Here is a 72,089-nt window from a genome sequence, read left to right as displayed (position 1 = left end):
AAAAAGAATTGTGAGAATTAACCAGAAGTTAACAAATGTCCACAATTATTTTACTTTATTAGAATATGGAGATATTTAAAAACAAAGAGTAAAATATATGTGTTAGGGGTGAAGTATGATGGCGTTTAAATACGTGAAACTCAAAAAATAAGTTTCCAAAAGAAGGTTCAAAATATGCATGTTAAAAAAATGATCGTTAACTCAACATAAACTGTACACAATTCAAAAAACTCAACATATGTATATGACACGTTTAAATTATAGAATATTGAAAAAGGAAAACAGAATAACGTTCAATTGTTTTCCACTGTGAAATTCAGCAACCATGTTTGTCGATTGGTCAATTCTTAGATACATTGACGTTATTACAAAAACGACATGGACCAAAAAAGCCTATATAATGCCATGAGGGGATGGTGTTTCGGTGTTTTCCATACCTAATATTCATATTATAACGCCAACTATGACAGGTCAAGTAAATTTTTATACGCTCCTTAAATTTAAGGCGACACTCCTACATTGGTCCATTTCTTTCCATAATTCTCAATTACTTTCCGTGCAACTATATATCCTTACAAGGGATGCAATTATAACATTATTAAATAATTGACACAAAGTTGCTTTGCAACTGAATACTCCCATCCCTAACCTCTTTGGTCGTCACACGCAAACAAGCATAAGGCGTAATAAACTTTTGTGGATTGAATAAGCAAGGGAAAATCGGATACAGCTTAATTTGCTATTTATGAGCATTCAGACTAGCTCTTCTTAAACCACGATACTACGATGTGTGAGTCGTTAGTTGGATTTCATCCACTTCATCAAACTAGATTTGTAGTACAAGTACAACTTAGCGCTCTTGGTGTGTTTTCTTTAATGTTTCTTGAAAATGGACCACCCGGGCATTATAATTTTTGATCAATAATGGTTCATACGTTTGTTCGTACGCTATATCTTTTTCAGTGTGTTATAATATCTTTCAAAAAGAATGTACGTGATAAGAGTCACGACCACGATGGCATGAGCTATAATTGTGCCGACACAACAACCAAGGCCGGCTAGAGGGTGGCGCCGGTTGGACCGTCGACCGGGGCACGTAATTTTTAGGGGCCAAAATTTATTATATATACATTTAAAAATATAAAACTTATAAAATATGAATTGCTCTTTACCATCTTATAATTATTGGGCCCGAAATTATTTTTTTTTATCTATAATCCATTTAATTAAGTTTAAATTATTGGACCCAAACTAAAACTAAAAACTAAAAAAAATTAAATAAAAACCCGATGCAAAATAAAAGAAATAGCGGTCGATTGAAATTTCTCTTTGGTTCATTCCTTCCTTGCGAATGCTGAACAACAACCAACCCAACCGACCACCATTGTTGGTTCGTTGTTAACCACCAGGCTCTTCCACGGTTGACCAAGTTAGCCACCAAGGACCAAGCTATTTTTTTTCCAATGTTAGTACTTAGGAGAGTTTCACGAATTATTGGTTAATCGTTAATTATTACGGTATTTGATTTTAATAACATATTTTTCTATGTTTATTGTTATAACATTAAGTCTCGTTTAAAAAAATTAGCTTATATATTTCGTTACTCGTTAAGGCTATGGGCCTTTTTTTCTGGCTCGGCTAAGGTGTTTAAATCCTTGGAGACGGCCCTAACAACAACGACATGGGAGAAATAAATAAAACTTAATGTGTGTCTTTATATATCCATATACATATTTTGAGGACAAAAGAGTAATTTTACTTAAAAAATGCTTTTGTGACTGTTAAAACATATGGTACAATCCTTTAAGCTAAATCCTCCTAACACATGCAAGTTCCTCCGGTTTTTTAAAACTCATTGTCTTTTGTATACATCATTTTCTTATATTACACCATAATGGGAAGATTTCTTTTAAAAACCACTATGAGTTTTAAGAACTCGAAAAAACTCAACGTAACATTTTTTTTTGAATTTTTTTTACATATACGTAATATATGTAGGTTATACGTACGTAAAAAAAATTACAGAATTTTTTACGCACCGAGTCAACTTATTACATAGGTGTAACGGATGTTTTAATTAGTGTAATCACTGTACATTTAGGTAGCGTTTGGTATAAGGAAATGAGAGACGGAATGAAATGGTTCTTTTCAAGGAAATGAAAAAAACCATGTTTGGTTGTCATGTGGTAATGGAATGAACCATTCCACAAGGAATGAAATTCCTTCCAAATATATGATTTTCATTCTTTAAAGGTATAGGTGCTTTTCTTTCATTCCTAATAATAATAATAATAATAATAATATATTGGGATTGTTATGATTTATTATTATATTAGGATTATTATTATATTATAATTATTATTACAGTATGAAGGTTATTATTATTATTATACTTATTATTACTACTACTACTGTTAATATAACAATTGTTATATTAGACATATTATCATATGATCAATATTAGTATTATTATTTGGCGACTCAACGCTTCACAGCACGCAGGCGTGATTCAACATTTTTATAATTGTTTTATTCGTTTAATGATCTCGTTGAAACGAGCAGATCTTAAAAATGAGTTAACATGAATATTCATATTATTAATATTAATATTTATTATTATTAATACTTATATTAATATTTATTATTGTTACTACCAATAATAGTAATAATAATTAAAGGATAATCATTCCATTCCTACATGGTAACCAAACACGACAATGAATGGTAATGATTTATTTCATTCTTTTCTCCATTCCATATTCACATGTCCATTTCATTCCCTCATCTATTCCATCAGGTCATACTAAACAGACTCTTACACTGCATTCTCGGGTTTAAAGTACAAGAAAATAAATGATAAAATTGGACATGGAAGAAAGAAAAACAAATTATATACTTAAAAGGCATTCTGGAGTTAAAATAAAAGAAAAGAAAATAAAGTGTAAATTTCATTCTTAAGTTAGATCGGAAGGAAAAGATAGGAAAAAAAATTGTAACTTTATAATTATGTCCTTATAGCCAAATGGAAAAAAAAATTGAGATTGGGTAAATTAGTAATATTGTAACGGGCTATAAACTTTCTTTCACAATCAGACTATATTTTGCTGGAAATTTTTGGAGGAAAAAAAATCCAACTTTTCTTTCCATTCTCTTTCTTTTCTTAAAAAAAAACTCAATAATGAAAAAAAATATTTTTTCTTATATTTACATTTTCAAACCCTTAAATAAAAAACTCAATAATGCAGTGTTAATCACATCTTTACTCTCTAACATACTTTAATTTTAAAATTACATTTAATCTCAACCACATAATCTAATTTATTTAATTAAATGTGTGGTCAAGAATGAAGTTCTTAAGTTCTTAAAACTTAACAAAGTTTTCAAATTATCCTTGTTGAGAACTTTGTTGAGTTTTAAGAACTAAAGAACTTCATTATTTACCACACATTTAATTAAATAGATTAGATTATATGACTGAGATTAAATGCGATTAAAAAATTAAAGTAGGAGATATAATAAAGATGTACAATGATTACATTAATTTAAACATCCGTTACACCTGTGTAAAGCCGAATCAGTGCGTAAAAAATTTTGTAATTTTTTTACGTACATGTAACCTTCATATATTACGTATGTGTAAAAAAAATTCGAAAAAAGAATTGTTACGTTGAGTTATTTCGAATTCTTAAAACTCAAATTGGTTCTCAAAGAAATCTTCCCTATATAGGTGATATGGGTAAGGATCCTAAGAGAATCATTGGCAAATTGAGAACTTTGAGAACCATTTTGGACCACTAAAACAAACCTCTAAAAAAATTATAAAACAAAAAAAAACGAAAATTTTAAAAAAGTAAACAAACCAACTCTTATATTTCATTCCGGTTTCATTAAAAAAAACCCCGAATTTTTTTTTCCTTTTTAATTCGTATTATACCTATACACATATGTATACTTTTTTTTAATCTCTAGTTACGTAATGTACACATATGTACATTATCATTTACCTTAAATTATACATATGTGTATAGAAAAAAACATGTGTGTACATATTACACATATATGTATAACAAAAAAAACCGATTTTTTTTTCTTTTTAATTCGTATTATACCTATACACATATGTATACTTTCATTTAATCTCTAGTTACGTAATGTACACATATGTACATTATCATTTACCTTAAATTACACATATGTGCATAGGAAAAAAAACATGTGTGTACATATATGTACATATTATACATATATGTATAATTTAGCCAAACCGAGATTTTTTTTTCACGTTTTTTTTATAAATCGGAATAATAAATAAGAACTTTGGTTTTTTTACTTTTTTTATTTTTGTGTTTTTTTTTGTTTTATGATTTTTTTTTTATTTTTCGGTTTTTTTGTGGTCCAAAATGATTCTCATAGTTCTCAATTTTCAAAAAGTTCTCACATGATCCTGATCCTATGTGATATATATATATATATATATATATATATATATATATATATATATATATTTAATATAGCTATAATAAAATATAAAAATAATCATGTTTTATGGTTTTTAACTAATTGGCTAATGCCTTTTTTTTCATTCGAACACAATATTATAAACTAGGTTATTAACCCGTAAACTACACGAGTGGAAATTAGTAAAATTTGTATTAATATGAATAGATAAATTTACATATATATAAGTAAAATCAGTTTCTAAGTAATCATAATTTAATTTAAAGGAATTATTAATTTATATTATTAATATAAACATTAGTAAAATCAGATATTATTACACTATAAATAATGCATTTCATAAATAGTTAATAAAAAAGAAGTGGTTCAGAATTTGAAAATAATACTAATACAATTAAAAGAAGCAAGTCGTCATCTTCATTCAAACCCCATAACTGATCCCAAACCTGATGATCAAAATTTGAGTTTTTTTCGTGCCATACTATTGGAAAAAAATAAACTTAGGGTTTTGATTCATAATAAAGAGACAAGTAAATTGATGGCTTAAATACCTTGACTGATACATGATTCGAATAACGACGGCAGGGGGAAGCTAAATACAAAATAGAAAACGGTTGGGTGAAGGGAAGCATTTGTCAATTGGGGTGTGTGCTCGAAAAAGAGGATAAGTCGGCATTTAAAATGGTCTAAAGAAAACATATGCTTTAAGGTTAATAATGACAATTATTAATCAGTTTCATAAGATAGTCAAAACTTTTTATAGTGAACCAGCAATTTAGTTCATTCCGGTTTAAATTTAAATGAATGCAATAATTATTATAATTACTCTTACAATTCAACTTTCTTTAATTATCTATAAATCGTAACCGCCTTATGTTTTAACTTTACTTGAATTTTCATTTAGTGATATAAGTCACTTACTTTATAACAATCATCCAATATTACAAACAAGTTTCAGAATATAAAAATTATTAAATTTAACATAATTAAATTGTTAAATTTGAAAATCACATTTTTTTTAATTATTAGCTTATTTAACCATTTATTAGAATTTGAAAAGAATAATGATTTAAACCGATACTAACAATCTATATATTATATTTTTACGTCATAAGCACAAGTTTAAACAGCCTCTCATAAAAAATATTAATTTTACAGAATTTGAAAAACGGTTTCACTATCTAAATACTCATTTTAAAAACACTAAATTTTAGGGTATTCCAAAAATCGGAACGGGTCGGATTTCGGGTTCAAAAATTGACGAATGTCACACTTTACAAAATCATACAATAAGAACATGAATTATCAATTATCAATTATATCATATAATTAACAAACGGAGCATGAAATATTCAGATTAAATGGGTCATGGGTTATAAGATATAGTAAAGGGGTGCATTCAATAGAAGTTTTTTAATTTAATATAAAATTATTTTTATAGTAAGAAATTTTAAGGTTGCAAGTTATTTATGGAAAATAGTCAAGTTAACCAATAGGAAGGTGCCATGTGCTCAAAAAGAGTCTTGCTTTAATATAATATATATAGATATAGATTTCTGAACTTGATTCTGAGTCGTTGCGTAAGAAAATCATTATGTGTTAAAAATAATTTAATTTAATTACTTATAATTTAGATTGTTCATAAAAATATTAAAAATAATAAATGATGTTTTAAAGATCTGCCTTGACTATAGTAATGCATTTTAAGATAGTTAATGCATTGACTATGATTTAAAGATAGTTAATGTATTGACTATGATTTAAAAATTTGTCTAACGGTCATATGATATAAGTTGCCATTCAATATGAATTTAGAATTATTTAAATGTGAATAAAATATAGGAAGCTTTGATATTTTATTTTCTTTTTGAATTATTTAATTGTGAAGAAAATCAAAGAAGTACTTGTTATATATGGAAGCAATAAAGTTGAACCAATAAAAAGATTTCATGTGTCCAAAAACTCTATTGATTTAATAGTATAGGTAGATAATCAACCTAAGAGTCGTGTATCCTGTTGCATCATATATCCACCCATCTACTATATGTAGGGGTGTGTATGAGTTGGTTTGAGCCAAACCCATAACCATAACCGATATGTCGGTTAATGGATAACCATAACCGACCTGTTATGGTGGTTTTGGTTAATCGATTTTGTAGGTTATAGTGAGTAGGTTATATGTCGGTTAACCGTAACCAAAACAATGTAATTTAGCCTAAAAGTTTGGTACCAATTATTACAACAAAACGGCAAGACATAATCTAACAAGGTATATAATCCATATATTAATACCAAATATTCAAAAAATAATGACATTACATAATCTAACAATGAAATTCAACTTAATTTGATAACAAACGTTGAACCAAAAATATCAAAATGATATAATCCAACAACATGCTTAGTGGAAGTTAATCCCAAACATATTAAACATATTGTTGGTCAAATAAATGGGTCGGTTCAGTTATAGCGGTTTTAGAATTATCTTTAACCAAAACCGACCCGTATTTGGCGGTTTTTAAAAATTCATTAAACCGACCCACCGGTTATGTCGGTTATCGGCTAAAATCGGTTCAGTTATGTCGGTTATGGTTCGGTTTAACGGTTAAGTTGCTCACCCCTAAATATATGTGTGTGGTGTGGGGGGTTGTATAAGCATCCCGAGGTAGGGGTGAGAAATAAGAATAGAAAGAAAGTCGTCACACAACAAGGACAAACAACTAACCAAGATTTGGTGACGCAAAGAGGGAGAAGGAGAATGATATAAAACATTTAAACTATATAATTTTGAAAACCCTGTAAGGTATTGTATAACATTGATTAACTGCTTAATTATATAAGTATAATGATAACAATTACAAAAGAATGATAATCAAATAGTATAGTCTAGCTATTTCAATAATCTATATCTATAATATAATTGAAAACCCCAAAATCCTACGTGTCGCGATGTGGTCGCTCCCCCCTTTTATGGAAGCCACCAGGTGATTTTTAAATGGAGGTCTCTCATTGATTTAACCCAAATTCATGGGTATGGGTCTTACCAAAACCAGATAGTTTTTAAACGGGTTATAACATCTCATTAAATTAAAAATTAATCTTACCAATTATTTGATAGGAAAATCTTATAAAATATGGATATACTAAAATTTAATATCTAATTTAAAAATAAAAATATATTATTTATAATTAATAAATAATTTTATAGTAAAAAACATAAGCGGGTCATGGGTCACAAAATCCAGATAGCTTTTAAACGGGTTATAACATATCATTTTTTTATGAAACTCTTTTATCATCAAACCCTAAGTATATTATTAACTTTCTTATAATAAAGAAAATTAAAATCCAAAAAGTAAATATTAAAAAACGAAAAATGTAAAACAACTATTCTTTCAAGCCATTAGATTGCTTTATTTGTAAATGAAGGTTTCTCACGCATTTGACTCGAATTCACAGGTAAAGGTCTCACCAAACCCATATAGCTCTTAAACGGGTTATAACATCTCATTATATTAAAAACTAGCTTCTGAACCCGTGTAATACACGGGATTTATCAATTATTAAATTAATAAAATGAATTATCTTAAACAAACAAAAAATATTAAAGGTAAAAGATATATATATATATATATATATATATAAGCTACAATATGCTTGGACCATCTTTTGCAACTCTGCGGTAGACAATTAACTTACCATCATCTCTAAGGACGAAAAATATGTGTAATCAAATTTAAATGTCTAAAAAAATGTTAGACATTTATGACTCATAGAGAATCTTCTATGTGATTCATATCCCTACAATTTTAGTGGCGTATGCAACATACTTTGGTAAGAATATACATTCAGTTCATTTTTTAAGTGCTAAGTCTTCGAATTCCTATTATAATGAAAGAAGGTTTGAAAATAATAACATGAAATAGTTGATGATGAATATATGCATTATGTAAATGATACTTCCAATGATCACGGTTCCACATTCCATCATAGAGCCTTGCAGTTTATTTAGGAGTACTAAAGATTGGTAGTGCTTAGTTAAAATATTCATAAGCAAAAATAAAATTACATCATCATAAGCTAAATATGAAGAAATAACAATGATGTATGCCGAGTATAAGGCTTAAAAGGTTCAGTCTCTACTTGCAACAAAATCACTCAAATTTAAACTTTGACATTTGAGGTCAAGTCAATCCATTTTCAACTTTGTGAATTTGTTAGAAAAAAATTAATAGAGATAATTACCAAAACAATGTCATCACAGTAATGATCTAGATTTTTTGATTAAAATTATTTTCAAGGTCCTATGGATTAAAAATAGACTCTAGGCAACTTTCAACCTTTTGTTGACAACTAAGGTTGGGTCAAAATGGGTTTGAGATGAAACATGTCAATTTTGGTATGGGTAAACTAAACCTTCAAAAATAATGAATACATATTCTGTGTTTAGTTATTACAAAAATGATTTCTAAATCTTGGAATAAAATGACTTTTAACAAAACGTCTCTTTTAGACACATAAATGCTCATTTATGCAACATCCGGTGATTCCTCAACATCTTTTGGCGATAATCCAAGGAAAGTTATATCAGTCTGCTGCAAATATAAAAATCAAGAAAACGACTTTAAACTCATAAGTGAGTTCTGTTTACATGATATATGCTCGCCATTGCTTGCAAATCTTCACACTTCGGTTTATCAGCAAATTGGACGACTTTACCCCTGCTTGTTATCAAACTTTAACAGTTCAAAGACATACGCCCGACTAAAATATGCATCATAACTTATAATAAGAGTTCAACATAAAGTATAAAAGGATTCTACAAAAGAGTAAAGCAATACCTGGTTTCTAAGAATGCTCAAATGATTTTCAATTCCTTGTACTAACTCAAGGAATATTTGTTTCACATTTTGATATGTAGTGTGCAGTAGATACAAAATTACATAATGAGCCAGCATAGTTGAAAAATCGAGTATGCCTTTATAACTTATTTTTAATATAACTGAAAATAATAGAGGAAATAAACTAAAAAAAAAAAGGCTTGTTTTAAATGTAGTATGTTAAGTTTCATAATTTATATAAGTTAATAGTTTAATCTTTTACCCCAAAATCTGCATCTGATGGTTTTGCGCTTTTACCCCTTTGCACTCGACCCCAATATAAATGCCATTTATACCACTCATTTGGTAATACGTACATAAAAGTTACCAGTAAATCTCTAGACCACCCAACAGCTTCACTAAGTGATCCTTTTCTATGTGAGGATATCTAATCACCCAAGTAAACAAAACTCAAAACACCATTGGTATTAATCTTCAAATTAAAATAAAAAAGTTTGATGCCTCTCAACCAACTTATTGTAACTCTATGGGAACGTACTTGTTGCAATCAAATGGAGAACAATTTTGTAATATGAATCTTCCCAATCCTGTGTTTTAAAACCCTAGGATTACTAATTATAATATAAAATAATGATTATAAACACGAATCAATAGAAAACCTAGTATCAAAGTTTACATAACCGAATCGCATTTACATTACCTTAGAAAAAACCCAAAATCATGTCAATCAGGAAGATGAATCTTGAAAACCTAGGAGAACATAACTTTAACATTAGTTGGTGAAACCCTAGAATTATAAATCGTAATATAAGAGGGTTATATTAAAAATCAACCTGTTAAGATATCGACCAAACGGCGAAAGAAACGTGGAACAAATGAAAAACCCTAGAATGAATCGTATAGATTAATTAGGAAACTAATATATGACCCGAATTTAAAGGGTTTTTACCAAAATCGGATATTGCATCGTGAGTTTTTATAAGAATAAATGAGAGAAGATATTAGGATTTTAGGAGGGAAAAATAAGTATAGAATTAACATGGGCTCGACACATCATTATCAACATTTTCTTTTATTAGAAGAGTAAATTAATCTAATCAAATATTTGATATGAAAATCTTATAAAATAAAGATATATTAAAATTTGATATCCTATTTTATTTAAAAAGGATATTATTTATAATTAAAAATAAATTTTATAATAAAGAAAATAAATGGGTAATGTGTATCATCAAACTCAGATAACTTTTAAACCGGATTATAATATATCATTTATTTGTGAAACTATATCATCATCAAATCTCAAGTATATTAATTATTAATTTTCTTACAATAAATAAAATTAAAATCCAAATATACATATATAAACATTGAAAACGAATAATGTAAAACAACCCCCGTAATATGGGGGATAAAATCTAGTATAACAATAAACATTAATAATATTATCTAATAGTCGAACAATGGCCAAATGAACTAGTAATTCATTATTAGAAAAAGGTTACACAATGGTCTTGTGGTATGTTTAATTATTGAATCTATCACATACAAGAACGTATATTATCCTAGTATGCACATTCATGGTATATCTAGAATTGTTAATTATCATTATACATTCGAACACCAGATGCTTCGAAATTGGCACCCGTCAACTGCCATTATATGTGCGGGTGTCAGGTTCTTCTAGAACCAATCCCGTCAATCCATCATTACCCACCAGTCATTATCAATCATGATAGTATATAGTTATCGCAACACCAATGTTAACAATTAGGAAGTGGATATCAAACTTTAGAGACGAGATTCATGCCTTGGGTTATGAAGTGTTTTTAATCGTTAACAATAAGATCCATATTAGGGATGAGCAAATCCGGTACTAAATCGGTACAGATTTTTGAGTTTTCAGTACCGGTATTGGTGCTGATGTTTTCCGAATTTTGAATGAAATACCGATACCAAACCGAATATCTTGCTACCGACATGACACCAAAATATTTTCAAATTTCAGAATTGATACCGATACCAATGTTTTAAAAACCGGTATTTTATTCGTACCAGATTGGACTAAAAAATGGTACAACCGGTTGAACCTGGTTGTACCGTGAGGTTCAACCGGGTCGTATTCTTACCTTATAATTTCATATAAATGCAACTTTAAATCAAAAATCCCAAAAACACATAATTCCATAATAAAATATCATTTAAAAGTTAATCCATATTCAAGAAAGTAATACAAAAGCACTTGATTTCAAACAAAATTCTTTTAAAATAAAGGTTCACAATAGATTTATGACATCGGGATGTTGTATGCATCGAGTTCATGATTGCTTAAAAGATTAAATTCACTCTCATCGTCTTCCTAATCAATAAGAGTATAAGTATTTTCATTTCCTATAATAATATATAAGAAGTTTTGGTTACATATAACATAATATACAAAAATCACATGAAATAAGTAACATATACAAAAAAAAGGTCTGAAACATAAAAAAACTTGTGAGCTTTTAAACATACCGAGTTACCCGCTGAAATCCGGTTCAACCGGTTAAACCGGTTTTTAAAACACTGACCGATACTGTCCCGAGCTCGTCCGGACCCAAAAGACATAAAAACTTGTAATAAAGAGATCACATACGACAATTTTAAAAACACTTGTACGTACACGGTAAGTCTCTTTCATAAAGTGTGCCAAAAAGGTACAGCAAGGGTTTTAGCATCCTGCCGGCGTTACGTCTCCGGTCGCCGGTACACCGATCACTAAACCCTAACCTCTGCTAACTCATTCACATTTAGTCATTACTCATTACTTTCCGCAATGCTTTATTAGTATCACTATCATTTATCAAATAACTATAACTTACCTCCTTTCAGGTGATACATATTATTGTTCCGTACTGAATATATGTCCGTCAGAGGTGAGAACAACGCGCCGCCGCACTACAGACGATACGGTAGTGGTGGCGGTGGCTCTGCATTTCATTCCGGTAAAAGGTAAAATTGTAATTTAGGGTTTTTACTTGTTCAAAACAGTAAATTATTAAGTTAGGGCTTGTTTTGATCTGTGTGTGTTTGTTTTGTAGTTATAAGAAAGTGCGTAGTAGTAGTGCACAAGGAGGACAAGAGAGGTTAAATGTTTTGAGTCCGAATCCGAATGTGAGTTTGGGTTCTTCGAATTCGTCTACGGGTGGTCGAGGCGCACATATTCAACATGCATTAAGAGGTATGTTTTTTTTGTGTGTGACCAATTTGGATTGCCGTATTGATTAAGCTTCCTTGTGATAGTGTGAAATTAGTTAAATTAAGCTCAATTCTAAAGACATTTCGCTCAATATAAAATGAAGTTTTATCGGACTTTCGTTCACTGGACAACTTGTTTCAGTTTGGAGATAAGTTTGCGAATCATTTTGTTATTACATCAACGAAAGATAAAAGCAAACGTAGACCTGTAGTCAGTGTTGTAGTAGTCGCTAGTTCTGGTGGGGTGGGAACTAGCGATTAATCAGGATTAATTGTCGATTAATTGGCGCTTAGTCGGGATTTTTACAACCATGCCTGTAGTGGAGTAACATAATATCAAATTTTATAGCATTTACATTATTTTGAAAAATAGTGTTTAAAAAGGTGAGTTGATTGTTTGAGTTCTAACTCTAGTTATTATATAGAACATTGATTATTTTTTTTACATTCAGATTAGGAGGTGAGGACAACAGAACTTTAATGGATTTGTGTAGACTTTAGTTATGCATGTGCATTTCTTGTGAACTTTACATTGTTCATTTAATTATTTTAGGAACACCTGTTGCTTCATCTACTGGTGCTACTATAAAGCCGACTGATGCAATGGTCCAGAAAAGCACACCGGGCTTGCCAAGGGCTCCACAAGCAAATGCGGTTCCTCTTAATTCTGGCACCAAAGGCCCTTCTACTCCTGTTAAGGGTACAGAGTTTGTTATTTTTCAGAATTATAAAAAATTTGATGTGGGATTAAGCTTGAGTTATACTTGCATATTACAATTTATTTGTTGGTGTTTGTTTTGCTCTTAGGACCGGCTGATGCTTCTGGGGCATTTTCTCTTCAGTTCGGATCTATTAGTCCCGGTGTTATAAATGGAATGCAGGTATTTATCTTAGCTATGTGCAAAGAACACTTTTTTTCAGTTTTGTTAATCTAGATAAGTAGATACTGTATACAGTTTCATGGCCTTTTTATAAGCTGTATGTGTTTGTAGGTACCTGCTCGAACCAGCTCTGCCCCTCCAAATTTGGATGAGCAGAAACAGCCTCAGGTATGTTTAGTTGTTTTTTGTTTCACACGTGTTCTTTGAAGAGGTACCACACTTTTTATGTGGATAAAGGACACCCTTTTGTATTGTTTAGGGTATTCTTTACCTCCAAGTTATAGAGTCTCTTTTTTACAGTTTAGACAGGCAAGGTGAATTTTGAAATGAATTGCGATTAACTTTATAGTTATGTGTTGTTGTGCTTGGCCCTACCTTTAGATACGAACTTTAAATTCTGTTACTTATGATTTAAAAAGCAATATTACTACAATAATAGTGGATATATATGAATAAAAAGAAGTTAGAAGGCTGTATTCATTAAAGATGAAATTTGGGTTACTTTTGACCTGTTTGACTTGTTCTAGTTTTAGCTATTTTTCCCTCAATTTGACCTATTTGAGAGTTGAGATATAGCATAAGTCAAATGTGTTACAAGTAAATATGTTGATCTACTCAAAAGTAGTGTCATAGTGAAACCAGTTATAAGCAACTTGTTACTCATTTTAATATTTTGTTTAACATTATGATGCTGCAGACTCACTCTGATTCTTTAAAGGCCACATCATTTCAAAATTCAGTTGTTCCCAAACAATACTTACCAAGGAAAGATCTTGGGCCTGTTGATCAGCCTAGTGAGGCCCGTCCCATCTCAAAAGAGAAAAATGACATGCTTTCATCACCTTCTGGGCTTGTTGCAGCCCATGCTCAGAAATCCACCGGCCCTCCGATGCATCTTCCATTTGGTGGCCCAAATCCGCCACTGCAATCTCAAAACTCAGCAAACACATCATTGCCAGTGCCCCTTCCCATGCATATGCCTGTTGGTAATCCACCACCGCACGTGCCGCCACACGTATTTTTCCCAGGATATCAACATTATCAGGGAAACATTGGGTACTTTGGTATGGGGTTAGGATCACAATACCAACAACAGCCCATGAATTTTGGTGGTGCGAGAACAGGAAAGATCACTCATTCTGACACTCATGAGGAGCTTCGTCTCAATAAAAGGGCTGATGGTTACCCGAATAGTGGGCCTTCTGGTCAAAAGTCACACCCACCTCAGTCTCAAGCATTCCTCCCTGCTGTTCATCCCATAACCTTTTATCCTGGTTCTAAGCCGTTGACTAATGCACAGACGACTCCTGGTTTTCAGCCACCAAGGTTTTATAAGCAGGTTAGCTTCTTTTTTCATTTTTAAGTATAGGTCTACTAATGCTAAATTGCTAATGGGGTGTTTGATGTGATATCATTATCAGCAGGATCCTAAGCAGGAGACTGTAAAACAATCTCATAAAGATTCAGACACGATTGATGAGAATTTGACCAGTACAGCTTCTGCACCTGCGGTTACTGAATTTGCAAAAATATCAACAGGTAGTAAGTCTGGTGGGCATTCATCCTCCGTTTCAAGCTCTTCTGTAGGAGTTCGAGAAACATCAATGCTGTTAACTTCTTCTGTGGGAATCAGAAAGGATGTGCCAGAAACTAGCAACAAAGTTGAAGGGCTTTCAAATGTGGCTGACTTGTCTGCTTCTAAATGTGATAATGATGAAGAAGGCCTTAAATCTAGCCAAATTATTGGTACCCCTAAAGTTGGTTTGGAAGTACCAATAGCTGATATTGAGGGATCAAAACAAGTCAAAGAAGCTGTCGAACCAAGTCAAGATAACACTGTTCAAGATGCAACTGTTCCACCACTAACAGAACATGTAAATGATGTTGATGGTAACTCACCGGGATCAATTTCTGCTGTTGCAAAAGTTGATGTTCTTAGTACTGAAACTTCATTAAATTTGGGATCTTCTCACGATGATAATAAAGCAGATATAATCAGAAAGGTTGATGTTGACCAGTTCAATAGTAGTGAATCTGTTTCGGTTTCAGTTCCGGAGGCTTCGCCTTTGACGTTGGAAGTAGAAGCTACGAACTTAATTTCTCCTTCATTTTCTAGTTGTAAGATCAAAGGAACCACAGCACCTAAAGGGAAGAAGAAATTAAAAGAAATTATGAAAAATGCTGATGCTCGTGGAACCACTGCTGATCTTTATAATGCTTATAAATGTCCTGAAGAAAAGAAGGAAACTTCTGCTGCAGAAGTAGCTGAATATTGGAACCTATCCTTTAATTCTGCTACTAGAAAAAGCACCATTTTGTCTTCAGATGAGAGACATGGTGCGCCCACCAAATTTGAGCCAGATGACTGGGAGGATGCTGCAGACATTTCTGTTTCCAAAATAGACACGGATTTGAAAATGAAACATCACAGTGAGGATGACGATGAAATGACTAAAAAGTATTCCAGAGACTTCCTACTGAAATTCTCTGATCGCTTTACTGATCTTCCGGAAGGTTTTGAGATCACACCTGATATAACTGTAGTGTTGGCAGTAACTGGTGTCAATATGGGCCGTGGACCGTACCCTAGCCTGGGTAAAGGCGGCAGTGATAGGTCAGTGGTGGGTTCACGGCTAGACCGTTGGCCAAGTAATGTGGGTCTTGAAATGAGCTACTTAGCAAGAGGGAACCATTGTGTGCTGAGGACCACACGTGGTCAGCCACCTGGTCAGTATGCTGGCGGCATTCTGTCTGGACCAATGCAATCCACTGGCCCACAGTTGCTGCGTATGAACTCTGATTTAGACAGGTGGCAGCGCGCTACTGTTTATCATAAGGGTTTAATGCCATCTCCTCACACTCCAAATCCAGTGATGCATAAAGCCGAGAAGAAGTATGAAGTTGGTAAAGTAACAGATGAGGAACAAGCGAAACAAAGACGATTGAAAAGTATTCTAAACAAGTTGACCCCACAAAACTTTGGAAAACTGTTTGATCAAGTCAAACAAGTCAATATTGACAATGCTGACACTCTGTCTGGTGTGATTGGTCAAATATTTGATAAGGCTTTAATGGAACCGACATTTGTTGAAATGTATGCCCATTTTTGTTCCTGTTTAGCTGTGGAATTACCTGGTTTTGGTGATGAGCATGAGAAGATTACTTTTAAGAGATTATTATTGAATAAATGTCAAGAGGAATTTGAAAGAGGAGAGAGAGAAGAAGAAGCGAATAGAACTGAAGAAGGGGATATTAAGCAGACGAATGAAGAATGGGAAGAAAAACGAGTCAAGGCACGAAGGCGTATGTTGGGTAATATTAGGCTTATTGGTGAATTATACAAGAAAAGAATACTGACAGAAAGAATTATGCACGAATGCATAAAGAAACTGTTAGGTTCTAATCAGAAGAACCCTAATCCTGACGAGGAAGATATCGAGGCGTTGTGCAAACTAATGAGTACGATTGGGGAGATGATTGATCACCCAAAAGCTAAGGAATACATGGATGCTTATTTTAATATAATGTTTCAGTTATCAAATAATATGGCACTTTCTTCTCGAGTTAGGTTCGTGCTAAAAGATGCAATCGACCTTAGAAAGAACAACTGGCAGCAAAGAAGGAAGGTTGAAGGTCCAAAAAAGATCGAAGAGGTGCATCGAGATGCTGCTCAAGAACGCCTGGCCCAATCCAGCAGACTGGCCCGTGGACCTACTTCTAACCCCTCACTTAGGTGGGGTGGTCAGCCCATGGACTTTGGACCAAAAGGGTCAGCTGGTATTTTATCTTCCAACCCTCAAATGGGTGGTGGTTATCAAGCATTACCCCAACAACAGCTTCGTGTTTATGGAAGTCAAGTTTCAAGATTTGACTCTTTTGAGAATAGGACTTTGTCGGTTCCATTGAGACCCATGGGTGATGAGGCTATAACCCTTGGGCCACAAGGAGGTCTAGCCAAGGGGATGTCTGTGAAGGGTCTTAGTACTGGTTATGGTGCTCCTTCACGTGATGATTTAGCTTCAAGATACATATCTGAAAGGTTTTCACCTCTCCTGCCCAATACACAAGAACACAACATGAACTATGGGAACCGGGACAGCAGGAATATAGGACGTGGTGGGTTTGACAGAGTTCCACCATTTGAACAGGCTCGTGTGTCTACTCCGCCACAAAATGATTCTGCAGATACAAATTTGTCTGAAGATCGTTTACATGATATGTCAATTCAGGCCATTAAAGAATTTTACAGGTACCGTCTGTTACTTTTTTTTACATTTATTTTTAAAGAAATATTTATTTAAATTGTTTTCAGTGCAAGAGACGAAAAGGAGGTTGCTTTATGCATCAAAGATCTGAATGCACCCGGGTTCCATCCGTCAATGATATCCATTTGGGTGACTGATTCCTTTGAGAGGAAAGAGATGGATCGTGAATTACTTGCTAAACTTCTCATTAATCTTACTAAATCTCAACAAGGAATCCTATCTCAAGTCTCCCTTGTTAGAGGGTACTAATTCCAAACTTTTAATAATCATATTTTAAATGGCTGGATGACTTGTATTAACTGGCTGTGATTTTTATTACACCGTTATCCAGATTGGAATCTGTTCTGTCAACATTGGAGGATGCAGTGAACGATGCACCAAAAGCAGGAGAGTTTCTCGGGCGTATGCTTGCAAGAATACTTTTGGAAAACGTGATCCCGTATAAAGAAGTTTGGCGGTTGATATATGAAGGCGATGAAAAGCAAGGACGGCTCGTGGAAATAGGTCTTGCAGCTGAGGTGGTTGGAGTCATTCTTGAGATTATTAAATCAGAAAAAGGCGATCTCTTTTTAAATGATATGCGCACAGCTTCTAATCTTCGCGTAGAGGTTTTCCGTTCTTCTAACACATCGAGATTAGATAAGTTTATTTAGATTGGATTATAAAGTAGGGTTGCTCATATTTGGAAGGATAGGTTGGGTTTGGATAGCAGCAGTTTATATATATCATCATTGTTCATTGTTTTAAATGTATCAACTGGAAAAAGTTTTAGCAAACTTTTTACTTAGTTGTTGATTTCATGCTTCTGTTTGTTTTTGGTTGATGTCGGTTGAACTGTTACCGTTGACATTTTGACTTCGATCAAAAGCACAAGTTGCATATAAACGAAAACATAACATTTTGACTTTAAATTACACAACTTTCGATCAAACTCTTGTTTGATTTTCAGGGTACCTAATTTCTTTGAACATAACCTTTTAAGTTTCAGATGATCCACCATTTGTTCCAAGATCTTATCTTTGAGCTCCAAAACATCTACATTCTTCTTGTTCTTTGGCTCCCCGCCAGCCATGGCGGTTAAAGAGAACCATCTCGGCCAATCGCCCTTTCTCCACCTGTTTATCATACTTCTTTTCCTCAGTGGTGCCAGCTGCCATCAAATGGTAAGTGTGTACCATTTGATCTTTTGGTACCGGCGTTTTGTGCATAACGTTGGTGTGACATGAGTTTTGAAGGTCCTGTGAGAGAGGTAGAGAGAGGGGAGGAGAGAGAGAGGCGTTTTGGGTGCATTTTCTCAATACACTCACTTTTTGCAAAATGTTCAAAAGCTGACTAGGCGCCACATGACGCAAAATGCTCGGGTGTGCATAGTTTTGACTACATATGGTCTTACTCCAAGAACTTATCTTTCTAGCACGCATCAAATGTTTACTGAACCGGGACCTGTTATTGGTCATCGGTTTCTCAAATCCTCAGAGTTGTTAAGGTTAATAAAAGAAAACATGACTTGCCATTTCTTGAATTCAGCTTCCCATGTTAGAAGCAGCTCGCAAGTTAACCTTAAACATGTATACTTGTTTTTTTTATAACTAAAATAATAATTTAATTGGAGCATGCGTTTAAAACCTAACTAAACAGATTGTGCAATTTTATTTATATATTTGAATAAACACCAGTTAAACCCTAGGAGAGTTAACCTAATATCTCAGCCAGGGGTTAAATGTAATCTGATCTCTATGAGTTGACATCGATAGAACCTGCAAAACAGAACACCATGAAGTCATTACGGGGATTTTTGTGTGTGTGTGTGTGGGGGGGGGGGGGGGGGAAGAGTCTTTTCGTAACCATCCTCCAGCATGTGACTGCCACGTGTCAATCAATATGAGAATTGAGAGAGTAATTGTAAGAGCGAGAGGAAGAGGATCTTGAACCGTTGGTCTAAGTGTGGTATTTATAGCCAGAGAGGTAGAGAAGGATTGGTCGAGTTGTCACTATCAATAAAACCTTCTATTCTTATGGGGGGAGCACATTTAAGGTTTCTAATTGGACGTGACAGATGTAGCCGAAGGTACATATCTGGCGTCTTGTTATTGGCCCATCGTGCAGTCGTGATCAATCCATTTGCTTGAGGGTTGATCCACGGATGACGAATGATACTTAAGATCTTTTATCGATTTATTTGGTCTTGTGGATGGTTCTATAACTATTAGTAAGTTGACAGGTCTAGGTTCACGGGTGCAACTTGAGTTTATTCTGTGGTCTACCTGGGTTTAGAACCCTATCTCTTCAATATTAATTTATAATTTATACTTGAGTAAAGTGCCATTTTTGTTTTTGTGGTTTGGCGCATAATGCGAATTTAGTCCAAAAAGCTTATTTTTTGCATATGGACCCTCCACGTTTCTCAATTCTTGCCAATTACATCCAAATCACTAACCTCGTTAAATTTGATCGTTAAGTCAGGGTTAGACATGTCTTTTCACTATTTCTTTATTAAAGAGTAAAGTGTCAAAATCGTCTCTGAGGTTTGGTCATATTTGCGAATTTCGGCCAAAAATATTTTTTTTCACAAGTAGACCCCTCGATTTTTCCCAACCGTTGCCAATTTCGTCCAAATTGTTAACTCGATCTAAATTCAACGTTAACTTATGGGTGTTACTGTCAATTTTCATGTTTGTTTACATTATTGTTATTATGTGTTTGTTTGATGACATATATTAGGGATGAGCTTGGTACCGTACCGGTACCGAAAATCCCGATCCTGAAAATCGCAAATGTTTGGTACCGGTACGGTTCCGGTATTTGAGGTAAAATTCGGGAAATACCGGTACCATACCGTACCGGTCCCGAAAACTCAAAACCCTGGTACCGATTCGGTACCGATTTTGCTCATCCCTAACATATATAACATTTCACGATTTCTATGTTTGAATCCAGTATATTATTCGTTTGTTTATTCTTCTTTATTTTTAATCATATAAGGGATTTGGCTCAGTGTAACAATAACAACAATGTAAACAAATATGTAAAATGACACTAACACCTTGAGTTAACGTTAAATTTAGACCGAGTTAACAAATTGGACGAAATTGGCAACAGTTGGGAAACATCGTGGGTCTAATTGTGAAAAAAATATTTTTGGACGAAATCAGCAAATGTGACCAAACTTCAGGGACGATTTTGGCACTGTACTCATGTAATAAAGAAAGAGTGAAAAGGCATGTCTATCCCTGAGTTAACGATTCAATTTAACGAAGTTAGTGATGTGGATGTAATTAGCAAGAATTGGGAAACGTGGAGGGTCCATATGCAAAAAAATAAACTTTTTGGACTAAATTCGCATTATTTGTCAAACCACAAGGACGAAAATTGCACTTTCCTATAATAAAAGGTACATTCATCCAACATACTTTTAAGTGTACTTTGTTTTTAATAAAATTTAACAAAACAAAAATTTACGAACTCAAATGAAAAAAATACATATTTAAAAAGTACTCCGTTTTTAATAAAACTTATATCAAAATATTCATAAAAAAAAAAAACAAAATGGACCGTATTTTTAGATTTTTTTATAAAGTTAAATAAGATAAGTTATTATACAAAAATAAAAATATATGTGAAATTAATTGTTTAGAAGAAAAACATAAAAAAGATTTAAATACCAAACCAATAGCAATGTGCCATGTGGCAAGGAATTGGGTTGTGAGGTAGGTTGGTAGCACGATCGGATTGTGTATTTAAAATGTTTTTCAATTTTACTATTTTGTTTTTTGTTTTTTTAGTTGGCAACCCAACAACTATTGGTTAACGGTTAGCAATAAAGTTGGTCTAAATGATAAATCTTCATAAATCCTAACCTTACCTTTGACATGACGTTCTCCCATTGATCCATTTTATTCTTCGTCCTTTCATAAATCTTCATACACCTCTCACACCCGAAGACATATTTTGATACGCTATTGGGACTGAATGCTTTGACATTATGGTATAATCTGACCAAAATGAAACTTCTTAAAGGCGGCTGAATAAAGTTGCCGCCTAAAAGTGAACAGGTTTCTAAAGATTGCTACAATGCCATTGGCTTTTCCTTTAATACATATACTAGTGGTTAACCAGCCGTGCTTCGCAGCGACACTATCCGATAAAGACGCAACCAACGAATCTTTATGCCTTTTCAAAAGTTAAATGTAAACATAAATGTTTTGAATATTGCATATTATCGAATTCCGGTGAAGTAATGCTCCCACACATGTCTTCAACATTATTTGCACCCTTATCAAAATTCAGATAGCAAGTGAAAAAGTAATAAATATATTGTTAAGCAATAGACTTTCATTTAAGCATTAGCGTTTGTCTATAAAAGATTATGCTAATTTTATTTGAAACTCAAAGATTTTACTACAGACAGAGCAAATCATCATTATAAAACTCATTAGACTACTCCCATCGGTTCAATATTAGTCGATCGGTCGGATGATATATGATTAAAAGAAATTTTATATTCCTATTAAATGGACGACTTGGTTGGTATACCGACCCATGTTCGGTCGTCAAATTGGAACTCATTTGTTTACTCTTTATAATTATTAATCTACATGTAGATGTTCTATTGGTGCATATATACTTTTTTTCCTTTGAAACTTCTCTTTTGAAGAATTTAGTCTTATTTGATTCAAATAAAATATACAAATAATAATAATATATTCATATTTTTTTTTCTCTATTTGTAAAGTGTAATTTTGATATACTTGCATCAACAAAATAAATCTTAAATAATAAGTTTAAATATGCATAAACTAAAAATGAAAAAAATTGCAAGATATAAAAAATTAAACTAAAATTTGAATATGAAAGAGAGAAAAATTAGTTTTTTATTGAAAAATTGGGTTGGGTTATGAATGAGAGCAGTCTTAGAGGCCAAAATTTGATTTTTAAAATAACAAAGAACTAAAGTCGGTATATCTCATAAAAACCAAAAGTTTATTCACATTGTAACATTTGTTTTTATATTAATATCAAAAGAACCTTGTCGGTATTGGTTCTGCTTATTACGGTATCGATACGATACCGACACTCGGTATAGTAGTTATGATAGGAAATGATACTCCATTGCGAATACTGCTGCATTCTCAACAAAACTTATATACTTTATTGTGGTTTTAACAACGTGACATAGATAAAAATAAACATGTCGTAATGATATACACAAAAAAAATATATTATATATATATAGATAAATATCTATATGTCGGTGCCATAGCTTTTTTAAGAAACCTACAATTTGTGTATTTATGAATTTAGTTTAATTGTTTAATCAAATTTGTTAGTATGGTAAGCTGGCTGAAGGTTGACTTCTTTTCTTTGGCTTGCCCGTGTTCGAACCCCTTAGTTGTTGATATGCATCTCTTTTTTTCATCTATATCATTTTAATTATGGTGGGATGTGATATCAAGTTTTTTAAAGGTTTTTGAATTTAGGTTCTTTTTTAAAGGTTTTTTTTTAAGTATAATAATTTGAGAAAATTAAATTTTACATTTAGTTTCGGTATCGTAATGAACCTAAATGCGCACCGTCTTGTACTCGCAACACAGCTGTTTTTTTATTTAGTTTTCGTATCGCAGCGAACCTAGCCAATACTGAAATTATTTTTTATGTTTACTTCTGGTAAGATAACGAACCTAATCGGTACCAACTGAATGTGTGTTGGCTCGCCGCTGCAACATTCGCGCTTTGCTTTTTGTTATTTAAATATGTTAATTTTTCGAAATTATCTTTTGTGTTTAGTTTTATTACCGTGACAACCTATCGATACTGACCAAATATCCGCCACAACCCCCGTATTTTGCTGAATAAACGTGATTTTACATATATTATTTTTTGTATCATAAGATATACACTTTCATAAGTTGTAAGCGTGATGACACTATTTTGGATGTTCACTTATTTTTTTTATTTAGTGTAGGTGTCGTGACGAACTTCACCGATACTGACTGAATATGCGTCAAGCCACCGCTGCAACGCAACGGGCTTTAAACCTAGTTATAAAAAAAATGGATAACGTAAATATATAAATATTAACAAAAGTTAACCAGACATAAAAAACAAATGTAGGGGCACAAATTAAAACTATAAAAATCTTAGGGGGCTAAATGCAAAGTAAATAAAACCTTGCTAGAAGTTGTTAAAACATCAAAACTTTGAGGGGTTTATGGAATATCAAGTATGAGCACTGTAACTGTAGAGTGTAGACGCTGCAGCTTCATCGTCAAGTTCCTTTAACATATAGTAATAAGTATATATATATAATATAATGGAATTACAACCACCCTAAAGTAAAGTAAAGTAAAGTTGTGTAGTCTTCCATCTCTGCAATTTGTCGGTCGATTGAAGAAGAAGAAGGTAGCAACTTCTTTGTATTTCTGTTATATCCATAAACACTACTGCTGTTTTCAAAGGTAAATCCTACTCAGGAACATCTTCTTTGTATTTCTGTTATATCATTACAAACAAATTAGAAGAACAATATAACAACAATTACATAGATTGATCAACTCAATAGTTAATATGAATCCTTCATTGATAATTTGCAACGGCTATTCATTTCCTTGTCTAACAAAGGAAATAATGAAGTAAAACTCTTTTTTTTTTTTTTTTTTTTGGTAATTTTCATCTTTAGATTGATCAAGGAGATCAGTTGCTAAATTATGAACACAAGAACAAAAACAAGTGTCATACATGATATGTTATTCCCAGTGATCAACAAATGGAAATTAACAAGATTAACTGCTGTTTCTATTCGACAACCGAAAATCTCTCAACAACAACAACAACAACAACAACAACAACAACAACAACAACAACATAATAATAATAATAATAATATAATAATAATAATAATAATAATAATAATAATAATAATAATAATAATAATAATTCTTTTGATTAAAAAACTTAAAGAAATTTCAACAATATTTAGAGGAAAACAAAAGGATAAGTAAATTGAACAACAAAGCGGGCGGGTTGTTGGTTATCCGTTCATGTGGTATTTGGGCCGTATATAAACTAATCTGGTTATATGCCAAGATACTTGATCTTCTTGAAGATATATTTTAGTTCTATGTGATCTCATCGTTTGTTGCAATCGCCTTGTTCTTCAGTCCACTGGCCCGAAGTTGCAAGGTATTAACTCTGATTCAGACAGGTGGCAGCGCGTTACTGGTTATCAGAAGGGCTCAATGCCATCTCCTCACACTCCAAATCCAATGTTGCATAGAGCGGAAACGAAGTATGAAGTTGGCAAAGTAACAGATGAGGAACAAGCGAAACAAAGACGATTGAGAAGTATTCTAAACAAGTTGACCCCGCAAAACTTTGAAAAACTGTTTGATCAAATCAAACAAGTCAATATTGACAATGCTGACACTTTGTCTGGTGTGGTTGGTCAAATATTTGATAAGGCTTTAATGGAACCGACATTTGTTGGAATGTATGCCCATCTTTGTTCCTGTTTAGCTGCGGAATTACCTGCTTTTGGTGATGATCATGAGAAGATTACGTTTAAGAGATTATTACTGAATAAATGCCAAGAGGAATTTGAAAGAGGAGATCGAGAAGAAGAAGAAGCGAATAGAACTGAAGGAGAAGGTGAGCTTAAGCAGACGGATGAAGAACGAGTCATGGCAAGAAGACGAATGTTGGGTAGTATTAGGCTTCTTGGGGAGTTATACAAGAAAAGAATGTTGACAGAAAGAATCATGCATGAATGCATGAGGAAACTGTTAGGTTTGAAACAGAAGAATCCGAATCCTGACGAGGAAGATATTGAGGCATTGTGTGAATTAATGAGTACAATCGGAGAGATGATTGATCACCCAAAATCGAAAGAATGCATGGATAGTTATTTTGATGTGATGTCTCCATTATCGAATAATATGACACTTTCTTCCCGAGTCAGGTTCATGTTAAAAGACACAATCGATCTTAGAAAGAACAAATGGCGGCAAAGAAGGAAGGTGCCTACTCCTCCACAAAATGATTCTTCCCATATGAATTTGTCAGCAGATCGTTTACATGATCTGCGCATTCAGGCCATTAAAGAATTTTGCAGGTACCATCTACCACTTTTTTTACATTTATTTAAGAAATAATTATTTATTAAAATTAATATATGTTAATTGCCAAGATACATGCAACGCCATAATGAAGTAAAACTTTTTTTTTCTTTTTTTTATAAAAAAAAAAATTAACTTTAGATTGATCCTGGAGATTAGTTGCTAAATTATGAACACAAGAACAAATAGAAGTGGGGCTGTGCAACGGTTCGGAACCGCAAGAACCAAACCGGAACCAAAAATGACCGGAAAATTGAACCGGAGCCGGAACCTATTATAGTAATCAGTTCGGTTCGAAACCGCAAGAAGCGAACCAAAACCGAAAATGACTGGAAAATAGAACCGGAACCGAAACCTATAGTAAACCGGTTCGGTTCCAGATCGGTAAAGTCGATTCTCACTAATCGGTTCTGTGCTAGAACCGGTTCGGTCGTTTATTTATCAAATAGGTTGTGCAAACTTTGAAAATTGCGCAAGTTTATATAATTGTATGTCTTCTTTCATGGTAAAATTAATTTAGATTACAACATGAACATCCATTATTTATTTGATTAAAAACTAATTGTTGAAGTTAAATAAATCATTAGTGGCAATAGATAAAGATTAAAGGAAGATCATATCATTTTATACTATATTACCTTGAAAGCTTGAATCAAAATTGATCTTGACTACTAGGTATTGAACGCAAAGAAAGAATATTTGAATTAAAGAATTATTGAATGGATGCTGGATAATAAGTTACCCTATAAAAAATGGGGATTGGTAAATTTATTTAAAAGGTTTTTAATATTCTGGTTCTTCGGTTCCACGTCTAGAACCGTCGGTTTTACCCGGGACCGAACCAGGACCGTTTAATGCAAATACAAAGAACCGAGGACCGCAAGGTAGCACACGTTAGCGGTTCAAGGCACCGGTTCGGTTCCGGTTCCTCGGTTCCAGCGGTTTTGAACCGTTTCTTGCTCACCCCTAAAAAGAAGTATTATACATGATATATTATTCTCAGTGAACAAATGGAAATTAACAAGATTAACTACTGATTCTGATATGGTTTATTTGACAACCGAAAATCTCTCTTGAACACAAGAATAATAAGAAGAATCTAATAATTCGTTTGATTAAAAAGCTTAATTTAGAGGAAAACAAAAGGATAAATAAATTGAATTGTTGATAACTTTATCTTTCAATGATTAAACCACAAAACGGGTGGATTTGTTGCTTATTCGTTCATGTGGTATTTGGACCATATCAGATTCAGGCAAAAATATTAACTAAGTTGATAATATATCAAGATACTTGATCTTCTTGAAGATATGTTTTAGTTCTATATATGACCCATCATTTGTTGCAGTCACAGTGTTCTTCAGTCCACTAGCCCGCAGTTGGAGCGTATTAACTCTGATTCAGACAGCGCTACTGGTTATCAGAAGGGCTTCATGCCATCTCCTCACACTCCAAATCCAATATTGCATAGAGCGGAAATGAAGTATGAAGTTGGCAAAGTAACAGATGAGGAACAAGCGAAACAAAGACGATTAAGAAGTATTCTAAACAAGTTGACCCCGCAAAACTTTGAAAAACTGTTTGATCAAGTCAAACAAGTCAATATTGACAATGCTGACACTCTGGCTGGTGTGGTTGGTCAAATATTTGATAATGCTTTAATGGAACCGACATTTGTTGAAATGTATGCCTGTTTTTGTTCGTGGTTTGCTTTCGAATTACCTGCTTTTGGTGATGATCACGTGAGGATTACGTTTAAGAGATTATTACTGAATAAATGCCAAGAGGAATTTGAAAGAGGAGATCGAGAAGAAGAAGAAGCGAATAGAACTGAAGGAGAATGTGAGCTTAAGCAGACGGATGAAGAACGAGAAGAAGAACGAGTCAGGGCAAGAAGACGAATGTTGGGTAATGTTAGGCTTCTTGGGGAGTTATACAAGAAAAGAATACTGACAGAAAGAATTATGCACAAATGCATCAAGAAACTGTTAGGTTCTAATCAGAAAAACCTTAATCCTGATGATGAAAATATCGAGGCATTGTGCAAATTAATGAGTACAATTGGGGAGATGATTGATCACCCAAAAGCTAAAGAATACATGGATGTTTATTTTAACATGATGTTTCAGTCATCAAATAGCATGGCACTTTCTTCTCGAGTTAGGTTCATGTTAAAAGACATAATCGACCTTAGAAATAACAAATGGCAGAAAAGAAGGAAGGTGCTTCGAGACGCTGCTCAAAAACGCCTGGCCCAATCCAGCAGACTGCCCATGGACTTTCGCCTTTATGGCAGTCAAGATTCAAGATTTGACCCTTTTGAGAATAGGACTTTGTATGTTCCATTGAGAACCATGGGTGATGAGGCTATAACCTTTGGGACACGAGGTGGTCTAGTCAGGGGGATGCCTGTGAGGGCTCAAGCTGGTCCTAGTAATAGTTATGGTGGTCCATCACGTGATAATTTAGCTTCAAATAACAGAACCGAAAATGACTAGAAAATAGAACCGGAACCGAAATGGAACCAAAAATGACTGGAAAATAGACCTGGAACCGGAACCTATTATAGTAAACAGGTTTTCAGTTCCAGAATCGGTAAAGTCGGTTCTCACTAATCGGTTCTGTGCTAAAACCGGTCCGGTCGTTTATTTATCAACTGGGTTGTGCAAACTTTGAAAATTGCACAAGTTTATATAATTATATGTCTTCTTTCACGGTAAAATTAATTTAGATTACAACATGAACATCAATTATTTATTTGATTAAAAACTAATTGTTGAAGTTAAATAAATCATTAGTGGCAATAGATAAAGATTAAGGGAAGATCATATGATTTTATATTATATATCAAAATTGATCTTGACTACTAGGTATTGAACGCAAAGAAAGAATATTTGAATTAAAGAATTATTGAATGGATGCTGGATAATAAGTTACCCTATAAAAATGGGGTTTGGTAAATTTATTTAAAAATTTTTAATATTCCGGTTCTTCGGTTCCACGTTTAGAACCGTCGGTTTTAGCCGGAACTGAACCCGGAACCGTTTAATGCAAATGCTGAGAACCGAGATTCGTAAGGTAAATGATAAGAACCGAAATTAACAACTTGATTACTGAAATTGAAATGGATAGTGACCTGATTCGAGATGGATGATCTCCAGTTTACAAGGTCAACAAACCCTAATTTTAATAAACAAAAAGATCGACAAAACTAAACAAAAGCAGAAAGCCTAATATTAATATGAACAGTTTACACAAACTGAAAACTGTTCCCGCTTATTTGGTAACATGGGTTTTGGCGGGAACAGGTACGTATCAGTAGCACACGTTAGCAGTTCTGAGGCACCGGTTCGGTTCCGGTTCCTCGGTTATGGCGGTTTCGAACCGTTTCTTGGTCACCCCTAAAAAGAAGTATCATACATGATATATTATTCCCAGTGAACAAATGGAAATTAACAAGATTAACTGCTGATTCTGATATGGTTTATTCGACAACCGAAAATCTCTCAAGAACACATGAATAATAAGAAGAAACTAATAATTCTTGGTTAAAAAAACTTAATTTAGAGGAAAACATAAGGCTAAATAAATTGAATTGTTGATAACTTTATCTTTCAATGATTAAACCACAAAACGGGCGGGTTTGTTGCTTATCAGTTCATGTGGTATTTAGGCCGTATCAGCTTCAGGCAAAAATATAAACTAATTTGACTATATATTTCGAAGATATGTTTTAGTTTTATATGACCCATCATTTGTTGCAGTCACCTTGTTCTTCAGTCCACTGGCCCGCAGTTGCAATGTATTAACTCTGATTCAGACAGGTGGCAGCGTGCTACTGGTTATCAGAAGGGCTTAACGCCATCTCCTCACATTCCAAATCCAATGTTGCATAGAGCTGAAACAAAGTATGAAGTTGGCAAAGTAACAGATGAGGAACAAGCGAAACGAAGACGATTGAGAAGTATTCTAAACAAGTTGACCCCGCAAAAGTTTGAAAAACTGTTTGATCAAGTCAAACAAGTCAATATTGATAATGCTGACACTTTGGCTGGTGTGGTTGGTCAAATATTTGATAATGCTTTAATGGATCCGACATTTGTTGAAACGTATGCCCGTTTCTGTTCCTGCTTTGCTTCCGAATAACCTGCTTTTGGTAAGAGGATTACGTTTACGAGATTATTACTGAATAAATGCCAAGAGGAATTTCAAAGAAGAAGGAGGAGGAGGAGGAGGAGAAGGAGGAGGAGGAGCAGATGAATGAAGAACGAGTCATGGCAAGAAGACGAATGTTGGGTAGTATTAGGCTTCTTGGGGAGTTATACAAGAAAAGAATGGTGACCGAAAGAATTATGCATGAATGCATAAGGAAACTGTTAGGTTCTAATCATAACAACCCTAATCCTGACGAGGAAGATATTGAGGCGTTGTGTAAATTATTGAGTACAATCGGGGAGATGATTGATCACCCAAAAGCGAAAGAACACATGGATATTTATTTTGATTTGATGTTTCCATTATCGAATAATACGACACTTTCTTCCCGAGTCAGGTTCATGTTAAAAGACACAATCGATCTTAGAAAGAACAAATGGCAGCAAAGAAGAATCAAAGATGGGTTTAACAGACATTAAGACTACCTTATGTTCATACTCAAAAGTCTGAAATTTCTCAAATTTTCAATAAAAGCAACCTGAAACGGAAGCGCGCTTAGCAGAATTACACTGTGTATCAAACCAGGAAGCTTGTTTTCAAAAACACGCCCTTTGTGGACATGAACAAAAGGCGACATGATCTCTTTGAGCTTGTATATATCTTCATGTTTGTTTTCATTATTCTGATAAATCATGTTTGAAAATTCTTTTTCTTTCAGAATATTACTCGCGGTTTCTGGCCATACTATATATGCAAAGTGTTAAATACTCAGAGTCATTAAGGTTAATAAACGAAAACCCGATGCCATTTCTTGAATTCAGCTTCCCATGTTAGAAGCATGCTTGCGGGTGATTTATCTGGTGTGATGATTGTGAAGGTGGATACGTAGATGAAGTGTAGGCATTGTATTTGTACTCGGGCTGTTCCTCGGGTTCTCGCCCTCAGGTTGAATTTGGTTCACGGGTACACCGCCAGTCCGTCGCCATCACCTCAGGTTAGGTATACAGTTAAGGGAAGCCGGAAGGAGAGAGAAAGAGAAAGGTGGACCAATCAAACAATTTCTTTTCTTTTTTTAACTTTAATTTTAATTTCTTTCCTTATCTTTGGCATGACACACTTTCATTGATCCATTTCATTCTCCATCCCGCCATAAATCACCATACACCCCTCACAACCGGAGACATATTTTGATATGCTATCGGGACTAAACGCTTTGACTTCATGGTATACTCAGACCAAAATGACACTTCTGAACAGCGGCCGGATAAAGTTGCAGCCTTAAACTGAACAGGTTTCTAAAGTATAGTCATAGGCTGGTGTGAACTCAATGTAATAATATAAAGTCAGTGGCATTATAGGTTCAAAAGATAACAAATGTCAATAGAACTTCAAAGTCAACAGGAGGGATATGGCCAAAATATCTGAAGGTGGAAAACTTAGTCAAGTTCAAGTTTTTATCAAGCTATTTGAACTTGAACATAACTCTAGCTGTTGAATTAAACATTAACATGCAGATTAAACGAGCATGATTTCCGGCAAATAATTTCGAGTTCTTGAATGTTTCTTCATATAATACAAGTATGTATGATCATAAAGGCTCATTAAGCAACAAAGTTGATTTAACATGAGGCCAAGATTATCAAGCTGTAGTTTATCTAGAACTGCTTAAAAATTTTCCTTGACTGAACTCAAGAACTCAAAATGAAAATCCAATATAATAATTACTTTCTATCAAAATATATGTTGATTTTCAAGGTACCTGATCACCATACACACATCTTTCAGTTGGTAACTCACCATTTGTTTCAAGATCTTAGAACTGCTCAAAAACTGAATCTAAAGTCAAGATCTTTCTAACAATAACAAAATTTCAAGATTATGTTTCTTGATATAAGCTACAACTCAAAAAGGTACCTTAAAAACTAATACTTTAAATCAAATTCTAGTATGATTTTCTGGGTACCTGATTTTCTTGAACATATCTTTCAGTTCTTGATTATCCACCATTTCTAGCAAGATCTTATCATCCACATTCGCCTTGTTCTTCGGTTCCCTGCCAGCCATGGAAGCTGAAGAAAACACCATCTCCGCTAACCGCCATTTCTCCACTTGTCTATCATACTTCTCCTCCTCGGTGGTGCCAGCCGCCATCAAGTGGTAAGTGTACACCACTTTCTTCTGACCAAGCCTGTAAGCCCTACTAATAGCCTGTTTTTCTACAGACGGGTTCCATACGACATCCAAAAGAACCACCCGGGAAGCACCATAAAGATGAATCCCTTCAGAGCAACATTTTATAGATGCCAACAACACTTTTAATTCACTCTTGGGATCATTGAAAGCGTTTATGACATTTTGCCTGTGCTTCTGATGCATCTTTCCTTTTATGATCATGACCTCCTTCTCAACATCCCAACCAAAAGCAAGGGCGATTTGGTCTTTTAACAACTGCGACGGATGGATATACTGACTAAAGATCAAAACCTTTTCATTTAACGAAAGACTGAGGCGTATCAGCTCTATAACAAACCTCGTTTTCACTCCAACTTCAGGCTGCAGTCTCACATCTTCAAGCTGTTGTTTGTTTATCGAGTTTTCTTCCTTTTCAGATAACAAGCAGTGGAGGATTAATGATGGGTGAACCGACACCAAAGCAACTTTATGTTCGTACTCCAAAGTGCTTGGTAAAGTTCCCAAATTTTCAATAAAACTCTTCTGAAATGGTGAAGGATTTAAAAGAATGACACTTTGTTTCAAACCAGGAAGCTTGCTTTCCAGAATATGTCCTTTGTGGACATGAACAAAAGGCGATATGATCTCTTTGAGCCTCTCAATATCTTCAGAACTCGATCTACCTCTAAATCTTTTCATGTGCCTCCGTTGAATCATATCTGCAAAAAACTTTTTCTTCACAATACTTTCGGCGGTTGCTGGCCTTACTATTTGCAATGTGTTAAACAATTCCTTGAAATTATTTTGAAACGGAGTGCCAGATAAAATAACTCGGTTTTTGGTTTTGAGATTCAAAAGCGTTTTCCAAATTTTACTGTTTTGATTACGAGGCGTATGCCCTTCATCAAGAACTACTAGTCCCGGCATATCCAGCAAACATGCTCTTATTTTTTCATGACATGTTTTCTTTACGTTTGAATTCCCGGCTAGTTTTTCATACAAATTGTAGCTTACTCCAAGAACACTTCCACCATTACTCCAAGCGCGTATCTTGCAAGCGCGTATCCAGTCTTTATTACGTCTCGAACTGCCAATGCTCACTTCTTTTCTCAAAAGTTCATTATTGTGAAGGTTAATAAAAGACATCCCAACTTGCCATTTCTTGAATTCAGCTTCCCATGTAAGAAGCATGCTAGCTGGAGCAACTATAACCGGGCAACAATTGGGAAACTTCTTGAGAAATGACTCGATGAATACTATGGTCAAGAAGGTTTTACCGGTGCCCGGGGCGTGTGAGATAATGCAGCCCCCACCACTGCCATCACAGCATGGACCGAGTGTTTGTAATCTTGACAGCTCAATAAATCCCGCCAAATTGTTCCACAAAAACTCAAACCCTTCTTGTTGATGGGGATACATATGCGCACGGATGCTGGTTGGGATGAGTTCCCAGGCGGTCCCTTTAGTCTCCTTGCATATGTCATGAGGGATCGAATCTGAATCCATTGAATACGGGTTTTCACTAACATAAAACTGATGTTCATCAAAACGATGACTTCTTTTTGACTTATCCGGTGCATAGCTTGCCTGAAATATATCATAGTAATTGCCTTAAGTACAGTGTTTAGACATGTGTTTTGAAAATGATTGTGATTTTGAATGATTAGAAACTAGATAGTCAGGTTGTAGAAGATAATACTATATTATGTTAAAAGGAGGAATAAATAGATAATATTAGTTTACCCTTTGTTAATATGTTTCGTTGCAGCCAGTTATGTACTGATTATTTAATTTCTAAATAATCACATAATAAGAATTTGTTACCCAAACATTAATCAGATAGAGTTACTCACTAGTTTTGGTATCACATCTTTGCTCTCAACAAGCACAGCCCCACACAAACGACATCTCAAACCTGTTTGCTCTTCAAAGTAAATATCACCATGCTTCCCTCCGTTGCAAATGTCAGTGTCGTCATAACAATCGTCTTTCTCTTGATTCTCGATCTTCAAAACAGAAGATACATTGTTAGAACTATAGTAGACATAAGAAAAACACAAACAAAGACTCAAAAACTAACCATGGGAATTCCATAGGTGCCAATTTCATCACACTTGAATGCAAAATCCATCTCTTGAAATAATTCCTCCCCGTTATATTCATCAGTTTTTTTACTCGACTCGTCTTCACTCTCGTCAAATCTAAAGAACAAAGGTAGAGGATCGTCTACATTTCTGCTATTAACTTCTTTATTAATAATAATGGAGTTCAAAATAGCTTCTATGCAGCTACCGTTGTCTCTTCGACTACCCTTAGACATTTTATTTTTGACAGGATTTGTTTGATCAACTCTCGTGTAACGACCCTTTACTTTGCCGTGTGCACAATGTTTTTTATTAACATTCGTATCAATTGATTCATATGTTGTTTTCATGTTTGTTTTGTTTATCGAAGGATTTTTCTCTTCTCGAGCAACTGATCCAGACCAAACTTGTTCCTCATTGTTTTCATCATGTCTTTGATCACCCTTCTTAGATTTTTTATTTTTGACCAGATGATTTGCTGTATCAACTTTTGTGTAACGATCCTTAACTTTATCTTGTGCATTTTGTTTTTCAATAACATTTGAATCACTTGATTCATCTGTTATTAGCCCATATGCTGTTTCCATGCTTGTTTTGTGTACCGAATGACTTTTCACTTTTCGAGCAGCTGATCTAGACCAAACTTGCTCCTTATTGTTTTGTGTGCGCTGATGTGGCCTCTTGTTTATTAGTGAAAAGTCAGCATCATCCAAGTCATCACTTTCACTTTCACTAGAGCTAAATAGTTCATCTTCAGTAGACTGAAACGAGCTTGCCTTCGAATCCATTTGACTTCCATGATCATATGTGCATGATATTGGAAGATCCACATCAGAATCTGTTATGAATTTAGAAATTTAGATTTTAGACACAAAAATAAAGATCAAGAACTAACAATAAATAATCATAAAGAACAAAGCAGCACCTTCAAGTTCTTCAAGATTCACAAATTCAACACCTCCATGTTCATCTGAATCTGAGATATCTGATGAATAAACAGATTATGCATCGACATTACAAAAAAGATCGCCAATTAAAAGAGATAGAAATGTGATGAAAAGTCAAGAACTTTGGTCCAACTGCTATGTCAAGTTAAAAACATTGTTTTCAACCGAAAATTAGATTAAGAAACAAGATAAAGTTACCTAAAACCAAAACCGGATTGGTTGTAGGATGGCTTGACGTCTTGTTTGATATTGAAAAGAGTAAATCAAAGTCATTCTTCTCCCTTTCGCTAGAACTAAATGACTCTTCATTAGACTGAAGCGAGCCCACTTTCGTATTGTTTTGATTTCCATGGGGAAGTTTCCAAGATGTTTGAACATCCTCATCAGTTTCTGTTAACAAGATAAACACTTAGAAACATATACGGGTTGGTTGGACAAGCTGAGTAGGGTGAGGACTAAAACTAGTTGCAATTTTATATATGTTTTGGTCTCAAACACGATGCATAGATCAAGAATTAAAAGCCTCACCTTCTTTGTCTGATTCATCCGAGTAAACAAAGTAAGTTTGCGTCCTGGTTTTGAAAGGACTTGCTGAACCATATAAACCATTGAACTTGTCATCTGATTCTGTGCTTAATTTAAGAAAATTTGTAAGAAGGTAACTAACTAAATTGATCATGATCATTTTCATTCAATAAATGATTACATTCTATAGAAATCATAAGAAACCGTAGAAACCTAATGAGCCCGCAGGCTCATACAAATAAACCCTAAACAATAAAATATTTCAATACTCCCATGCATTCGAAGCAGAAGAAAACTGGAAGCTCAGACCGAAAAAAAGAAACATAGAAAACAAGAATTATAATAAACCCTAAAAATAATATATTCCAATAATAAAATTCATTAAAAACCACAAAAATTCATAAAAGGCTGATTCTTGGCTTCACCAAGTTTTCTTGTTGATCTACAAGTATCTTTGGATCATGCAAAACATGGCAGACAAACTAATAACACCATAACAATTTATTATAAAGAATTAAAGATAATATATAGCAGTCATTACCGCGATGAGCAGTTGTTTCGGAAGCTATGTTCTCAATCCAATCATCATCAACATCAACAACTTCATGACACTCTTGTTTGTTCCGCTTACTAGACCGGTTTCGACTACCGGAAAACCCTATATTGGTTCCATTAAACCCTAAATATATTATCAAACAGATCAGTCATCCAAGATTCCAAGAATGTGAATATAAGAATGTGTTGGTAAGCTAAAACATAAACATTGAACCAGTTTATGATCGATCATTATTAAACATTAAAGAAAAAAAAACAGAAACAAATAATCATCAAGCAAGAACAAGTGTATGCATATTACATATATTACCTAGTTGCTTTTGAAGCCTGGTTCTTTTGGCTACAGGTAGGTTATAAGGGTCCATCGATCTTGACCAGAATCAAACGTTGTTAAAAGGAGTTTTTAGTTTTTTAAGTAGAGAAGATGAAGAGTTTGAACATCTTCATGAAGAGGGTGAAAAAACAATCAAGTCTTTGACAAATTGGTAGGAGGAGTTTAATGCGTGCAATCAATCACGGATATTAATTTTTTATACGTGGTTCTCTATTTCTAGTGATTATATTTGTTCTTTTAATTTTATATAATTTGTGTTATTTTAATTCTAGCTCGTTACAACAGAGCATGTAAATATTAATGCATGTATACTATTTTAGTGCGACTTTATCACAAGCCAATACACGCCTACCCTAGGATTAAGGCGGCTAGGATACAACCACTAAACGCAGTAGCTACAACATTAAATTAGGGGCTGAAGATCAAGACAAAACAAAACGTGACAACAGGTCCAGGCTCTAGTGACGTAATAACTTGTTCCTTTGCCTAATGAGTAATGTCTCGAATAAACACTATATTTGAAAAAAAAAAACTTACAATCGTTTGAGAGATGTTTTTCAATTTAAAAAAAGAAAGAAGAAATTTAAACTACGGGGGTGGGTTTTAGAAGGAGTAAAGTGTAGTTTTCGTCCATGCAGTTTTAGTCTAATAGTTTCAAATTTGTGATTTTCGTCCCTGTAGTTTTATTTTACTTGCAATTAAACCCGAATTCACTAATTCCTTTAAGTCTGGTCGTTAAAACGTGCACCTCACGTGAGGGGCAGTTTTATCCTTTTTCTCCCTAAATAAACCTCAGTCCTAATTCATGCTGGGGTGTATTTGGGGAAAAGGAACAAGCTGCCCCTCACGTGAAGGGCGTACTGATAGATTTAACGATTATACTTAATATGATTAGTGAATTCATGTTTAATTGCAAATAAAATAAAACAATAGAAACAAAAATCGTAAATTTGAAACTATTAAATTATAACCGGCTTTAGAAGAGAAAAGGTTAAATAGTAACTTTTCTTTATTAGGATTTAAAACGAAAACAACTTTCGAAAATGGAGTTTGATAGAGTAAACAACACTCAACAATTTATCATGATCACTTTTTAGTTTTCGTACTTTATTCTTAGAACTTTATCATATCATATTTTTAACGGCTAATAAATATATAATTATTTAGATACTTAGTATGGGGTAACTCAATGGCAAAATATTACTGTCAGCTGGCCCAACGTACCCAGACGTACAGAGCCCTAAAGCCTCCAAGTTATCTCCAGTTTCGGGGAAAGCACGCCGCCCGAAGGCCCATTAGTGGTAAAATCCGAACGCCCTCAGGATCAAACTAGAGATTACAAAGATCCAATCTTCCTTCGTTAAGCCACCCATGAACACCCCCCCCCCCCCAATAAAAAGGAAAAAAATAAAACAAATTGTCTATGGGATTGAACCTGTGTCTCGATTGAGAAACTCATAAACTCAGTTTTCCTACCACTACACCACATTAAAAATGACCTCATCATATCTTTTAAAATATATCTTTCACCAAATATCTCTTTATTTCCCAAACCAGGCACATTTCACCACCGGTACGTACTAACGTAAACTACCACATAAAGCAAACACAACATTTACACGTTAATGGCCGTCTGTTTTCTCCCATGTTATTACCTCCTTATTTAATTTGTTCCGAGCCAATAAATATCCAAACGCTTTTATGCCACCCACCGTACAACTTAGGCTCGTCGGCTTTCTATCGAAGACCACATCATTCCTTGTTTTCTACAAACTCCAAATTGTAACGAAACAAATAGCATTGAGCGAGACTAGTTAAACAGAGTTAAATTTAGTCAAATGTGGTCATTTAAACTTATCAATTTTAGGCGTGTATATATATACTTTCTTTACCATTTGTATAACAATATAATGAGTTAGCTTCAAATAAAAGGTTTGATTTTATTAAGAGGGTGTTTGAGTGAGTTTTTAAAACTTGCTTATTTGCTATTTGTTTGTTGAAAAGCAAAAAAATGTGTTTAAAAAAGTTCATATAAAAGCTTCAAATTGGAGGTTTTCAAAAGTGTCTTTTACTTTTCAAAAAGCAAATTAGCAAAAAAAAACAATTCTAAAAGCTCATCCAAACACCCCCCCCCCCTAAGAAAACTGGGTATTTTAATCTACTACTTTAATATTAAAACTCACTTACTTTAATCTTAAAGTTCACTTACATTAATCTCAAAAACTCACTTACATCCTCACTCATCTCCTACAACCACCACCACTCCACCACCCACCGCCACAACTGTCACCCACCGCCATCACCTAGCCAAAAAATCTCTAGAAATTTCGCCGTAAAATTTCACCGGAAAGTCATCGGAAAACAATCCCTGGAAAATTTCGCTGGAAAAATCCCGAAAAGTCGCCGAAAAACAATAACCGGAAAGGGTCACCGGAAAACGGCCTTCGAAAAAACACAATGGAAAACGCTATAAAAAAACACAATGGAGAAAATACTATGAAAAAAAAACACAATGACAAAAACACAATAAAAAAACCCAATTGTATGACACAATGTAAAAAACATAATGAAAAAAAAATACAATGAAAAATACAATTGTATAACACAATTTTGGTAAAACACAATTTGTAAAAAGACCACGAATTTTTTTTATTTCTATATAACAATATAGTACTCATATAAAAGATAAAAAAACACTTGTTATTATGGTGAATTTGTTTTTCAATAAAAATGTCATAAAAAAAAGTTGGTGGACGTTTTAAAATAATGAGGGTATTTGACATGTGCCTTGCATATGAAGAAATAAAGCCAACAAATGTGTTATTCATTTTATGCCGTTTCACCTTATTTCACACTTTATTCCCCCCCTAAACTCAAGTCCAGATTGATAATCAAACACCAAGAAAACGAATAACTCTCGTTTATATTAATTAGAAAATCTAACTCAAAAAACTGATTACAACTCGCAAACCATAACTCGGTTTGACTCTTGATGAACCCTAACTTGGTTACACCAACTTCTTAATCTCTAACGTCTAACCATAACTCGGTTTATATAGACTAACCTAACTCGCTAGCAAATACATTACCAAATATATAAAACCCTAATTCCATAGGCCCAATAGGTCCAACCTGGTCATCTACACTTGATGGACCTATTAAGTTGGAAATTACTTCCAACATAAACTAATTTCAACCATCTATGTTTAAAATCAATAGACTAGATTACTTCCTATCATTCCTACAAAAACCACACATACTTCCTGTTATAACCTAACCCACAATATTATTACTAATTTTATAAAAATATTTATATACCTTCTTCAAATGGGGACTCGACTTAGGAGAAATGGTAGTATTTTAAATTGGTAATTTCTTTTGTCTATTTGGGAGTTTGTTTTGGTGGTCTGTACTTGTGTGGTTCTTCTAGCTTCTTCTTGGATCCTCCCGATTTTTAATAAAATTCCGTTGGTCCTTGAGAAAAAAAGTTTACATGGCTGTAACGAATCGAACCAAACCAGATGAGACCTTATTCGTGTGTATCCGTTAAGAGTTTGTCGGACAAACGCACGGTTTGTGAACACTTTACCAAATGAAGATTCGTTTTTGTGTTCGTTCGTTAAGGAACTGAGCTTGTTTGTGTTTGCCCATGTCGATCCTTTCCTTAATTTTGTAAATGGATATTAATAGACACTAACAGACACAAACGAACGTCACCGAACACCATAGAAAATTGGACACCAACGAGTAATGAACACAAATAAACATATATTAATCTGAGAATAGAATAGTAATGCTTAATCTCAACACAAAATCACCCAATAATCTAAGAGTACCTCATAATATCCGAAAAAGCTTAATATAGCAATCACAAAAATAAATATATGAATAGTAAAAATAAAATAAATAAATAGATAAATAATAGTAAATGAACGTAATCAGAAGAACGTAAATGAACATTAATGAATATAGACAAACATTAATGAATGAGCTTGAACAAACACATTACTGAACATTTATGAACATAATTGAACGAACATGACCTCTGTTCATATTCATTTGTTAAAATTGAAAATCTTTGTTTGTGTCTATCCATTGTTGTTTACAACCCTATTAGTTTTTATTATATTTTCCAACTTCGGTCCCCAAAAATCCCTCTTCTCCTTTAAACTTCTTTTTTGTTCATAAAAAAGAAAGATAACACAATAAAATAAAAGTAGATAATAATAAAAAAAAAACTAACTAAATAAAAATATTAAATTAAATTTAAAAACATATAAAACAAAAATAAAAAAAATTACAACTATCTTGTCGTTACCACTATTTTGCTTGTTCTTCAAAGATGTTCAACCAAATTCGACTTAAGACTATAATTCGTATCATTTGTTTGTATGTTTAATAAAATAGCAAGTTTCTCGTCATTGTTTAGTGTTAAGATAGGCTCTGGCTCATCGTTATGCTCGCCTTAACAAATTGCTTTGTCTGAGTCCTTCGATATCATATTATGTAAGATAATACAAGTGTACATTATGTTTCTTAACTTATCCATTTGGTGAAAACGAGCCGGTTGTTAATGATAAACCAACGTTTCTTTAATACCTCGAATGCCCTTTCGATATCCTTTCTTGTGGACCGATGTTTTTTCTTGAATTACCGACGTTTATCGTCATTCGGGCATGTAAAACTAAGAACCAACGTGGCCCACTCCGGATAAATACCGACGACCAGATAATATATGTATTCGTAGCTGACATCATTTGCGAAAATGAGGTATCATGCGCAACTCCGTCTATGATGTGGCAAAAAATTGGGGACGAATGTATCACATCTATATCATTGTTTGCACTAGGTATCCCAAAAAATGTATGTCATTTTCAAAGATCAAATGATGCGACCTCATAAAGAATAAGCGTTGGACCATCATAATCACCACGATGATATTGACGGATTGACATTGCCAAGCAACTGGGCAGCCTTCCTAAGGCTAGTGTGTGCAATTGAAACTACCAAGCATCTTGAAAAAACCGTGTGTTTGTTGATGAATCTCGTATATTTTTTGTATGTTAGTTTGAGTCGGTCTCCTCAAGTATTTTTTTTTTACCAAAAAGTTCAATAATACCTAATAATAATAATTTTAACAAAAGTAATAAAATTAACACTAAAAAAGTAAAAATAATAAGGTTTATAAATAAATAATTAAAATGATAATAATACTCACATTCGCAGAACATTTAGAGGGCCTCATTACCCACTGTTTCCGATATCTGTAATACTCTTCCATGGCGTCGCTCGCAATCCCGTATGCTAGTTGACGAATTGCTGTCGTGCATTTTTGCATATGAGAAAATCCTAGTTTACCTCTTGTGTCCTCCCTTTGTTGGAAAAATACATAATCTCGTTCTAAATCGCCAACAATTCGTAAAAATAGTTGGGGACTCATCGAAAAACGGTGTCGAAGTCTTTCCAAATAAAAAATTGAGTCTGGAGAAAAATAATCTCTTATGAACCGGTCATGAGCACCTACACAGTTGAGGATCCATGAATTTTAGTTAGTGGATACCAAAAATGGTCAACCTAAGGGTCAAGTCAAAATGGGTCAAACCAAAATGTGACGGGTAAAAAATTTCCATTAAATAAACCACAAATAAAAATGTAAGCAACAAATTTCATCAAAACATAATAAACAAAATATATATTACAATTGACGAAAATCTTTCCATAGTTATTAAATCTCAAAGCTCTTACTATACCAATAAAAAACATACAAAATTAAATAGCTTAGAACTACAAAAAGGAAATGATATTTCGAATATCTCATATTTGGTCTAATTTTCGTAATCGTCTAATTAACTCAAGAATCTACCTATATTATTAAAAAGCAACACAATGTTTCCACATGTCATTCAATTAGACCCTCCACATAGGCTGTCAAGTGTATAAGTTTCTATTTTTACAATTTCCCCTACATGAATGATAAAATGAAAAATATGTTGTTAGTGGGAATCGAACCCCCTACCTTGCTTTAAAATACTTGTGCCTTATTAACTCAACTAGGATGAATTGATGTTTTCCTTTTCTTTTACTCAATTGTTATAGATTCGCAACATTCCATTTTATTTTATTTTTTAAACCACCTCGTGTTTTACACAAGCTTTATCCTAGTTTATAACTATATTACTAACTAATTAATGAAGTGGTCAGACAGTTAAATAATCTGGGCTTAACTGTTATTTGGTGAAAAGCAAAGCTAAACTTACGTACGCTTGACAGGTTGGGCTCAGAAAGAAAGTTGGGTTTGGGGCACTAGAAAAAACATGAATGGGGCACTTGGGGTCTTTGAACCTAATATATTATAACTTTATCGAAGAAAATGTGAACTCGAGGGGATGCGGGATGCCTACGCTCCCCCTAACTCAACACTGAATCCGCACCTGCACCTACACGATTCCTTTTAAGATGAGGTCGTCTTGTTCGTGGTTGTGAGCTTTTGCAATGCTCGATTAAGAGTTGAGCAGCCTCTCGAATCCTACTAAATATCGCTTCATCCTCTGAATCCGAAATAGAGTCGGGCTCGGGGTAATAAAAGTCAGGTGTTGAAGATGAGTTGGAATCCATAAATTTTTAAAAAATTTATAAATTTAAAGAGGTGAATGAGTTGTTGTAAAATTGGAGGGAATCTAACTATAATATTAAAGCAAAATGATTTTTTCACATGACATAATTCTAAGGTCTCCACATGATGTCATGTAAGCAGTTTCCTATTTTATCATCTCTTCTTCTAAACACAATATGCAACATGAATCCGTTTAGTTATGTTATAACTCATAACTCGGTTTCTTTTCAAATACAAACATCTTCATATGGCAGTAGCACTTTGTAAAATTTTGAAAATAAGTTATTCCAAGATACAAGTCTCGAACCCAAAACCTCATGTTTCAAACTAAAGATGTTTACCAACTCCACTTAAGTAGTTATTGTGTTAGATTTCTTGACTTGTAAATGATATATTGTTAATTCATTTATAATTAATACTAGAAAATCAGTAAACATTTAAGTTAACATCCAATGTTGTATTCAAAAAGCATTTTATAGATTTATGAATTGTAAAATTTTGTTTATCATTATTAATATCTTATGAATATATAAGGTATGTTATCATGCATATTACAAAATTTAACTTTTTTGTTGTTTTTTAACCACCCGTATATCACACGGACTCTATCCTAGTTATGGATATATAAAGAACAAAAATTAAGTTTTTTTTTAAACGTTCAAATGACCATGGGAATGAGAGAAGGCCCACCAACCACCCCCTTTGCCACCCATCTTAGCCGGACCGCCCCCCTAAGCCACCCGCCCTTAACCGCCTTTTGGCAGTGATCCCCCAACGCCGCCTCCCAAACCACCCATAGCGAATGGCCTTACCGTTCTTCTAAAAATCTAGTTATTGTCCCCTTTCTTTAAAAAACAACGACTCTCCGAATAATCGAATTCAAGTCTCCAATACTTAAAAGTAAAAAGCCCCCTTTTTTCTGGCTTAACATCACCACAGTAAAATCTGTCTATTCTTTTTCTCCCTTTTAATTTTGAATCTGAGTAATGTGTTTAGGCACTTACTGATAGGTGCATTAAATGAATATTGTTGAATTTTCAACTTTAAATATTGCACACAAAAAGAAGAATCATACATGATACATCAGCCACATTGAACAAATTACTTGAACCAAATTAACAAAAATGAACTAATGGCAATAAACAACAAGATTAACTGCTGATTCAACCAAAACATAAACTAATTTGATTATGTATCAAGATACCTGATCTTCTTGAAGATATCTTTAAGTTCTTTATGATCCACCATTTGTTGCAAGATCTCATCATCCACAATCACCATGTCCTTCGGTACCCCGTCATCCACGGAAGCCGAAGAAAACACCATCTCCGCTAACCGCCCTTTCTCGACCTGTCTATCATACTTCTCCTCCTCGGTCGTGCCAGCCGTCATTAAGTGGTATGTGTACACCACTTTCTTCTGACCAAGCCGATAAGCCCGACTAATAGCTTGTCTTTCAACAGACGGGTTCCAAACGACATCCAAAAGGACCACCAGGGAAGCACCATAAAAGATGAATCCCTTCGGAACAACATTTTGTAGACGCCAACAACACTTTTAGATCGCTATTAGGATCGTTGAAAGCGTTTATGATATTTTGCCTGCGCGTCTGCTGTATCATTCCTTTTATGATCATGACCTCCCTTTCAACACCCCAACCGAAAGCAAGGGCGATTTGGTTTTTTAACAGCTCAGACGGCTGGATATACTGACTAAAGATCAAAACCTTTTCGTTTAACGAAAGACTGAGGAGAATCAGCTTCATAACAAACCTTGTTTTCACACCAACTTCTGGCTGCAGCCTCACATCTTCAAGGTGTTGTTTGTTTATCGAGTTTTCTTCTTTTTCAGATAAAGGGCAGTGGAGGATTAACGATGGATGAACCAACACCAAAGCAACTTTATGTTCATACTCAAACGTGTTACCCGAATTTCCTAAATTTTCAACAAAACTCTTTTGAAATGGTTGAGGATTTAAAAGAATGACACTTTGTTTCAAACCAGGAAGCATGCTTTCTAGAATGTGTCCTTTGTGGACATGAACAAAAGGCGAAATGATCTCTTTGAGCCTCTCAATATCTTCAGAACTAGACTCGCCTCTCGGCTGAATCATATCCGCAAAAGACTTCTCTTTCATAATGCTATTGGCGACTTTTGGTCTTACTAACCGCAAAGTGTTGAACAACTCCCTGAAGTTGTTTTGGAACGGGGTTCCTGATAATATCACTCGGTTTTTGGTCTTGAGGTTCAAGAGTGTTTTCCAAATTTTACTGTTTTGATTACGAGGCGTATGCCCTTCATCAAGAACTACTAGTCCCGGTATATCAAGCAAAACATTCCCCATCTTTTCAAGATTGTTTTTCTTGTCTTTGTTCCACGCTAACGTTTCATATAAACGGTAGCTGACTCCAAGAACACTTCCACCTTTACTCCAAGAACTTATCTTCATCGCACACATCAAATCTTTACTAGGCCGTGAAAACCGTTATTAAACATTTTCTTTCCCAAATTCTCATATTTGTTAAGGTTAATAAATGAAAAGCCGACTTTCCATTTCTTGAATTCGGCTTCCCATGTTAAAAGCATGCTAGATGGAGCAACTATAAGCGGACAACATTTCGGAAATCTTTTAAGAAATGACTCCACAAACACAATGGTCAAGAAGGTTTTGCCAGAGCCCGGAGCATGTGACATTATGCAGCCACCGCCACCAGCATCACCTTCACCATGTGGACCGAGTGTTTCTAATCTCGAGAGCTCAATACTTCCCACCAAATTTTTCCACAAAAACTCAAACCCTTCTTGTTGATGGGGATACATATGCACCCGAATGCTAGTTGGGATGAGTTCCCAAACCATTCCTTTATTCTGCTTGCAAATGTCATAACGGTTCGAAGATGCATCCATTGAATACGTGCTCTCACAACTACAAAAGTTGCGCTCATCAAAACGAAGAGTACTGTTTTTCGACTTCTCAGGTGCATAGTTTGCCTGCAGTATAAAAAATAATTAGTGTTTAGACATAATATTAAGGTAAACTCTTAGATTTAGTTACAAGGAAGATTAAATGCATAATAGTTTACTCACTAGCTTTGGTATGACATATTTGCTTTCAAGAACTATAGCTCCACATAAACAACATCTCAAGCCTGTTTGCTCTTCATGGTAAGTTTCATCATGCCCGTCTGTTTCGCAAGGGTGGATATTTTTATTATGATCGTCTTGATCTCTATTATCGGCCTTCATAAACGGAAGATATGCAGTTAAAAGTTATAGTAGGCAAAAAATACACAAAAAGAGACTAAAAAAACCAACCTTTGGAATTTTACATGAATCAATTTCCTCACATGTTAGTACAAATTCCATCTCTTGAAATAAGTCCTCCCCATTTGATTCATCAGTTTTTTGACTCGACTCATCCTCACTGTCATCAAATCTGAAGTATAATGGAAGATGATCATCATTTGCAACTGCTTTTTGGTGAATGTAATCACCATCCGACTCATCCATTGAGTTCTCATCCATTTTCGTCGTTTCCATATTTTGTTCCACAAAGTCATCCTTCTCGCTTTCACTAGAACCTAACGACACATCTTCATTAGCCTCTGCTTGAATTTAACATTTAGAAACATGAACGGGTCGAGGGAGTTGAGTAGTGGGCCGACTAGAACTAGTAATATGCGGTACGTGTAAATCCGAAACACCATCACCCAGAAGTTTAAATTTTATATATGGTTTGGTCTTAAACATAATACACCTAAAAGGACTGTGTGTCCTCACACTAGATGCACATAATGCCTAAAATAGACGTCCGTTAGTAGAAAGGACAAAACAACGGATGAATTTTAATATTCTTTTACTCTAAGAAAAAAAACCTAAAATTTTTTATATATCTAAAGGACAAAAAGTGTAATTTACTCCATGTATTATTTCACTTTTCAACATTTATAGGAAATTCTCTTAGCATTTTTTTTAAAACAAATTAATTTATTATTAAAATCTAAACGATTACAATAAAGTGACAGGTAAACGGGCAACAAGTATTGAAACTAAACTTTCTTACTATTGTAATTTTCAAACTAGTTTGACTAGTCAAATATTAATTAAATCACCTTTTTGTGCTTTAACAATGAGAACCACTGTATCCTCTGAATATGAGCCATCAGTCTCTTTTGGTGGTATATGAGACGAGTCTGCATTTAATTTTAAGAATAAAATTATTGAAAATGAAACAAGAAAACATTTTTTTACGTTGTTCTTCGATTGATCTACAACATCTTTTGGATCTTAGGCCGGGTGTTGTGGGTTACCACCCCACGCCACATCAGCATAGTGGTGTGCCACACACCATTACACACTTTTAAAGGGACGATAAAGAAGGGCTCACCCCCCTTGGGGCACTATTGTTTTAACAGGCAAAAGGGCTCTTGGTGGTGGGGCCTCCATATATACTTTTTTAAATAAAAAAAGATTAAATAATAATTGTAATGCTATTTAACCATTAGATGGTTTTTATAGCAAAGTTAGCAAGAGCCTCAATATCTATGTGATAGAAACGTGACGTGACGCCTTTAATTTGCTAATTATATGGGGCATTGGTTATTCACACACCCTAAATCTATCCACACACTCTTTAACGTGAGGTGCCATACGATAGTATAGCCCCTGTATGATCTTATGTAAGGTATGTGGATAACAAAATAGTCTACGAATAACATATCCCTTACATGGTCTTACAAAGTTGATGCACATGGTCTTACAAAGTTGATAGGAGACATTATTACCATGTTGAGTAGTCATTTCATCATCAACAATATCAATAACTTCATGACTCCCTCTTTCTTTGTTGCTACTGTAATCATCAACATCAATAACTTCATGAACCATTACTGTTTTTCTGTCTCTCTTCCTAGATCTTTTACTTGCAGAACCAAAATACCCTAAACACACATCATCAAATATATGATTTTGAGCAAGCTAGCAAGAACAAGAAGTGCATACCTTGAGCATGAAGTTGTGTTTGGAAGATACTTCTTTTGAAGAGATGCAGCATTTTGTTAATATCTTGAGCTGGTGATCAATGAAGTATGTAAATAAAGTGAATGATAGAGATGTTCTGGCTAAGTGGCAGGTAAATAAATTGTTTTGTGATCTTTTTCTATTTATAAGCATGGGACCAAATTTGTGATGGAAAGTTGCAGTTTCCCAAAATATGATATATCTACAATTCTATATGTTTAAAGCGATGCATATGTTACATTTTTAATATAACATATTTTATTCATGAATTTTAATTTTAATTATTTAATATAGTACACATATTTTTGCATTATTTGATATCCTAAAATGCATACTTTGGTAAGACTTACAACTAAGCCTGTAAACGAACCGAACGTTCGTGAATTATTTGTGAACCGTTCGGCGGGAAGTTCGTTTATGTTTGTTTATTAAATAAACGAACAAACATGAACAAAAAATTTGTGTTTGTTTAATTAAACGAACGAACATGAACACATGTTCCGTTCGTTCATTTATGTTCATGAACGCTCTTTTATGTTCTTTTATGTATTAATATAAAATAATTAAATATGATCTAGATAGGTCATCTTCTTAAATGTTTTTATATTTGTTAATTTGTGTTCATTTAAGTTCATTTATATTTGTGTTCATTTACATTTGTTCATACATGTTCATTTATCTTTGTTTAGTTATGTTTGTTTAGATTTTAAACAAACGAACACAAATGTCCATTTTTAAATAAACGAACATGAACATAAATATTTGTTCAATTAAGTGTCCGTGTTCTTTTAAAGTTAAGTGAACGAGCATGAACATGCCCTTGTTTGTGTTCATTTGATTCGTTTACAGGCTTCCATTATTCATATTGATGAATACATCGGTCTCGATCTCTAGGCTCTCCCGATTTTATTTGTGTTCATTTGTGTTCGTGAACACATTAATTTCCTTAATGAACGAACACGAACATAAAACCTCATTCGGTAAGTGTTCGTGAACACATTATTTTCTTAACGAACGAACATAAACAAAGCCTTGTTCATGTTCGTTCGGTTCGTTTACAGCCCTACTTACAACCATTGTTAGAATCTGGTGGGTTACGGCTTATAGTCGGCCGGCTGGTCGGTGGGGTTTAAATGGGTCATATTTACAGGTTGAGAGTTCAAACCTGAAAATTTGAAACGAACGCAAAAAAAATGATACATCATATATATATATATATAGTATCTTCTAAATCATGTCATATTGTAACCAATACGTTAAAGTTATAGTGCACATAAGATAGATATATTTTTAAAATTTTTAAAGATAAGCTGGTCAACACTGAACCCCTCATGTATGCCAATGTTAGCTGCTCGAATAAAACTAGTCATAAAAAATTGATTTAAAAACATCTTGAGCTGATTGGGATCATTTTTGTAACCGAGCCAAAATCGACCTTGGCTTGGCTCGAGTCATGGCTCGGCTCGTTGGTTCGATCTTAAGCTCGTTTAACTTCAAAATTGAGCTAGAGCCTAACTAAGTTGTCTCGTTTAATTTCGAGCCCGAACTCGAAAACCATGGCTTTCGACTCGGGCTCGACTCGTGAACAGCCCTATGTGAGCATGACATATTAAGTTAAACTTGTTAACAGGTTCAACCTGAATCCATTTACACTAAACTTGGTCCTCTAAATTTCGTGTTGTGTTTGTGCTATTGATCTAAAAAACTGAATATCCTTTATCAATATAAAAGTTAAATAACAAAAAGACTGGGAAAAAAATAATAGCAAGTTAGAATAACGCATTATGTTAAAAATGAGAAAAAAGTATTGAATACTCTTTTTATGTATTGAAAATTTAAAAGGTAAAACTTACAATTAGATGAGAATAGTGGTTTTAAAAATCATTTCACACTTGTGGAGCTTTTGTTTGTATGAAGTTGGTAACGTGTATTTTCTCTTTCTTAATTATCAAGTGCTCATATCATATAAGATGCAAGTATAGTGATTTATAAAAGTAAGCTAGTTTGTCTGATAAAAAAATTGCATCACAACACTTTGATAATAGTTTAAAGTCTAATTCACATGACACATTTCACAAAATACGACCATAGATCAAAAGCTTCTAATGTGAAGATCGAACCAACAAATTTCTGTTACTTTATAATTTATATGATGATTCAACTATTTTTCTCTCTACATCGAAATCAATGTGAATGATTATTATAAGACAATGCGTTATAAAGGTGGTAGATTGGTAGGGACACCATCCACTTGCCACCTCAGCACAACAATGCATCTTCCTCCATAACACATAAGGGGTGCCACCCTCAAGTCTCATCCACTCCCTCGCGCCAGCAGGTTAACGCCCAATGGGGAGAAAATGAGGGCCACTTCCATTTTAGCCAATCAATTTTTTTTTCAATATGTTAATTAACTAAAACCTTTTCATTACACTTATTTTTTAAGTTGGTTAGTTAAAACTCACTATCTTTTACATGACACTCATGTGACGCTTTAATTAACTAAATCGTAGCATGTGTTTTTTATATTGGACACATATACACATGCCACTAACAATTAAGACAAAACACATTTATATAACCTTGAATATACATACACTAGATTTTATCCCTCGTATTACGGAGGTTGTTTTATATTATTCGTTATTAATATATATATATATTTGGATTTTAATTTTATTTATTGTAAAAAAGTTAATAATTAATATACTTGAGGTTTGATGATGAAATGGTTTCACAAATAAATGATATGTTATAATCCGGTTTAAAAGCTATCTGGGTTTGGTGATACCCATTACCCGTTTATTTTTTATATTATAAAATTGTTTCTTAATTATAAATAATATCTTTTTTAAAATAAAATAGGATATTAATTTTTAGTATATTTCTATTTTATAGGATTTTCGTATCAAATATTTGATGAGATTATTTTTTAATATAATGAGATGTTATAACCCGTTTAAGAGCTATCTGGGTTTGGTGAGACATTTACCCGTGAATTCGGGTCAAATGCGTGAGAAGCCTTCATTTACAAATAAAGTAATCTGATAGCTTGAAAGAATGGTTGTTTTACATTTTTCGTTTTTTAATATTTATTTACAAATAAAGTAATTTTCTTTATTGTACCAAAATTAATAATATACTTAGGGTTTGATGATGAAAGGGTTTCATAAATAAATGATATGTCATAACCCGTTTAAAAGCTATCTGGATTTGGTGATCAATGACCCGCTTATGATTTTTACTATAAAATTGTTTATTAATTATAAATAATATCTTTTTCTTTTCAAATTGGATATTAAATTTTAGTATATTCCTATTTTGTAGGATTTTCATATCTAATAATTGGTATGATTAATTTTTAATTTAATGAGATGTTAGAACCCGTTTAAAAGCTATCTGGTTTTGGTAAGACCCATACCCATGAATTTGGGTTAAATCAATGAGATGCCTCCATTTAAAAATTAAGAAATCTTGTAGCTTCCATAAAAGAAAGAGTCGACGACATATAGGATTTTTAAGTTTTCTTTTATATATATTATAGATAGATATATATACACGGTGTATAAAGCCACTAAAAACAAAAAATTGAATCTTGAATCTTTTGCATTGTGATTTCCCGTACATCATATACTGACTATAGTTCATATCTCAATTAACCATGGTTAACTTATCTCATATAACCTTGAATATACATATACACGGTGTATAAAAAGCCACTAAAAACAAAAAAATGGGAATCTTTTGCATTTTGATTCGGATTTTCTAGAGACACCGTCCAATTGCTAAAACATCGGCCTATACGCCGCGTATAGGTCGCCGGTGTTCCTAGAAGATCCAACCAATTTTGTCATATTATGTTTCTTTTTTTATTTTTTTTCTTTGTTATTTTGTTATTATTATTATTATCATTATATATTAATTATTTATTTATTATTTAATATCCTTCGGTGAAAAACAGTTAACACATATATATACCAAAAATCATTGTTAAATCTGTACAAATAAAAGAAAATACGACAACTAAAACATAAAATCTACGTGAAGTCCCCCATGTCCATGCCCATGTCGTCGTCGTGGCCCACGAGCCCCCCGAACGCGTCGCCAACGTCGGCGTCGTCCTCTCCCCTGCGCCTCAGCCCCGAACCATCCGGGGCATCCACGTCGTCGCCCCGTCCGCGTCTCACGCCAGACGTGCTCGCCTCGTGGTCAAAACTGGGGGGTGGTGGCGGTGGCGGTGGCACGGTGTACTGCTGTCCAGACAGTTCCGCTACCCGACTGGAAACAAGCCAGTCGATCTGACGCGAAATCTGGCTCATCCACCAGTCCGTTTGGCGCGACATCTGCCTCATCTACAACTCTAGGGCCTCCAACCTAGGGTCGGTGGTGGGACCCAGACGCACCGCGCGATATGTGCGTGGAACGTGCTGCGTCGGCCCCTAACAACAAAACCACAGAAATACGTTTAATACGAAGTCGAATTAAAAGAAACGATAAAACGATAATATATTAAAACGTACCTGAGATGCGCCCGGATCCTCACGTCCGGCACCACCGTCGTCAGGATCCCCGCCGGCCCCTCCCCCGCGTCGATAGGCTCATGTACAAGCTCCACCTCCGGTGCCGCGATCGGGGGAGGCTCGACTAAAGGCACCGGGACGTAAGGCGCACGTGCCCCCACCCCGGCCACCAGTCGGTCCTGCGGGCCGTGGGGCCTGGGGAACGATCGCACAAAGTACATGTCGCCGCAACGCTGGTGGTCCAGCGGGCGGTGACGGGTCGGAGTGATATGCAGGCCGTCCACTAGGTCTCCATGGCCCAGAGATATCGCAAGCTGGGTGACGTACCCGCCACCCATCAAGGACCCTCGTCCTTGCCTGAATTGGTAGGCGACAAAATAGTCTGTAAACCCCCTAGCGAGGTTGCATTGCCTGTGAGTCAGCAGACACCTCAAAAAAAACAGGTCGCGTAGGCTGCAGTGATCCGCGCCCTGATTGCGACCCGCAATGGACATCGCAATCAGCCTGTGAAGGTACCTGTGTAATATAAGATAATATAATTTATTAACAATAATAATAATAACATAATGTTATGTTATATTATATTATATTATATTATATTATATTATATTATATTATATTATATTATATTATACTAAACAATAGAATACATTTTAAGAACGTACCTGTGCAGCGGGTCCCTAATAGACGAGACCTTGGAACTGGTGCCCAAGATCCTATCCCCGAAGTCGTGATCGCTGATGGCCCGCCACCATACCCGCTGCTCGTCCTCCGGCATCTGGTGGATGCTCTCCATGTATATCGGGTTGCGTACCTCCTGCGCGGTGTATAAGCCCAGAGCAACCGCGAACTCCTCCATCGAGAGATGGACGTCATGCCCGAACATGCGGAAGTAAACCTGCGACTGTGTCGTATCGGCGCCTGGCACCCTCATCTGAATTTCTGGCGTACCAGGCGTGCGAGGCCGACAATAATATAATATAATATAATATAATATAATATAATATAATATAATATAATATAATATAATATAATATAATATAATATAATATAATATAAACATAACAATGTGGAGTAAACTTACGTAACGCGTATCGTGGAGTAAAAATGTGGAGTAAACTTTCGTAACGCGTATCGTGGAGTAAACCTCCAGTGTCAGCTCCCGGTGAGCTGATAGCGGCATACTGAAGCATCGGCTTCAGGGCGTATCCTATCCAATGTACTCAACCGCCCGCTGGTGCGCGTCACAGGACTCCAAAAACGACCAGGAAATAATCGTGCTGGGAAACCGGTGCATCTGGCGTAGGCGAATGTATCGTGTGTGGGCGTCCAAACCCTCAGCGAACTGCACATGAGGGTAGGTGAGCAACACGTTGTTGCCCTCGGGGGGTCCGTGGCCCCACCCCTGGCCCTGAGTCCCGCGGGCCTGCCCTCGCCCTGCCCGAGCTGCTCGAGCTCGTGCTCAATCTCGTCGTCCACAACCTATAATAATAAAAAATAATAATAATAATTAAAACAATAACAATTACAATAATAACAATAAATAGTAATAATAATATTTATAATAATTATAATAATAATTATAATAAAAATATTAATAATAACAATAAATACTAATAATAAATATTATTAATAATATTTATAACAAATAATAATAATTATAATAAAAATATTAATAATAATTATAAATACTAGTAATAAATATTGATAATAAAATTTATAATAATATTAATAATAATATTTATAATAATATTAATATTAATAATAATATTATTATTATTAAAAAAACAGAAAAAAAATTATATCAGACGCGACGTATAGAGCTATACGCCGCGTCTGACAATCCAGGTAAACCAACGGCCTGACTCCGGCCGTTTTACGGCCTGACTCCGGCCGACAGTTTTATTCATCCAAACAACATAATCAACATCATCACATCATCAACAACACATATTAATCATCATGTTAACCTAATCATCATCACTAATATAATATTAAAAAATTACCTCCATATTGTGTTGGTGTTGGTGTCGGGTGAAATCTCGTCGGCTCATTTGGTATTCCAGTCGCCGTCCGATATAGGCTCGTGTGTGGATGCTCGGTCGTTCGCGCGGGAGGTTTGAAATTTGAAAGTGGGTGTCTGCTGATAATATGGGGTCCTAGACGCCACGTATAGGACTATACGTGGCGTCTTAGGCCTAAGTCTGGTAGCTGAGCAGACGTCTGCTGATATAAGGGATCATAGATGCCACGTATAGGCCTATACGTGGCGTCTGTGGCCTGTTTTTTTATTTAATTATCATTATTTATTAGTATTTATTATTTATTAGTTATTAATATTAATATTAATTTGTTATTTAGTTATTATTATTATTTGTTTTATTAATTTTAGTTATTAATGTTAATATTAGTTTGTTATTTATTATTATTAAAATTATTGTTATTTATTATTTATTATTTAATATTATTATTATTATAGACTTTTTTGTCTATTGATACTATGTCTTCTATAAGCTGTCTATATCTACGTTAGAGGATTCCCTTCGCCAACCCTGGCGTATGTCTTCGTACTCCTTCAAACGTTGTCCGAACCGTGTTTTCCATTCGAGCGCTGCCGGTATGGCACTTCTTTCCCAATTAGGGTTTGGCCTAGGCATTGGGAAATCCCCTACCAGGTTTATATATATCCAGTGATCACCTCCCCGGTTAGCGATGCCTATAACCTGTGGGTCCGGAACCAAGTCAGGACCGATTCTCAATGGGAAGTAAGATTCGGTCTGATTGCCAACTAGGTTGACTAACACACACGCGTATGTCTGAGCAGCCACGTGCCCGTGACCGGGTAAGCTGAACCAACGACTCGGCGGCGCCGGTTTGACCGTGTTGTAGTACGGAACCCAGCCGTACAATCTGTCATCCTCTTTGTTGAACATCGCCCTCCACCACCCTTCGTTCGTTTCCAGCTCGTTCTGCATCGCCCGCCTAATATCCGGCCAAACTTTCTCATGTATCCCCAAACCCACTGCAATTGATCGAAAACCGTAGTTACCGTCTGGGCGTACGTTTTTGATGTCTGCGACGAATGGCTGGGCCCAGCTAGGAATGACGCTCCTAAACGTTTCTATCGCCGGTACTTGCGCAGGCGAAACCATCAAAGGAAACCCGAGGTGAGCTCCCGTAGGTCGTCCACGAGGAGTTTTAAACCGCAACGCTGACTGGGACAACGAACAATTCAGCGAGGATGGGGTGGGGTTTTCTTGGCTGGGCCCCTGTGACGAGGATGGGTTGTAGGAGCTGTGTCTAGGGAGATCTGGAGCGGGGGTGTATGCGCTGTGCCTTGGGGGATCTGGTTTTTTAGGACGCCCCCGAGGATCCTCTCTTTTTTCTAGCTCCTTCTTTTTAGATCTCCCTGGAATAGCAGACAAGAGCCTGGCGAAAAAACTTTTCTTTTGATTAGGGTCATCTATGGACGATAGCGTATCTATGATGTCCCGTAGACCTGCTGCGTAGTCTGGCTCTTCGTTCGGCGGACAGGCTGGATCAAAATTAAGCCTCCTCCAGAACGGGCCAACATCCTTTATTGGGATACACGTGTCGTTAACTATGTATCCCTCAATCCGACAGGCACATGGCAGCCCCGAAGACGAATACAAATGGTGGTCGTATGAAGCGCCGCCGTCACGCTCTTGACCTTCGGCCACCACCGACAACCGTAGTTGTGTTCACTCAAACACATATCAGTCGTCACTAAGCTTAAGCTTAGGCTTGTTATTAGTTTTATTTTTAGTTATGGGTATTCTAAGTTGGTCATGTTGCGTATATTAAAGAATTATCGGCTTTTATATATACGTATACATATATAGTAGATGTGCGTTATAAGAATTCATTGCGTCAAGATAACCAGCACCAGATCGAGACGCTAGTTTGATGAGTTTCAGTCTCTCGGATCCGCGGTATACGTTAACGGCAGAGAGAACGTGAGCCCATATTTTGGACAGATAAGTGAAATTCGGTCATTGCTCCAGCTCAACGAGCACCAGACTGAGATATTAGCCTGGACCTATTTGAACCGGTTGACACATATGCTGACGTGGATTTAGGCTCCGTGCTGGCGCTGATATTAACACGTTTGCATAATACACAATGAAAACACAAACTCAAACAACAATCCATACAATAGCAATTCTCTTCAACGACCAGTCAAACAAGAAGAAGAGAAAAATAACGAAGACAATTGCTATTGTATGGATTGTTGTTTGAGTTTGTGCTTTCATTGTGTATTATGCAAACGTGTCAACGAATGCTGTAAACATACGTGTTAATATCCGGGTCAGCACCGAACCTAAACCCACGTCTGCATACGTGTCAACCGGTTCAGCTAAGTGCGAACTAATATCTCAATCTGGTGCTCGTTATGTTGGAGCAATGACCGAATTTCCACCTATCTGTCCAAAGTAGGGGCTCCCGTTCTCGCTGCCGTTAGCGGATACGGCGGATCCGAGAGATTGAAACTCATCAAACTAGCGTCTCGATCTGGTGCTGGTTATCTCGACGCAATGAATTCTTATACCGCACATCTACTATATATATATATATATACGTATATATAAAAGCCGATAATTCTTTAATATACGCAACATGAACAACTTAGAATACCCCCAACTAAAAATAAAACTAATAACAAGCCTAAGCTTAAGCTTAGTGACGACTGATATGTGTTTGAGTGAGCACAACTACGGTTGCCGGTGGTGACCGGCGGTCAAGACCGTTGGAGTTCGAAGAAATCGAAGAGCCAAATTTGAGATGTCGATAACGAAAGCAGCCAAGAAATTGAAAGTTTGTTTGGAAATGCCAGTTTTCCCAAGTAAGCCACTGTAACTGATTGAAGATGCCCATAACGAAAGCAGCCAATAATTTAAAAGTTCGTTTCGCACTGTCAATTTTCCCAAATAAGTCCTGCTACTAAACGTCCTTTATCGAATTTCCAATAATAATATGTTATTGATAATTAAATATTATTAATATTAATAATAATCATAAATAACATTAATAATAACAAAGAAAAGAAATAAAAAAAAGGAAAAAAAACCATAATAAAACAACACTGGTGGGCTTTTCTAGAATAACTCACTAACATAAATATAACATAATACAATATAACAGAATATAATATAATAATATAATATAATAATATAATAATATTATTATATTATATTATATTATATTATACAATACGCTATACAAACGTACCTCCGAAAGTCTTGCGTTGCCGCCTGACCCCGACATCTGACTCTCTGGCGTACATCAGGTACCTAATAATAATAATATTTTAGTACTAATAATAATTCGAAACTAAATGCTTTAATACTAATAATTATATGTTTAGAATAAAAATAATAATAATATAATAATTAATATTTTAATAGTATTTTACTATAATTATTTTAATAATAATAAAAATATAATAATTTATATTTAAATAGTATTTAAATATTATTATTTTAATAATAATAATACTATTTTAATAAATACAATAATAGTATTTTATATTACTAACAATAATATTTTCATAACAACAATATCTTAATAATAATATTAATATTTTAATAGTAATAATATAATAAAAAATTTAGCGCTAACGGTAACAATACGGGAAATATATTTTAAGTTTAGGAGGCCCGGCGAACTAGGGTTACCGTCAAACGGTCGGTGCCTAGACAAATTTCTAAAGTAAACCATTCACCAAATCTCTGTCCTAACATCTACAACTATGTCCTAACATGTAAAAAATAAAGATAAAACGAAACCTGGTTTAACTACGACCGACCGTTAGCGCCGTCCGACATCTCGTCCGACTCCGGAAACATACATGGTTCAACTCCGACTGACCGTTACCCGTCCGGCATCTCCTCGTCCGACTCCGGAAACATATATGGTTGTTGGTGTTGGTTGAATGAAGAGGGTGAGGGTTAAGAAAAAAAAATAAAGAAAAAAAGAAGAAATGGTAGAGAGGGAGGGGAGGGAGCGGACTTCAAAAATATACAACACCCTAGGCGCCGCGTATAGGGCTATACGCGGCGTATAGCCCGTACGATCCGACAACCCTATGACAGGCCAGGCTAAGACGTCAAATCGTACCCTAAAATGCCGCGTATAGGACTATACGCGGTGCCTGGTGCGGTGCTGGGGCCGCGTATAGGCCTATACGCGACGCCTGGGGCGGTGTTCCTAGCAGGACCCTTTTGATTTCCCGTGGCCGTACATTATATACTAACCATAGTTCATATCTCAATTAACCATAGTTAACTTATCCCATTTAAACTCAAACCCTCCAAACCTTATTTATTTCTCTCTTCTTTGCTGCCGTCTCCGTCACAAACCTCTCTTATGTTGCCGGAGTTGGTTAATTCAAGAACTGCACTCAACGTTTTCAAACACAAATTGGTAGTACATTGTTCTTGATAATAAGATCTTTTTATTACTTGTTTTAAACTTTTCTAATATAGTTATTTTGTAATTTTTGTAGAGACAGATCTGCCAAAGGAAAATGGCTTCACTCTCACTATAATCCATTATGATGTGTTTTTGAGCTTTAGAAAAAGAAAGGTGAGTTCAACACCAAAAATCAAATAGTTTCTAAAGTTATACTTGAACTATAATTTTGGACTTAATAGAATTTTATAAAAACATTAAAAAAAACATGTTTTTATGGAATCTAGTACATATTAGTAATTTTAAAAATTAATAGAGTCCAGTAATTCTACATTAATGGATAAAAATAAATGATGGATAAAAATAAAAAGGATTAGGAGGTTTGTAGCAAAAAAAAAACTTAAAAAAAAAATCATAACTCAAAATAAAAAAACGAAAAAAGTAAAATAAACAAGAATGCTTTCCCATCTTCATCTTTCTTGAAAAATAGACAACCACGTTAAAGGAAAAAAAATATTATTATTTTTATTTATTATTGTGTTTTTTGATTATGTCTTTTTTTCTTAACATTGTATTTTTTTTCTTGATACTATGTTACATTACTCAACATTAAGCTATATTTTGCTCGACGTTGTGTAATATTTTACGATCTATTGTATCTTTTCTTATTTATCTTTTTTGTTTATTTTCGTTATTTTTTTCGACATTGTGTCTTTTTAATGAAAGTGAAAGACGGAGGAAACATTTTAGGCTTTTTACTTTTTTCGAGTTATGATTTTTTTATTATTATCCTTGAATTTTTTTAAGAAGTTTTTTTACCTACAAATCTTTCTCACACTTTTCATTTTGTCTCATTTTGTATTTAATTTTTTTTCCAAATTACTAGAGAAAGGAAGAAACAAAATAATTTCGTTAAAAGACATTTCAATGAATACAAGAGAAGCATTTTTTTTTCCTTAACGATTTATATTAAAAAGCCTTTCTTTCGATATAATGAACAAGAAAGATAGCTGTAATGTCAATATAGCATGTTCTTACTAGCGGAAACTTTATGCGGCTAAAGATAGCTTGTAAAATTTTACCCACACAGTCTTCTAGCTACCATCTTCTTCTTCATTGTTAATGTATCCCGAAACCCTCCTACCACCTACAAATACCAACTAGTAGTATTTACAGGTTGTGGTGATAAATGCTTCATGAAATTCATGGATCAAATTTTATATATGTTCCACTGATACCAGTCTAGACATGTGTCTATTTCGTGGAGCAGTTCATAGAGGGTTGGTTATTGAATTGTGCAAATCTCATTTCATAATTCGTTAAATCAAAACTTTAAATCATGCTATATTGCTGTTGTTTCAAGTAAATTATAGATTTGTGATCTATATCTTTTAATCTTTATAATAAACTGTATGTGTTTATTTATTTGTAGGAGACACAAATTATGTCAAGTTAGTTTAGATTGACAACAATCTTTAGTATGATTGGGTAGTCGCAGAGTGGCTTGTGGGTGACCCTGGTTTGAAACAACCAGAGAGTTTTTCTCGAAAGGCATAACCCTTGTTTCCGTGGTCCTCCATGTGTCCTTGGAGGAACCTTCTCCTCTGATGCCACTTGACATCAGTTGCACCGCCACAAGAGTCGAAACCCTTTGGTATAACATAGGCAGGATAAAACCCACTTGGTAACACTGAGTTTAATGATAAAGTTAGTTCATTTAATTTGACTAAAGACCATTTAATAGTTGGAATTATTTTGATAAATTATTGGTCGGACAAAATCGGATTAAGAATGGAAAATGTAATGCTTGTGGAAGGGTTTATAGAGCTGACAAGAGAACAACCAACATGGGACGTCATTTACGTAAGTGTTTCGACATTGAGGAAACTGTCCCAACAAGAAAACGTGCCCCGTTAGATCAAGCAATGTATCAGGAAATAGTAGCATATTCTATCATTAAACATAACTATTCTTTTAGCTATGTTGAACATGAGGGGACAAGAGGTCTACATAAATTTTTACATGAAGATGCGACTACTATAATAAGAAACACTGTGAAAACGGATGTTTTAAAATTACATAGTAGAGAGAAGACAAATCTTAAATAAAAGTTTGAAAAAATAGCTAGTATGATATGCTTAGCTTCTCGTCTATGGAATTCTACCATGACAAACTGATATTATATGGCATTGACAACTCATTATATCAATGAAAATTGAATTATCAGAAATAATGTATTAAACTTTAGAGTTATCCCACCTTCACATAGTGGTATCGACTTTGTGAAGAACTCCATATTCAATATCATCTTGTGGTAAACTTCTAGCAGAGCACAAGATTAATTTTTTAGCATAATGGGGGCATTGAGAAAAAGACTATCACATTTGACAATGATAAAACTAATTATATTTTAATACATTGTTTAAGCAATCACTTGCGTTTGAATAATGTTTTAGTTTGTGAAGGAGATTTTACTCATATGGATTGTTGTGTACATGTTTTATATCTTATTGTTCAAGGGGTGGTTGAAGGTAATTGAAGATGCCATTGAGAATGTTCGAGAGCCGGTAAAGTATGTCAGAGAAAGTGCTGCTAGAAAGTATAAATTTGTATAATGTATACACCATATTTCTTTACAATACGGAATTCTTTACAATACGGAAGCATGTGTGCCAAGATGTTACAACTAGATGTAATTCTTATTCCTGAGAGTGTATTGGCTTATCGTAAGGCTTATGCTCTATTACCACTAGTTAATTCCATTTATAAGACTTATCCATCAAACGAGGAATGTGCAAGGGTGGAAACAATTACAATTTTTTTAAAGTCCTTCGATGATATCACAACTATGTAATCTAAGTATCAAACTTCCCTGCTATTATCAAATGTCAAGGCTTTGCTTTGCGCACATGATTGATTGTTCGGTTTAGAAGGTAATAATAAGTTCATTATCTTGCTACTTAACTTTATATATAATGTTAATTTATCTTATACTTTTTTTATATATCTAGATGAATACATGAATTAATGGAAATTATTATTTTGTCAATCATCTTCCGTATATACGGGCATCTCCTTTTATTGACTTTCTTATTATTTTGTCAATCATCTTCCGTAATTAAGGGCATCTCCTTTTATTTACTTTCTTATTTTATTACCTTATTCTCTGGCTTAATCAGAGGCATGATTACCGAATCCGTTTGTATATAGCATAGGCTTATGTATTCCTTCCATTGTAACTTTTTTCCATTATTATTATTACAATTCTATGTTGACCATAAAGTTTTTTTATGAATGAGACCGAGGAAGGGCTTGTAGAAGATATTGTCTGACGCATGATAGTAACTACGTTTAGGTAAACATGTTGGTGGTTTTAGAGGTATAAACTCACATCTCACACGTCACTCGCACTAATGATGTAAGTAGTGCTTTATTAATGATCTTATTTTTTTATAATCACAAGTATATTATTATATTTTGATGTACCTTTGTTACGATGGATACCGCAGATCTTGTACCAGTAGAAGGCGGATTGTCTTTGTTTTGGGTTTTGTTTTCATGTTTTTGGTTGGTTTAGAGTAGAGTGATACATATTGATCTTTGAACATGTTTTTTTATTATTATTAATTTTCATTATAGTTATATCGAATGAAACAGGTTAATACACAATTAATTCTCTCTCATGATCGTGTTTGTTAAAAAGATTAAGAAATAAGCAATCTTTGGATATTTCAGGTTTTTTACTTTGGTTGTATCAGACATACTCAATTGGATCTTTTGTGTTTTTATATTTTTTTATTATTAGTGTTGATTACATGAACAGGGTTGGGTTATAATAGGAAGTATAATTTTTGTAGGAAGGATAAGAAGTAATCCTGGCCATTGTTTTGAACATGGAGGGTTGAGATTAGTTTAGGGGAAAATCAAGTGTGAACATAAGGGGAAGGGTATAAAAGGAATAACACATTTGTTGACTTTCTCTATCCACATGCAAGGCACATGTCAAATTCCCCCATCATTTTAAAATGTCCATAACTTTTTTTACGACGTTTTTATTGAAAAACAAATTCACCATAATAACGAGTGTCTTTTTATCTTTTATATGAGTACCATATTGTAATATAAAAATTAAAAAAAAATTAATGGGTTTTTTACAAATTGTGTTTTACCGAATTGTGTTTTACAAAATTGTGTTATATAATAATATTTTTCATTGTGTTATTTACATTGTGTCATACAATTGTGTTTTTATCATTATTGTTTTTTTTTCATAGTGTATTTTTCCATTAAGTTTTTCATAGTGTTTTTCATTGTGTTTTTTCGGACTTTTCTGGCGAGTTGGTGGCGGTGGGCGGTGGAGTGGTGGTGGTTGTAAGAGATGAGTGAAGATGTAATTGGGTTTTATGTAAGTGAGTTTTTAAAATTAATTTAATTGGGTTTTGAGATTAAAGTAAGTGGGTTTTGATATTAAAGTATTAGACTAAAATACACTCTTTCCTAGCCTTCTTAAAAAAATCAAATTTCTTATTTGAACCTAACCCTACATGAATATTTATTTCAAAATCCTGTAACAATTAATAAGTGCACAAAAATGTTAGTGGTATAAAACACAAATGATTTTTAAGTTAACCGAAAGCATTAGTTTTAAATTTTAGTGATATAAAACGCAAAATTTCTAATATTTAGTTTTGTTTGTTACCGATTGATTTTACAACTTTTTATTATTATTATTTTTTAATACAGCAACTTTCTTGTATTGTATTTAGGATACTGTACTCTTTAAATTTGAAGAGCCCCCATGTCCTACTCTGATCAGACTATGTTGTCTTAACCAGACATACACTAGCTTCAGAGTTTGGCTTGGGTGTTCCCCCGTGAATCATACCGCTAGCTGCCACTTGACAGTCGTTGTGCCGCCACAAGAGCAGAACTCTCTGGCGTAACACATGATGGGACGAAAACCCTGGTGAGCTCGGAATCCGAACTAACGTTATATAAGGCCTAGCTTAAATCCTTCATTGCCAATATCCGCCAAAAGTGACACAAGTGAGAATCGAACTTGAGTCTCCACTGAAGAACCAAAACCTTTCTACCACTAGACCACAAAAAAATTATAAATAAACAAAAAATTAAACCGCAGTTATAAAATTTGTGCTGTATTTATAAAATAAAAAAACTGCTCTAATAAAAAATTAAGTCAAACACTCTTTGAGCTAAATCCATCCAAAGCTTTTTTAAATAATTCATCTTAGCCCAAACTTATGCTGACCCAGCAAAAAACCCAACCCCTCCAGTAACCAGTTTGCCAACTTTAGTGGTTAGTGATGTCAAGACTATATCTTTCCTTTGGGTAAAGAATTAGAGCAAAAGGGTGTGCTTTGAGTCTAAATAATGGTGTATGTTTAACTTTGTCAATTTTCCCTTGTAATTGTTTTTTTTTCTTACTTTTTCTTTCCTTGTATATTGAACTTCTTGCTAGAAGTTTCCTTTTCAGTTTTTTTAATATATTTGATCTTTCACAAAAAAATGTATCCATTTAGGTTCGCAAACATTTCATCTCTTCTCAAGCTAACAATATACTTGTCGAGTTCACACATCATGTCTTCCTTTTCTTTTGCAATTAAAATCATACATATACATCCCGACCAACTTTAGTATCTTTGGAACTTCAAATGCATTAAAATTACCATTCGAGATCAAAGAACTAATCAACATTAGCAATCAGCTGGTTGTTGCTGTAACATTTCGAATTTTTCATATTCATATTTGTATTTGTTTACCCGACTCGGGAATGTAATTTGAAGCTTTGTTATTAATAGAAAACTTGAATTTTATTTGGTTTAACCTATGTTATATTCTCACAACTTTCAAACTCGTCAAACAAACTGTGTTTAAAACCCCTTAAAATCGTTTAAAACGGCTAAAAATCGCATTTATAGAAGTACATGGACTATTTTTGCCATAAATAAAGAAACTTGAGCCCCACGTTAAGTCTTATAATGCCATAATAAGTCCAAATTCGTTTTCTTTTTGTCATGGCTGAAATCTTGAAGTTATTTGGCTTTATTTTGTGATTAATTGCTTATTTCGTTTCCTAATCAAGTTGATTACTTTATAAATGTATTATAACTCCTAGTATTTAATCAAAACCCATCTCTAAACCCTAAAAACTACTGATTTCCAGCCATCCTCTTCATATCCCACAAAATTCTCCTTCTCCTATATCAATTTCATAAAGTTTGTCCAAGTTCTTTCATATACGGTTTGACTTTGATGTTCAAGACCACTTTGACCTCGATTATCTCTTGTTCCATTCATCGTTTGGGTAAGTTGTATTATGATAAAATGTGTATTTTTATCTAACTAACAAAAGCATTCAATCAATTTTACTAATTAATGGGGGTTTTGTCAGTCAATTGAACTCCAACCCGTTTAAGGGCAAATTGGACAACAAAGTTGGCCAATCGATTTCTATCACTTCTGGTTGGAATTACCTTTCGGTCCAGTAGACTTTTAGTTTATCTCAAAATTTTGAGTGTACTGACCAAAACCCGACTTCCGACTCACTGTCCGGATTCTGGTCAGTACCAGCTCGCTTATTTACTGAAAATCTCATTACCGGAGTTTTATACATCCGTTTGGATTGATTATAGCAGCTATGTTCTCGGTTTTGACTCTATTTTATTTTATATAAGTTTCAGGTATGTTTGGATTAACTCAGTCAGCGCATTAAAAGTTCGGTTTCTTACTTTATTCTTATTATCTCGCAAACTCGCCTAAGTAATAAAGTGAGAAGTCGTTCCCCATTTTTTTTACAGTTTTTAAACATTTTGGGGACACTTGCATACTTATCAGTATTTACATATTATATACTATTCGCACTAGCAAACCGTGAGTGTTGTGTGTTATCAATTGAATGATTAATTGTTATTTGTTTAGTTGTTTTATTTCATTGTTTTTGGAGAGGTTCATTAGAAGTCTAGCATGTTAGTATGATCATACGCAATCTTAGTAGCCAAAGCCCGATTCACTAGGCAATGGTCAACAGACACCCATATTTGTGTTTGCTTGTCATAGTAGCTAAAGCCTGATTCGCTAAGCAATGGTCAACTGACACAACTATTTGCTCATGGTTTAATTGATTTATATTCACAATATCAGTTTGCTCATTTTACTTATACATTGTTATTATATCAAAACTGGTGACTTTTCTCACTCAACCTCGTATTAACAAATCTATATTATTTTGTACCCATTTGCAAGTTATCATTTGAATTGAAGCTAAGATGAAGAAACAACTAGAGAGACCTTAGTTAATGAAATAAAAGATATTTGTGTACTATTTTTCTTTTGGTAATTTGTTAAACTTTGTCTACTTGATTAATTTTTGTAATAAATAAATAATTAGATGTATGATAGTACCTTGTGAGCTGTGAACCAACGGTTTGCATCCCAACATTTCCGTCTTAGGTTGGGGTGCGACAGTTACCACATTAAAACAGTTTTCAAACTATGTTTGCATATCTAACATCGAGTTGAAATTATCAAACTCATAATAATAACTATCAGTGATGTTAGTCTTTTCTATTTTATATTTCGGCTAACATATTTGTTTTCATTGTAAAAAAACTAGTTTTTTCACCCGGCGCAATGCACAGGGGCAGTTGGTAAAGCACCAGTGTTGAAATTCGAGTGTCGGTCTAACCCGAGTGTCACTACGGTGGATTGATAGGAATTTGGTCGGTGCAGGATACGTTCGTTACAGTATACACATCATTGGTAAAATTTGAACGTTAAAACCCAAAAAGTTAAATTCGTCAAACTAATAAAAACAAAATATTTGAAACGATTTTTATTTGGTCGGCAAACCTGAAGGTTCCCAAGTGTTGTCGGTCCCAGGCATTGAGCAATAACTCGACACAAAATTTTGGTCGGTTTTGATTACGTGCGTTATGGTACTGGAGCTAAAAAAACAAAAAAATATATATAAAAATTGAGGTGGACCAATAGCCAATTCGGGGGGTGGGTGGGAGGGGGTCGGTCGGTAAACTTGCGCTTTGGTAAAACCCGAGCGTTATCGATCACGGGCATTGAGACGGCGAGTCTGCGTGAATTATTTGACGGTTTCTGTGAGGTTTGTTATGCTACCGGAACTTAAACAAAAAAATGACGTTTGGTCGGATTCCTTTACGTTCGTTATAGTATTTGAACTAAAAAAATAAAAATAAAAAACAAAATCACGGAACAATATAGTGACGCCAAGTGGCCCAATAGGGCACTTGTAATACAAAAGTTCATAATTATATACGGTAGTAATATGTATCCACACTTTTCCTAAGAAAGTTTACCAAAACCAAAACCATTTAATGGAGCCATATATGGTAAGTTATAGTCATGGAAATTCGATTCACATTCAAATATGTTACACATAAATTGATTAATAGAAAGGGTGACTTTAGAGGTATCACACTATCACGTGAATTAATAATAGAGTGGTCCTGTTTCATGTGTTCCCCTATGATAAGTAAAGAAATAATTGAGTAGTTTGGTTATGACTTATAATTTATAACTTGCCAAACACTGAATCGATTTATTCTCGTCTTTATGCAACACAGCAATTTGGTGACTTCTAATCTTATTATAGTTTGCATAATCACACACGCGTATGTCAAGCAATCTGTTACGTTTCAAGGTGTTATATCGATTAGAGTGAAAGAAGAAGAAATCTACTCAAATCTGTTAACCGATAATATATTTATTTATTATTGATTTGTTATATTTTGTATTTATTGTAAATCATTATCTAGTAGTTTGTTAGGCATCCTATTTTCCCTCAAGTAACACAATCTAATTCACAATTGAATGTTTCATTTAGGATGGTGACATGCACATGCCATTTTGAAGTCGATATAAGTTAATTGCCATCATGGGTACAATATTCACCATCACACATTTATCAATAACCAAAAGTTTCTTTTCCATTTTCATCAAAGTTAGTCACATGAGTCACACAATCAATAATCCATTATAAATGTTGATCTTGTGTGGTGATATATACATGCTACAAGAGTGCATGAGCTGTTGACCACAACCGATGGGGCACGGGTCATAACCAGAGGCTCAGCAACGTCGTGTGGCTTGATTGGTTCGAGTGATACTTGTTGAGTAGGTGGTTGAGTTACAACACGAACAGCTGGAGTGATTGGTTCAGCTGGCTCAACCGCCGTAGTTGTGGAATAAGCGGTTGAGTTACACCTGTAGATGGAAATGTGGCTGGAACCATGGCACCTAGCGTAACTCTTACTTCTATGGTCACCTTTTGTAAATCCAACTTCCTTTTTTAATTTTTAATTTTTATTATTTTTTTAAGGAGCTAGTTTGGCTGCCATGGAAGAACATAAAGAAGATTATCATGATGATGTATTATATAATTTTAATGATTTTTATTTGTTGAAGCAGAAGCAGAACTAATAGACTGCTAAATATAATGTATTTTTTTGTAATAATAATAACCCTGCAAGAGTAGTTGCTTTAAATCATCATCATCATCATCATCGTACTCAGTATATCCCACCAATAGCAAAGCTATGGTAGGGTCTGAGGAGGGTAAGATGTAGGCAGCCTTACCTCTACCCCATAGGGATAGAGAGGCTGCTTCCGGTGAGACACCCCGGCTCGATAGTAGTTGCTTTAAATGTTTAATATTAATATTATGTTCTATTATGGTCCTTAATCTATAAACAAATATTTTTGGCCATTATGCAACATTTTGCCTTAATTTCTGATGAGTTTGTAATTACTTTTATTTTTCTTTAATCTTTATCATGCATCATGAATTATGCAGAAAGTTAGAATAGCTCCATGACTTTGCTTTGATCCGGTTAGAAACGAGTGCCATGGCTAAATCATCTGCACCACCTGGGCCAAGCTTAGTTCAAGGCGAAAGCGCCATGGCTCCAGCCACATTCCATCATCAGGCATGTAACTCGCCTGCTTATTCCACAACTGTTGCGGTTAAGTCAACTGAGTCAATCAAACCTGCTGTTCTTGTTGCAACTCAAACACCTACTCACAAGTGTCAACCGAACCAATCAAGCCGGCCCTGTTGCCGAGCCTCTGGTTTTGACCTGTGCGCCGTCTGTTGTAGCCAATCAACACCTTATGTACTTGTGTCGTATTAGTACCAATGGTTCATAATCCAGAGTTTTATTTCTTGTTTGTATGGTTTGTTATGTTCATGTAAATTTGGATTATCTATCATATGACTTTCGGGTTTTGTTTCTATTCTTATTTGTGTTTGATGATATATTGAGTTTAGGTTTCTTCATGTTCTTGTGACTGAATCATTCCCACAATAACTCTATAGATGAAATGGTATATATATACGAATCAAATCCTGACTGCATTTTATGTTTTATGTAGACTTAGCAATGAGACATTTTTGGAGGAGTACTAGTAATATTGTTACTTCCATAAATGATTGTAAAGTCGTGTATGATACCCTAATAGCCACTGATATCTATTAAGTACCTGATTACTTAATAGTTAAATCGGCAGTGAAACTTTGACGAAATTACAGTGATGACCAGACTTAATACCTATAAAAATTTATGGACGAAATAACAAAAAATTACACTACTGAGCGAAAAAACGGGGGTGGCCGGGGACACCCCGGGCACCATGAAGTTGCGCCCCTGATCAAGGCATGCTAGTTTGTTGAAGCTTATCCGTTGGGAAATCTCGAGTTCATTTTCTTACTATTCAATCTTTATATAATTTTGCTATCCAAAAAAATCAGAAAAATAAAACTAAAAAATTGTCGGACTAGTGAATTTCTATATTAACCAAGGGCAAATAAAGAAATAAAAATAAAATGTTTAGATGTATAGTTCGTGTAAATGGACATTATTTTTCAGGTAATTGAACAGGGTACCACCCAATACAATACATGTTGCATTACGTGATAATTTTTAAAACTAATCCCATAGCCGCACGCACTAATGTCCCGAATATCATAGATTTCAGGTTTTCCCGTTGTGTATAGTCCGGGCATCCCTATTCCCTAGTTTTATGTTATGGGTTACAATTACATACACAATACACGAACTATTTTTGTTGGGCCTAACCAAGGTTTTATCAGCCTAATAAAAGGCTCATCTTAACACTTGTAGTAATGTATAATTGTCCTCAGATGTGTGTACTTTCTAGTATAAGGTTGGGCCTTTTAATTATAATTTGAGATTTTTTTTAGAGAGAGATCCTCAAAATAGCCCTTTTTTCTTATAATTTTTTAGAATTTGAACTGTCAAGACGCATTTGGAAAAGATAAAATAAAAATGGAGCATGCCAAATTTCGAAAGAAAGTTAGGTTGGAGATGATATTTGAGGAAATAATGAAGATAAAGTCCAAATTTTTTTGTAATCTTGGAACAAAAGTTCAGATTTTTTCAAAAACCGTCTTGAGAGTCTGTTTTTTTATATTTCCTGCCTTTCCTGTTAATATTTTCAAATTCTTATAAAAATATATTTTTTACATTTATAACCTTGAACCACCACCACCACCACCGTCACTACCACCATAGCCGCCTCCACCACCGCTGCACCCATCTCTCTAATTACAAAAACTTGTGGACACTGACTGACGTCCAAACCATGATTTCAACCGCCGCTTTCACCTCTCCACCCACCACAATCCGCAATGCCATCTCCACTCACTCCCGGTTCACCTCAATTCGCCCACAAACGGTCCGCCGAGTTGCACCGGTTATTAATCAGCAAGCTAATGGAGTTGCTGCTGCTGGTTTAAAGGAGATGGGGAAGAGCTTGGCGGACCGGCTCCGGTTGGGGAGGTTGACGGAGGACGGGTTAAGTTATAAGGAGAGGTTTATTATTAGGTGTTATGAAGTTGGGATTAATAAAACCGCCACTGCTGAAACCATTGCTAATCTCTTGCAGGTTAGGTTAGGTTATATTATTATGCTGTTTTATGTTATCTATCTCTATTTGTGTACAATTGTTAATTGTTATTAATTGAAATTGTTTCTAGTGAAGAAGCTTGTAGGGTTTGCCGGAGAAGGGTTTGCAGTCTCCGGTGGTGGAGGCGGCTATGGTGGTAGTGACGGTGGTGGTGGTGGGGTGGGGCCGACGGCGTCGGTGGTGGTGGTGGTTCAAGGTGGTGGTTCAAGGGTATAATTGTAAAAAATATATTTTTCAAAGAATTTGAAATTGTGAACGGGAAAGGTAGGAAAAATAAAAAAATAGTCTCTCAAGACGGTTTTTTGAAAAAAAAAAGTTTTGGAAAAATCTGAATTTTTTCTCCAAGATTACAAAAAAATTTGGACTTTACCTTCATTATTTCCCCAAATCTCGTCTCCTACCTGACTTTTTTTCAAAATTTGGTTTGCCCTCTTTTTATTTTTATCTTTTCCAAATGCGTTTTGACAGTCCAAATACTAAAAAGTTTTAAGGAAAAAAGGGCTATTTTGGGGACTCTCTCTCTCTAAAAGGGGCTATTTTGAGAATTTTCCCTTATAATTTTACCCTACACAAATAACAAAAGCCCAAGCAACTAGAGGTTGGGAAAAAACCCGACCCGGAGTATCCAACCCGAAACCGGACTAGTCCTACACGACCTGTTGGTACGAACCAGGGAAGAAAAATTGTATCTGAACCCAGACCCAAACCCGTTTGAACCGGTTCACCTGTACCGGGGTCAAAATCCGGACACAACCCGGACAATACCCGATCATACCCAGAACTTCTTTCTATCCAACCCGGCTTTTGACTTTATTGATCATACCCGAAACCGGTTTCTAAAATACCTGACTTGTGCACCTCAATAAGCAACTGCCACATGATACTTTTAAGCACCAGAGAATATTTGAATTTGTAGTATTTTATTGCATTTTTGCTCATGGAATATTTTATCGAATTATTGCTC

At 34.5% G+C, this 72,089-nt stretch overlaps 3 protein-coding genes and 1 pseudogene across 3 annotated transcripts; 1 reads left to right on the top strand and 3 right to left on the bottom strand.

The window, feature by feature from the left end:
* Positions 1 to 12,980: 12,980 nt before the first annotated feature.
* On the top strand, positions 12,981 to 18,335 carry LOC143595425 (eukaryotic translation initiation factor 4G-like). Its single transcript, XM_077074445.1, has 7 exons — positions 12,981 to 13,236; positions 13,344 to 13,417; positions 13,529 to 13,585; positions 14,043 to 14,756; positions 14,842 to 17,666; positions 17,730 to 17,924; positions 18,014 to 18,335. The coding sequence occupies exons 1-7, from the start codon at positions 13,044 to 13,046 to the stop codon at positions 18,333 to 18,335; spliced, it is 4,380 nt and encodes a 1,459-aa protein (XP_076930560.1). The 5' UTR covers positions 12,981 to 13,043.
* Positions 18,336 to 31,837: 13,502 nt separating this feature from the next.
* LOC143595424 (SNF2 domain-containing protein CLASSY 3-like) lies at positions 31,838 to 33,952 on the bottom strand. Its single transcript, XM_077074444.1, has 2 exons — positions 33,945 to 33,952; positions 31,838 to 33,702 (listed from the first exon to the last, which is right to left on the bottom strand). The coding sequence occupies exons 1-2, from the start codon at positions 33,950 to 33,952 to the stop codon at positions 31,884 to 31,886; spliced, it is 1,827 nt and encodes a 608-aa protein (XP_076930559.1). The 3' UTR covers positions 31,838 to 31,883.
* On the bottom strand, positions 33,933 to 36,596 carry LOC143595423 (uncharacterized). The gene is made up of 6 exons (XM_077074443.1): positions 36,542 to 36,596; positions 36,218 to 36,355; positions 35,350 to 35,541; positions 35,130 to 35,189; positions 34,201 to 35,042; positions 33,933 to 34,126 (listed from the first exon to the last, which is right to left on the bottom strand). The coding sequence occupies exons 1-6, from the start codon at positions 36,594 to 36,596 to the stop codon at positions 33,956 to 33,958; spliced, it is 1,458 nt and encodes a 485-aa protein (XP_076930558.1). The 3' UTR covers positions 33,933 to 33,955.
* A 7,770-nt stretch (positions 36,597 to 44,366) lies between these two features.
* Positions 44,367 to 46,795, bottom strand: LOC143595422 (SNF2 domain-containing protein CLASSY 3 pseudogene; annotated as a pseudogene).
* Between the last annotated feature and the right edge of the window lie 25,294 nt (positions 46,796 to 72,089).

Source organism: Bidens hawaiensis, unplaced genomic scaffold, assembly GCF_021521415.1.
Source record: "Bidens hawaiensis isolate Kalapana, Puna unplaced genomic scaffold, B.hawaiensis_p1.1 tig00045134_1, whole genome shotgun sequence".
Taxonomy (NCBI): Eukaryota; Viridiplantae; Streptophyta; class Magnoliopsida; order Asterales; family Asteraceae; genus Bidens; species Bidens hawaiensis.
The sequence above is the reverse complement of the archived record's forward strand: the minus strand, read 5'-3'. Positions and strand labels throughout refer to the sequence as shown.

Bases quoted from the DNA above. Each gene is read 5' to 3' on its own strand.
- LOC143595425 (XM_077074445.1), top strand. From the start codon at position 13,044: ATGTGCATTTCTTGTGAACTTTACATTGTTCATTTAATTATTTTAGGA. The intron at 13,418-13,528 runs GTATTTATCTTA...ATGTGTTTGTAG, and splicing joins GTGTTATAAATGGAATGCAG to GTACCTGCTCGAACCAGCTC. The intron at 14,757-14,841 runs GTTAGCTTCTTT...CATTATCAGCAG, and splicing joins CACCAAGGTTTTATAAGCAG to GATCCTAAGCAGGAGACTGT.
- LOC143595423 (XM_077074443.1), bottom strand. From the start codon at position 36,596: ATGGACCCTTATAACCTACCTGTAGCCAAAAGAACCAGGCTTCAAAAG. The intron at 36,356-36,541 runs GTAATATATGTA...TAATATATTTAG, and splicing joins CAGGCTTCAAAAGCAACTAG to GGTTTAATGGAACCAATATA. The intron at 35,043-35,129 runs GTGCTGCTTTGT...AATTCATAACAG, and splicing joins GAATCTTGAAGAACTTGAAG to ATTCTGATGTGGATCTTCCA.